The sequence below is a fragment of the Triticum dicoccoides genome, chromosome 3B (genome assembly GCF_002162155.2).
Source record: "Triticum dicoccoides isolate Atlit2015 ecotype Zavitan chromosome 3B, WEW_v2.0, whole genome shotgun sequence".
Taxonomy (NCBI): Eukaryota; Viridiplantae; Streptophyta; class Magnoliopsida; order Poales; family Poaceae; genus Triticum; species Triticum dicoccoides.
The window spans coordinates 776,684,786-776,756,874 of NC_041385.1; the positions used below are offsets into that span (position 1 = coordinate 776,684,786).

Genomic DNA, 72,089 nt, shown 5'->3' on the forward strand with positions numbered 1-72,089 from the left:
CCTCTGCTTCGTAAGAACCACCACAAGTTACTCATACCCATTCATTCATTCACTCCCCCTCGTGCTTGCTTTGCTTGGGAACATTCATATTCATATTCATTTGTTACTGATGATAACAACTAATTCCAGTACACCGGCTTGGCAATGGTGATGATGCTGCTCGAGGCCGCCGTGGCCGGACGCATCCTCCTCAACGAGCACTGGATCCAGGTGGATTCATTGGATGCACATTCATTCCCCTGACAGTAATAAGTTCAGTTCAGTTGATCAAACCAGAGCACTGATTGATTCCTCTTCTTCTTGCAGGATCTGCCGTATGACCGCACAGGAGAGCTCGAGAACCTCGTCTCCTTCGTCAATAACAACCTCGACCTCTGCAAATGGGCTGCTCTCGCTACCTTTGCCACTCAGGTGCGTCAGATTGTTATAAGCAAGCATTTTCATCAGCTCAAACGGCACACCAAGTATACACATGCCTTTAAGTTGTATGCTCCAATTAATGCTCTTTCACAGTAATTTCCATTAGTAATACTCCCTCCGTTCCGAATTACTTGTCTTGGATTTGTGTAGATACAGATGTATCTAGACTCATTTTAGTGCTAGATACATCCGTATCTAGACAAGTCTAAGACAAGTAATTCGGAACGGAGGGAGTAACTAATAAGATAAACAAACATACTCTGTTTTCCTTTGCACCTCGAGGGGGATGATCTGATCTGTTTACATGTACAGGCACTCTCGCTTTTCTTGGCGATGGTTCTACGAGCCATGGTTTCACCCACGAGTAGCGACTATGACAGCGATGAAGATTTTGTGGTCATAAGGAGACCGCTGCTTATTGCCCAAGGAGCTCCATCCTATCTCCCTACCACGGCTGACCCCAGGGGTGGTCATCCGAACTTATGGAGCTCATCAATGAGGCAGAAGGTGAGAATTGCTTATCCTCCAACGCTTGCTTGCACTGATTTCAGATGGGACTATGCAACCTAAGCAAGAGTGTGCTATCGTTAACGATAATACGTTTGCCATATCTGTGCAGCACTGTTCATCCTAGCAAACTGAAGAATGTTTTGAATTGTTAATCAAGCACATATTTTGCTTCATCGAAAAAAGCACATATTTTTCCTTTTAGTTTCAATTTGTCAAGATTATTTTGCTGGAAACTTTTTATATTTGCTAATACTTTCATGAGTCATGGCCCTCAGCTGCTCGATACCATAATTATCTTGTACTCTACAACTACATGTGTAGTCCAGCGCAGGATTTAGAAGTTTAGTACACAACCTGATTGTAGCACACACCATAGTTGAAGCATTTCTAGATGAGTACTAGTTCGTTTTGTTTACTCCTACAAGGCTATAACCAAGCAAGCAATCTGAAGAAAAAGGTGTTAAAGTTGTATTGTTGTATGCTGATTAGTGATTACACATTATCTGGGCTGGATCATATGTTAGCTTTAGGGTCAAGTTAGTACTATCCTTTCTACCTTTTCAATACATCGAAGACGCAAGCCTTTTGTGTCGTTGAGTTGTAAAGACTAAAGACAAACTAGTTGGCTGGAAATCGTTCGCATACATTTCTTTAGTAGAGATGCAACAATAATGTGGAGCACGTTGATTGCAAAAGTAAAGTAAACAAAAAGGAGACTGCTATTGTCTTGCTGCAGTTACACACACCATTGTTTTAGAGTCATAAACCTTGTGCAGGTTGGAAAACAAATTTTGGCAACCTTATTATATGAACCAAACATGCCCTCAGTGGTCATTGTAAATGTATTGACGTCCCAACAGTGAGTCCTGTATTTCTACTTGAGATTGTGTCTGGACATCACTCTTCTCCCTAGCAAACTGAAGAATATATTGAGCCATTAAGCAAGCACGCATTTTTCTCTTTGGCTTCTATTCGCCGAGCTTATTTTGCTGGAGACTTTTATGTTTCAACATTTGCTGTTACTCATAAGTCATGATGCTCACCTGCTTGATAGCCTCTGTCATAATACTCATTGTTTTTCCTTTTTCTCTACCGTAATTGTTTTGTACTCTACTGCATGAGTCTGACAACCTAACCTTATGCAAAATCTTATTATCCTACTGCAGTTACTCACTATTACTCCCTCTGTCCCAAAATAAGTGTCTTAACCTTAGTACTCCCTCCTTCCCAAAATATAAGGCGCGATTGACTTTTTACGGTCTTTGATGCACGACTTTGACCACTAATATATATCAATGTATATGGATTGAACATGTATAAATGGCATCATCGTATTTGTCTTGCAGAACAATTTTATTTCATATGTATGTATACTAATTTTATAGACATAGAATACATGAAAATCATAGTCAAAGTTCCGTGACGAAGACCAGAAAAGTCAAACCACGCCTTACATTTTGGGAAGGAGGGAGTACAATTTTGTACTAAAGTTAGTATAAAGTTGAGACACTTATTTTGGGACGGAGGGAGTATTTTATAGTATGAAAATCTTAGAATGCCTGACAAACATTTCATATACCATGAAAGGCTATGACGATCTAACCTCAAATGAAATGGCAAAAAAATTGTGCAACTTTATTATATGAACCAATCATGCCTTAGTTCGACACTGAAAATGTATTCCCATCCCAACAGTCCTGTGTTTCATCTTGACTACTATATCAACTGAAGAGAATGACAGCTAATTCATATTTTCCTCCTGTGTGCCCTCTAGTATGGACTGAACTCCTCAGGGGACTACACCTACAACACACTGGATCAAAATGCGGTGCGACCGCAGTGAGAAGCTTCTGTGTGACAGGTGATGAGGAAGGAAGGGCATGCATGGCCTTGTTGGAAGCACCTGTGCAGCATATTCGTTGTATATCGTAATATTCCATTGTGTAATGCACACTATATACATTTGTGCACCCATTCACCCTGTCAATCTCGAACTCATTGTACATAGTTCCATTGTTAGTGAAGATCGGCTAGTTGGGAAGGACTTGTTGTCAACATTTCGTTGGATGTTTATTGAGCTAGCTAGAGATAGCAGTTTATCAAGTGATTTTTTTTAAGTAATTTTACTAGCATAGTTTCACTTGTGTGGTGAGATAGTATTATTAGGCCGCCAATTATTACATGCCATTTGTTCTTAAAATTCCCTTCCAAGTTAAAACATAAATAAACTGAAATAACACTCATACAAGATGGTGGTATACATTTGGAGATCACATGATTTCTTGTTAAAAACACAAAATCTCAAGATGGTTTATCACTACATTGTAGAAACTAGTCCTAGAATTCATCGCTCCATTGTAATTAAGTTGTGATTTTTTACTTGGGGAAAAGGGCAAGGGTTTCAATTTTTCACAAATAGATAAGTTCTTGGTTTTTCTGAAAGAGAAGATGAAACGGCGAACGATGGTGAGCCGATGTATCACCTGACACAAGCGAAAATTAGTAGGATTGTCAAATATGGGGAATTTTTCGCAGGCCGGTGATTTAGATTAGAATTGTGTAATATCCCTTAACATACATACATAAGCATTGGTCATTTTGCTTCTGGTCCATTATTGATAGCAATATTAATAAATTGACTTATCTTTGGATAAAATTATTCTTCAACAGGACAGCCGTCAGTTAGTACCTGAAGCAGGATTGAATTCAAGCAGGCAGGACTGAATTCTCTCCAATGCTACAAGACAGTCCAATCGTATGCAAATCCAACCCAATGAGTGTAGTGTTACGAACGCTTTTATATTATGAGACGGAGGGAGTAAATCCAAGAAGCAAGCAACGATGCTGGATGTCTAGCTAGCTAGCAAGCGCTCTACTACCTCGCCTCCAGCAGCTAAAGAAGGAGCTGATATCGCCAACAAAACCTCCGTCGTCCGTCCGAGTACAACGACATTGGTAAAGCAAAATGTCCGACTAAGAGACAGAGTAGCCCAATGCTCGTGCAACAGTGACCACAAACTTGTACTATGTCCATGCAGGATTATCCCAAAAAATGGATAGAATCTGCCAAAAGGGTGAATCAACGGGGTAAAAAAATGAAATGAACTCTTTTAAGTATTCAATGTTCTTATTCCCTGCAGGTTAGATAGATAGCACACGTGCTAATTTAAAGCCCCCTGGTTTGCAAGAAAACGGACGCCAAAGCCCAGTCCGTGGACCAATGAGGACCGTATTGGACGGCAAACTATGTCCGAATATTTATGTCTGTTCGAAAATAAGCCACGGCGGACATGTCTAGTGCGTGTGTGTGCGTGCGCTGGGCGTGTCGGGCGCTGGTCCGGACCGCGCCGGGTCCGTGGCCGTGCATGCGTGTCTTTTTTTTTGAGCATCAGTACAAACATAAGCGTCATATACACGCGCATACACCCATCTCTATAAATGCACACACGCACACCCTACCCCTATGAGCACCTCCGAGAGACTGAGCCGGCATATCATCTTGAGATTTATGAAGTAACCCTAGGCGCCTCGTCGTTGACGGGAACGTCTCCTCCCACTAAAAGCGCATCGCCGGAAATCCTGAAATAAATCCAGGAATAATGCGAGCACCAGGATTGGAACCCTGGTGGGTTGGGAATACCACTGTCCACCTAACCAACTCAACCATAGGTTGATTCGCGCGTGCGTGTGGGTCTGGGCATAGTCCGACCAGTGCATGGGCATAGTCCAACTAGTGTATGGGCAGTGTGCGGGCGTGGCTAGAGCGGGCTGATCGGGCATGCGGCTGGGTATGAGGCGTGGGGATCGTGCCCCAGCGCCGCCTCAGGTATAAGACCCCATTGATGATCGTTGTAATTGCTGTGGCGACAGAGCTCTGGAAGGGAAAAAAGGGTTGCTGTTTGTGCGCCGGAAACCTCCCTGTGTCCACCGTGTTCTCCCTCCTTTCTTCTTCCTCCCGTTCGAGCGAGAGTGTGCAATAGAGAGAGAGAGCGCGCGCGCGCTTAGGGCTAGACCCTCACAACGTCCGGACTCGTATACAAGTGTTTTGAGGGTGTGCGTTGTAGATGCCCTTAGGGCTAGTAGTAGAAGCATTAGCAATTGTGGAAACAGCAAATTGGTTTTTAATCCATATTAACTGTTGCAGCGCACCAGGCCGCGCGCGCGCGTCTGCTGTCGACGGCGTGCAGCGCTGGTCGTGTGCATGCGCGCCCACGCACCCTTGTGCCTTGTGGACGCTGTGGTGCGCCATGCTAGTCGCCCGCTCGCTGGTGCGGCCCGAGTCGCCCGACTGGGACGGGACTCTGTCACCATTCGGCGGTGATCTGCTGTGCCATCTCCATCCCAACTTTGCCCGTCGCGGTCCCAATGCAAGGTTCCAAGTCTTGCTTTGCTGCTCCCACGTGCTGACCGACTGAACAGTCCTACCAGCTACAGGTAGCCCCGTTCTAAAATCTAAACGGCGAAACTAAGCAAGACGATACCCACCGCACATGCACTTGTGCGCCCCGATCTTCTGCTGCAAGCGTTTCTGCTTGCTTCGTTGTGCGCGTTAGTTCACCGATCCTAAACATGGGATTGTGCGCAAATTCTTATCTACAACAGTTTCACAACGGCCTGCACGGCACTCACTCGACAATCTCTCTGATGATACATTGGTGAAACGGCTGAACTTGTTGTGAACATGTTGATACACGGGTGCAATCTTTCTGTGCAGTGCAGAGGAATACTGGTACTAGTAGCATTTTGTTCTCTCCCCGCAGACAGAAATGAGCCGTGTGCTGCTTCGATCGACGCTCTGATTAAACTGATCGAGAATTCCGGGACCGAATCAAGATGAGTCGATCGATTCAGGCCGCACGCATGCAGATGAATCAACGGACGGCACGCACATCAATCACACGAGTAATTATTAACAACAAGACAGACTTGCAACAAGAGAATGACTTTAGCTTTACAGTCCGATCGAATTCAGCAGAAATTGAGATTATTCTTCCACCCAACACGCATCAGTCAGAAAATTCAGACACCAACCAAACAAACGCCTACCACAGCACCAGCCACTTGCCTGCCTGCAGCGCCGCCGATCGAGGCTCCCACCACCCGGCCACCATGAGGTCAGGTCAGGTCAGTAGCACGGGACGACGACGCAGCGCCTGCGCCGGGGCGGCGGCGAGCAGACGACGAAGAGCAGCATGATGACGAAGGCGGCCATCACCAGCGGCAGCAGGTTGAACCCCGCCTCGTCCTCCTCCTGGCTGCAGCACATCTTCCCCATGGCCGATCGCCTCCTTCCTTCACGGGCGGACGGTGGAGATGAGGAGTTTCTTGGCTTGGAGGACGAGGAGGAAGGAGGAGACGAGACGAGGAAGAAGGGAAGTTCTTTCTTGGGGCAGTGGGATTTCAGCTGTATCTATCTATAGACCACTCTCCCTCTTTCCCTCCCCCTCTCAGCGTCCGGTGGGTCGGTCGGTCGTCTCTGGATGAAACTTCTACACTATTTCCCTATGGCACTTCTGAAGTTGTGATGTGAATGGAAGGGTCTCCTCTCCCCTGTTCGCCCGCTTGCGTGCTTTGTGGCATCATGTGGGGTGGGGTGGGAGCGGTGGTTGCGGCGTCGCCGTCGAGCTCTTCTATTCCTCTTCCATGATGGGATTTCTTTTCGCTTGTTGGGACCGTCTGGTTGGGGACGCGACAATTGAGTCGAGTCGACCAATCCATCAATCAATCACCTACGCGCCCGCGCGCACCCACCGCGAGGACGGATCCAGAGCTAGCCCACTACCAACAGATCACGATGGGGTTGCTACGGGCAGCAGGTCGCTACGTAGGAATTCAGCATGCTTTAGTTAGTTAATTACTAACTGACAGTACAAGTAGTCTGGTCAATGCGTCTTTTCCTCTGTTTTGGTACTGTAGTTGACAGTAGATTCGTACGTAGTGTCATTATCGCCTGGCGATTAGTCTAAACCTCGGTTGATTTGGACGCCGGTGAAAGCATGGCTGGAAGGAGCCGCTGCCTCTACTGAAAATTCCGTGATGGTGAAATAAGACATGACTTTGTTTTTTGCTGCTCTGTTTAATGCGTGCTGTTCAGCAATCAGCATGATTGCATGTATAGATATCATTGACATTTGCACTGAAAGCTGGTATGTACGCATGATTGGGCACGCAAGTGGCGATTACTCTACGAAAATTTGGGCACCGATACGCGCATGAGTAGTATATTTTCATACCGAGAACAACTTGCTGTCAGCGTACGACCTTGATCGGGGTGCTTACTGCGACTAGGTCAGGGTCTCCCACCTTCCTAAATCCTAATGTAAACATATACCATCGCGAATTCCCAATGATGGGGACGGCAATGCGAAAGTACGTTTCTACACCCAGAAGCAAATGCTCCTGGTGTGAACAGTACATTCAAAAAAATTCAAAAAAAATTCAAAAAACTCTGAATTTTTTGGAGACATACTTTAGCAAATGTTTGTCGTGCATGCATAATTTCATCATGAAATCACATTCGTGCAAGTCATGCAAAAAAAATAAAAATAAAATCAAAGCTTCAAAATGCTTTTGTAAGTAACATTTTCAGAGCATCGATTTTGTTTTTTTACCACGCCTTACACAAATGTGATTTTGCGATGAAATTTGGCATGCACGACTAACATTTGTGAAAGTATGTCACAGAAACTTTTCAGAATTTTCTGAAATATTTTTGAATTTATTTGATATTACTATTCACACCAGGAGCATTTGCTCCTGGGTGTAGAAACTCCACGTCCACGGCAATGCTACTACTCCTGATGCATCATTATATTGCCATGCATTTATTCGTTCTGAGAAAAGGAGAAGCTGACGTGCACCGCAAAGGTACACGCCGACCTAAATTTCTATATTTGCCACTCTTTTCTGTGTAAGTGTAAGTGTGGGAGTATTTAAGGAATTTTACCCCTGCTTTTGCACCTGTTTTGTATTTTTTACAGGAATTTTAATCCATTTTACCTCATTTAATGAAACTTGTGCCGCAAACCAACATGTGATTGGATGGTTAGATGGATATTGATATCCCCGGTCCATCATGGTTCTAAGTCCTGGTGCTTGCATTTATTTATTTTTTGTTTTAACAATGTTTTGTTAAGCTCTCCCGAAATAGGCTTTCGCCCCGCTTTATAGATAAAGCATAGGTCCATACAAGCATCCAAGTCTGAAACGTGAAACAACGGCTGGGGCCACAGCACAAGCATGCCCAAGAAAACACAAAAGAAATTAGGAAAAAGAAAGCCACCTAGTGGCAGCCGCCATGCGGCACTGTGATGAAGAAAGTCGACGACCGTAGCAAGGAGCGCCTCCAGCATGGTGCCGAGCCGGTCGCGGTCACGCTGCCTCGATAATGGGTGCCAGTGCTGCAGAGAAAAGCGAGGAATTTGAAGTATGAGTCAGAAGCCTTCTGCGGGAGGACCTTCTCAATCACCATTTTATTACGAGTCGTCCATAGAGTCCACGACATCGCCGCAAAAATGAGCCAAAAAATGCGGCGATGTCGCGATGGCCGAGTAGCCCTAAGTTGGAGGAAGTCCACAAGGTTCAAGGCCTCTCAATCGGGCCCCGACGCCTCGTGTACGAACGTCCACATCACCCTCGCCGCCGTATAGGAGAATAGGATGTGGGTTTCCATCTCCGGTACCACGCAGAGGGGACACATGCCATTCTCTGGGCCGTGTCGCTTAAGTACCCCAGTCCCCGAGGGGAGGCGATTGCGCATGAGCTGCCACACGAAAATCTTAATCTTCAAGGGTGCAGGAGTTTTCCACATTGGTTCTAACCAGGGTGTGGCCGGTCACCGGCATAGAGCCTGGTATGGTGTAATTTCTATCAAAAATAATAATTCAAATGAGGGTGGTAGAGAGTGAGATTTAATTTTCTTGGGTTTATTTTTCTGTGATAGCGGGTGGTATAGTCTTGAAGCAAATATATACTTCTAATTCATACTTCACATTTTGTTTAAAACATGGTGTCACGTTAAGTTTAGTTCAATAGTTGTTCTCTTTTTATTCATCATTCGGTTACATACTGTCTAGATTTTATTGTTTTTAAAATATAAATTTAGAACACTCCTAAATTTGTTTTTCTACTAGTTTTAATTTTGGTAAGCACATATTTATGCATTTGTTTCCACATGGTTCCCTAGGCAGCGCACATAACATAATCTAGTTTCATCATGAGTCACCACCCCCTCCCCCAAGTTACCCAAAAAAAAAACCTCCCAAACATTTCTGCTTTTTAATTTGTACCCGAAAAAAACCCTCCCAAACATTTCTGCTTTTTAATTGTACAATTTTTTTCCTCAAATACCATAAGCAATTGTAGGTTAATTGATAGTGAATTCCACTTTACCCTCTAGATTAAGTTGGTGACACTTTCTACTAAGGTTGTCAGAATCACGATTTTGAATCGGATCGAAGCCCCGATGGTAGGATCGCAAATCATAGAATCTTCACTATCAGAATCGTAGAGCGTAGATTCTATGAAGTAAAATCGTAGAATCAAAGGGGTTAGCTTGGGTCGTGTAAAGTCGTAGAATCGTATAACAGAATCGCGATTCTGACAACCTTGCTTTCTGCCCATTTAGCAGATTAATTCTGCTTTTCCCTTTTGAAAGGTTTGTATCGTTCTGTTGGGTGGGGGTCAACTGTCATTGTCCCATGGAGCTGTGAGTCAAATGCCGCATCGGTGTCGCATTCCTCCGAGCGGCATCCGACGCACCAGATGGGACGCAGCTGGGCGACCTGGTAGACACCCGAGTTGCCCTATCTCAAACTAGTAAAATGCCCGTGCGTTGCAACGGGCTCTTGAATTATTTCACACATACAAACAATATAACACAAACACAATTATTTAATAACTGAAGTCCATTATTGCAATGTAATTGGATAACATAAAAGAAAAAATAACGACATGTCCATGTAACAAACTGAGTGATGTTCGAGCTGAACATCTATTATAAAACTATTAATATCTAGATGATGCGCTTAAGAAATTCTTTCACAATATCAGGTAAGTTTCCTCTAGCTTCATTCCCACGATGTTTTAGCAAGTACAATAAAAAATGCTTCCTCACTTCATACCCATCCTGCAGAAACAAGACGTGTAGTTAGTATGACAATTTCCCGCCGAAGGTCTTTAAACATGTAACGCACAATACTCACCGCGCAAATTGGCTTCACCAATTCTTTACCGTTCCACCAGAGCATAAAATGAAAAATAAAATAGCCAGACACATTCCTGCAAAAATTTAAATTAATAATACAAAAAATATAGTGATAACAAAAGTAAATATTATTGTTATGAATTCATTACCCGTCTACACTCGTTGGAACACAAGATGGAAATAAACGTTGCCATTTAGATATATCATAATTCCAACCAGGCATCTTTATTTCGAGTGCTTCTTTGAAATCCCTTGCAAAACTTTTTAATTTCAGTGAATGCCTCAAGTTTTTATCCTCTGACGATTGTGATGTTTGAATAGGATCCATAATATATAAATGACGTGCCTCTTTATCGATGACATACAAGATGTATCGGCCGATGGATGCATAGGGAAGATAAATCTACAAGTGAAGTTATTAGAAACAACAACCAACCATTATAACGATGTACAAAATATTTTATTTACCTTATTGCAAGATGAGATTTCGTTCTCCATCCCAGGCCAGCTATCAAATAATGTTGCCAACGTCTGGATAATTTCCTTCTCACAAAACTTCTGACCTCGTGTTGACTCTAGCATCATGACCTAAGTAAAAGAAGAAATATTGTATAAACATGTTGATACAAATGACACGTATAATGAAGAGTTACGATAACTTACACAAAATCATAGATCCATGTAGTGTATAGGAGGGTCTATGAACAATACTCCCTCATCACATGCCAGCATATGCACGGCAGTGTTGAAGCAATCATTGTCCATAGCCTGCTCCATCTTAAGTATGCAATGAAGTTTCTTAAGACTTAAGCTCATTGGATCGGGTGTGCAGCTCCGGACCCATACCTTCCTGTAACTTGGTTGGTAAGGAGAACAATAATATACATCCACACATTAAATATTGATACATGATACTTACTCCAAACACCCGGCATCATCGATCGACATGATGTACTTGCAGAGGTCGGCAAGTATTTGACGTTGGTCCGTGGGAATGATAGTGACTGGGGCAGGACGTTTTTCTTCGACTTTGTCAGAAGGATTATCCAGGATCTCGATACCAGAATTAGCTAAAGTTTCTTCGCTGACAGGTTGATGGTATATGGGACATCCTCTTAGCTTATTAAGATCTGAATCAAGCAAAATGACTGCTAATTTTTGACGAAAATGTTTCATATCCTCCTACAAAAATGATATACAAAAAATATATATAATATTTTTAGATAAAATAATGAGATAATGTATAAAAATGAAATACCTGGGTGAACTGGTCTGACAGTCCATGTGATGTCCAATATTCCATATAATTTAGCATAAACAATCCACATGATACGCTATAATATTATAAAATAATGCTTTAGAATATCACACAGATGAATCAAATAAACAAACCATTTTAACAATTGCTTACCCATCGGTTTGTATTGCCTCCTGAACTTGCTCTTCAACCGTCCATTTTGTAACATTGAGATCGGGCTACTTATCACCTCTGATAAACTCCGGACTCTGCTCTGAAAGTTTCAGCCATTTCTCGAGCCCCCGTAACTATCATATGAGAAATGTTAGGGTTGAAGTCAAACAAAACAAATGTTAAGATTAGTAAAAAATAGATAGTTACCGTAGTAGCAAGGTCATTGCGTTTGACATTCTCATCAAGTGAGTCCCATACTTGGATCTCTCGTTTTTTGGCATTGGCGACTGCTAGATACCAATGGTAGCCCGGCATGTTGATCGGAATGAATAACTGGTGTAAATATCATACAAATCACAATCACAATTAGATATAATTATTAACAAATCATTAGACATATGAACTAAATAAAAACAATCCATAATTATATGCATGGATAACAAGACAACAACTAACCATATCTTGCTGTAGATAAGTATTAACATGACGCACGATGCGATGACATTTTGATGGGTCGATGTCTCTTTCACCGTCTTCTTTTATCTGGCCAGATACAAACTCGTGCTAATAATGTGTACCTTTTCACCCGCTCTGTCCTGTAGATGGTCGTGAGCAAGCATGCAATATATGTAAGCATTTATCACCTGTAAACAACATTTAGAATATATTAATATTTTATGATATTATATATTCTTCATATTATTGATTACAAAGTTTGTGCAATTGGTCTTACACCGTCATGTAAGAACATATCATTTTTTATAAGGCATTTTAAGTCGTCAGTTGCTAACAAGGCATCTCCAATGTCCACGAACTGGGTATTCTTGGGGGCAGACTTTATTGATTCAATAACTATAATATCTCTAGGGATACAAACATATTCTGTGAAATTCATAAAAAGTGAGACAACTTAGTAACAAAAAAAATGAGCCAACTTAGTTGAATACAAAAGGCAAGTTCTTTTTAAGATCAATAATAATATAAACATATACCTTGTGGGATAACACGCAAATTAGCATCCTTTTTTGGTTTGTTATGAGATATAACCTCTTCGACGTTATTATGTTATGAATATTCGGCCCCTTGCAGCGACATTGCATCTGAAACCTCCATGTATTCTTTCTGTGCATCTCCAAAGTCCATATCCATGTCTCCTATATTCTGATTAAACAAGAATATAAATAGACCATTCATATTATGATCTATAATATACATGTAAAGTAAGGTTAGCTATATGCACCGTGTGTCAGTGCGGACTGTCATCGTTACATCAGTGAGTATGTCGGAACCCATCACTTTATATCTATGCTGAAATATAAATAGGATTTTTTTGCATCATATAATGTGAAACTAACACAACTGTTTTATATGTGATAAGAAATGATTTTGATTATATTAGAAAAACATACAGTTCAAAACATTTTACTAATACATCAATTTAAGGACACAACAAACTATAATTTTCATATATAAGTAAGTGGTCATCTGAAATTGCTTAAATGATTTTAAATTAATTACATATGCTACTGAAATACGAGAAACAAAAAAGAACATGCTAACTAAACAACATTAACCAAGGATAGGTGTTTTTTATATGTTTTTGATCCTCTTAGTATATGTAATAACAATAATCACACTCTGGCCAGGTTAACATGCGCTAGGCAAAACACGGGAGCCTTCGCTGAAGGCAGGGGGCGACTGGGCTGGACCATTTGGATGTAACGAGCTCCAGCCGTGTAGAAAACTGGCTAAAAACTAACAACATGTAATATATATTAGAAAAAATATAAGGAGCAAATTTGTAATGGATTATGAACTATTGTAAAAAGCCACGGGCATGTTTTTGAAATAAGTTCAACACTGTTGTGACATGCAATGAACTCTGTATATTATAAAAATATGAAACAATATAAATAAAGAATAAAAAATTATAGAAAAAATATAAACAGAAAAAACAGAGAAAAAGGAAAAGAAAATAAACAAAAAACACAGCAATTGTATATTTATGTAATATAAGTTGAACAATTTTGTAATATATATTTCAATTTTTTCTAATATACAATTAACAAATTTTAACAAAACAGTGATTATATCTTCATTTAACATTTTATAATAAATGTTGAACAATTTTGTAATGGACGATGAGGTTTTCAAAAAAACATGAACATTTCCTTAATACCGTTGAACATTTTCGTGACATGCATTGAACTCCGTATATTGTAATAAAAACCAAACATTATAAATAAAGAATAAAAGAGTATTGGAAAATAATATGAACATAAAACAAATAACAAAAGAGATAAAGGAAAATAAAATAAACAAAAAAACACAATGATTATATATTTTTGTAATATAAGTTGAACTATGTTTTAATACATATTTGAAATTTTTGTAATATAAAGTTAACAAATTTAAAAAACATAGTGATTATATATTCATTGAACATTTTATAATAACTGTTGAACAATTTTGTAATGGATGATGAACTGTTGAAAAAAAACACGAACATTTCATTGATACTATTGAACACTTCTGTGACATGCAACGAACGCTGTATATTATAATAAAACAAAGCAATGTAACAAAAGAATAAAAAAGTAAGGGAAATAAAATATAAACAGAAACCCAAACAAATGAAGAGAAAAATGAAAAGAAAAAAACAAAAAAAAGCCAGGCCTGCCACGACGGGCCTGTTGTGCGGCCCGCCACCACGGCCCACCTGGCACGCAGGCCTCTAGGGCGGCACCAGAACTAAAGCGACGCGGCGCCGCCCGTTCCCCTCCCCCCGCCGCATTCTACCTTATCCTCTGGTCTCGCTCACTCTCTCATCTCCTCTCGTCTCACTCACACAAACCCTCTCGCTCTCCCCCCCGCCGCATCGCCGCCCGCGTCGACGAGCAGGAATCCCCACTCTCCCGCCCGCCGGCCACCGCATCGAATCATAGCATCCACTGACCTTGGGTCTGCCTGGTGTGGGCTGCGCGACAGAGCGGGACGGACGGGGCGCGCTTCCTGGAGCACCTGCGGGTGATGCATGCGGTGCCGTTCTGGTAGGATCCGCGGCGGCCCTACTCTGCGGCGATGTCGCAGCTGGATCCGCATCGACGCGTCACTATCTGCAACGACACTACTCCGGTAAGCCACTACCTATGCCTGACAAATCGATTCAACGCGGGCTGCTCAGATCCGCCCCCTCCTCGTCTTCTTAATCACTGAACTCCTTCTCTCTTCTCTCTGTGCCGCGGCACCATGAGCAAACCTCACATGCACGGCGAGGATGATGACTGTTTGCCAACGCCGCCGCCCTCGGCAAGGAGGGATGACATGCACAAGCACTAATCACGGATCCACGATGGCGCTCCTCTCCAGCGATGTAGCAGGTGGATCCGAGGCGACGCATCCCGATCTGCAACGCAACAGCTCCGGTACACCACTCCCCATGGCAGATCCGCCCCCTCCTTACCTTTCTGAGTGAAAAACCCTTTCTTGGTCGGTTTCTTATCATCGGCAATGCTTTCGGATTAAAGCTCTTTCGGCAAAGCTCTTGCACGTTCTCTAAAAACAATGTTATCAAATACCCTCAGATGTTCAGAAAACAAGTCCCGAACCAATAGAGGTTAGACTATAAAAGAATGTGCTGTGGCATATAATTAGCTTTCTGTTGGTCAAAAATGGCAAGTAGCGTTCTGAATATGTGTTGGTCAAAGCCTACATAGAGGGCATGCTAACTTCAGATGTTTAAGAGCATGATTAGTACAATCCTGTTATTATTAGGAGGAAGTGATGTATACATGACTTAGCCTGAAGGGGTCCTTGCTGTAGAAAAGTCTGATTCCTTGTGAGTTCCACGTGTTCCAGGAGACTGAGCAATTAGGATGGGAATTCTTATTTGATTTCTCTTTCCCTAGGGTGATGTGATACATGCATAGATTGTTACTCCCTTTATATTAACTAATGTTTGTATGTGTGAAATGTAAGGCTTTTGTTATTCCACATCAGTGACAAACTGACAACAATGACCAATGTGGATGCAAGCACTTACATCTGAAATCAATACGTGAAATGCAACTGCAGTAATGTGCTAGCGTAGCAAAAACCAACACAAGTAGAGAAAAAAAATATTGAGAAGTATTTCTGTTTTTAGATTGATGCACTATGAATGGTCCAATATTATGTTCAGTGTATATCTTCTGCTTGACAGTAAAAGGATCTTAATAACTTGCCGTGTGAGTGTTTTTTCTTCTGGTCAAAGCTAGGCATTAACTTTCAGTTTGCAACTTACAGCAACTGGCATCTCATGGACTGTTTGATGTATATGTGAAGGCGATGGGTGACACACACATTGATGATCATCACTCAAATGAGGATATTGCTTTAGCAATTGGAACGGTAATGTTTTTTTCTACCATTATTTTCTAACTTCGCATTAGTACTTCTAGAAACAGTTATACGGATTATTGTTTACCAGAAGTTGGGATATCCATCTTTACCTCACTGCTAAATTTTGCATGCTATATTTTTGTTCTTTACCTGATTCTGAACTATCCTAAGTTTAATGTCCTGCTATCTTTGGAACTTACTGTGGTGACTTGTTTTGGAATTTTCTTTTAGGCATTACTTCAAGCACTTGGTGACAGAAAAGGGATTAACAGGTCTGGGCATTTTACAACACCACTTGATGAGGCAGCAGTTGAGGATATACTGGTATGCAGGACCATCTTCTGCATTTAGATACTATGCCTACAACCTCCATTCAGGAGGGTGCATGTCTATGTTGGGAATTTATGAGCTTATGAAGCTCTCAACCTTTGCTAACACATAACTAAATTACAACTTCCATCTGTCTGGTTCTTAACTTGGATAATGACAAGGCATTAAAATGCCATGTTCTCTTAATAGATGATTTCTCATGTTATGATAGATTGGTATGTATGAAGATTTTGACTGTTGAGGACTATTATCAAGAATGCTAGTCCTTTGGCTTTATTTTTGTCATAGTTATTCTGACTCATCCATCTAACATAGGCTGAAAACTTGAATGATAGCAATCAAGATGTATTTATTTTACTCTATCTTAATTTTGGGTTACCTATTTTTTGCTCAACATTTCTGACAGTTTGTGAATATACAAATATCTACTGAATAATTAAATTCTGCCTTGTTGAGCTTACATGTTTGCTAGTCATTCTTTTTCCTCCTGTATACAGGGTCTATATGGTCGACCTCATTTGAGCTGCGGCTTAAGTATTCCTACCGAGAGAGTTGGCACATATGATACACAGGTAGTATTTGTTGTTCCCTATGTCCCATGTGCATCACCATGAAGAATCTCTTGGGAATATGATTTCGTTATAGATAAAAATAGTCTTTGATTGTAAATATTCACCATATTTTAAAGATTTCAAAATGAAGACTTTTTAGATGTTATCGTCTATTACCTGTAGTTATGCACATACCTTAACTGTTTTACGTTTCTCATGACAGATCTTTCCCAACCCTAGATATTCTCGCTGAGAGCTCCTTGATGGAATCACTAAGATGAACTTACAAGACAGGCATGGATAAAACCATGAGGTCCTCAAATGGACAGATTGCTCGGGTAAATTGTTCTGCTTGCTTAACTTTATGTTAAACTTTTGATACATTTTCAGATTGATGCACTCTGAATGGTCCAGTATTATGTTCTGTGTATATCTTCTGCTTGACAGTAGAAGGATCCTAATAACTTGCCGTGTGAGTGTTTTTTCTTCTGGTCAAAGCTAGGCATTAACTTTCAGTTTGCAACTTACAGCAACTGGCATCTCATGGATTGTTTGATGTATATGTGAAGGCGATGGGTGAAACACACATTGATGATCATCACTCAAATGAGGATATTGCTTTAGCAATTGGAATGGTAGCGTTTTTTTTTCTACCATTATTTTCTAACTTGGCATTAGTACTTCTAGAAACAGTTATATGGATTATTGTTTACCAGAAGTTGGGATATCCATCTTTACCTCACTGCTAAATTTTGCATGCTATATTTCTGTTTTTTACCTGATTCTGAACTATCCTAAGTTTAATGTCCTGCTATCTTTGGAACTTACTGTGGTGACTTGTTTTGGAATTTTCTTTTAGGCATTACTTCAAGCACTTGGTGACAAAAAAGGGATTAACAGGTTTGGGCATTTTACAGCACCACTTGATGAGGCAGCAGTTGAGGATATACTGGTATGCAGGACCATCTTCTGCATTTAGATACTATGCCTACAACCTCCATTGAGGAGGGTGCATGTCTATGTTGGGCATTTATGAGCTTATGAAGCTCTCAACCTTTGCTAACACATAAATAAATTACAACTTCCATCTGTCTGGTTCTTAACTTGGATAATGACAAGGCATTAAAATGCCATGTTTTCTTAATAGATGATTTCTCATGTTATGATAGATTGGTATGTATGAAGATTTTGACTGTTGAGGACTATTATCAAGAATGCTAGTCCTTTGGCTTTATTTTTGTCATAGTTATTCTGACTCATCCATCTAACATAGGCTGAAATATTGAATGATAGCAATCAAGATGTAATTATTTTACTCTATCTTAATTTTGGGTTACCTATTTTTTGCTCAACATTTCTGACATTTTGTGAATATACAAATATCTACTGAATAATTAAACTCTGCCTTGTTGAGCTTACATGTTTGCTAGTCATTCTTTTTCCTCCTGTATACAGGGTCTATCTGGTCGACCTCATTTGAGCTGCGGCTTAAGTATTCCTACCGAAAGAGTTGGCACATATGATACACAGGTAGTATTTGTTGTTCCCTATGTCCCATGTGCATCACCATGCAGAATCTCTTGGGAATATGATTTTGTTATAGATAAAAACAGTCTTTGATTGTAACTATTCACCATATTTTAAAGTTTTCAAAATGAAAACTTTTTAGATGTTATCATCTATTACCTGTAGTTATGCACATACCTTAACTGTTTTACGTTTCTCATGACAGATCTTTGCCAACCCTAAATATTCTCGCTGAGAGCTCCTTGATGGAATCACTAAGATGAACTTACAAGACAGGCATGGATAAAACCATGAGGTCCTCAAATGGACAGATTGCTCTGGTAAATTGTTCTGCTTGCTTAACTTTATGTTAAACTTTTAACTGTTCACTTGATTTTAGCACGACATACATAAAAATGCAAGATAAAACATACTTTTGATACTATGCATCAACCATACATGATCCTAATATAACAAATATTACACTTTTATAGAGAAGATAAATATCCAGAATTGTTAGTACCTAGAGGAACTCGCCTTCTTGATGCTCCTTGCTTACACAAGGTACTCCTTGGGAAATTTTCCTCCAGGTCTGCTGTTGTGATGGCCGAAGGAAGAGCAAGGAGAGGGAGGACGGATGATAGAGGAGAATAACATATATAGGTAGGCCACACGGAGAATAACTGGGTAGCAGATCATGGATGAATCTAGTTCTACCATATATAACATTGTTTTCTACCATATATACCATTGTGGATGGTGCAGATATATTTCCTTTTTCCATCTAATGCATACCTGTTAATAAATTAGAAAAGATGTAAAAAAATCATAACTTACTAAAAATATTTAAATTATTGTATTAATTAATTCACGGCATGCACACTAATCATTTTCCTGATTAGCTTATTCTGTATGATTTAACAGATTGTACTAATACTTATAATTCCATACTTTGGTAGTAATGTACAGTCTAAATGTACTATTTGCAGTTGTAATATATCAGAGACCACACAAGTTCGATGAATGCGTTCAATTCCAGTTTCTCCAAGGTTTCCAAATGCCAAAGGTAACCAATACTAATTCTGGATGCATGAAATCAACTTTCACTTTTAGCGCTGATGTTGATCAGTAGGCATTGACGTGGTATTTATGTATAGTTCTTTTTGCCAAATATAAGTCAGGACTTTATGGTTCGTGCATTAATACGGGAGTTGTATGATTTATAGAAGCATAGTAAGCTATTAATCTACTGCGTACTATGGTAGTAATACAACTTACATTCACTGCTATAATTCAGCCTTTGGTGTGAACCTAAGACAACATACAACAATTGAATATTGCAGAATTTTGAGAACTCTTGGCCTACCTAGAAAGATATAAATATTTGCAACAAAATTGCTCTCAAAAATCTATCTTCTGCCACCTAGAGAGCCCGAAGACCACCTGAACTTTCAATCAAATGTATGATTAATCACTACACATCAACATTAGCTACCCCATATTCCAAGTGTAATAAACAGATCGAGTTTAATAATGGTCCCACATACTCCAAGTTTTCCTTGCTATTGTGATTCCGACCTGTGCACAAAAATAGTCAGAAATTAACTGACATAGACAGAGGAATTAGCGGGGAAGAAGACATAGAGGAATAGTACATGCTACAGAGTAATCGTCGGATGAACCACATGAGAGAGCACAACCAGCTTCCTCTTCCCAGCGCCAAGCCGCCAACCCCTCTGCATTCTCCGAGAGCAGAGCAGAGCACAACCGACAACACGCCTGCTTCACGCACTTACAGGAAACCCCTCTCCATGCTCGGGTGTAGTCGTGCCCCTGCCCACCAAGGCACCAACTGCGTACACCAGGCCGGCCGCGCACTCATGCCATCTGCTCTTTGACCGCTCCGCCACCGAAACGAAACCTGTCCGAGGCAATGGCTGAATTAATCTTCACCTGAACCATGAAGCGTGGCTGCGACCTACTCTCGACCCGGATGCCGTACCCACTACCTCAGCTTCTTGCTCGTCCTCTTCTTCCTTAGAGTATTCCTGCTCATCCCAAATTCCTAGCGTGGCAGAGGTTAGAGCAGAGGGCGAGGTCTCACGATGGTGCCGACAAATTAGTGGAATAGGATGATGGAGGAAGAAGGAGAACTCCTTATGTGCCATCAACGACCGCTCGTCGACATCCAAGACGCTCATGAACCATAGCTAACCCACGTCCGCAATGGGAGTGATCCTCGGCATAATTTTACGTGAATTGAGCGGGGCACGACGGGTGAATATTCGTCCGGCCGGCAGAGTATAGACCGTCAATTAATTGCTACGTGCAATCCTAACCTCCGCTTTAGGCCGTTAGATATCATTAAGTGGGATAATCTGATGGCACCAATTAATCTTGGTACACAAAATGGGGTGGTTATATAAAAGAAAATTCTATTTTGGTTAATAGTAGTATAGATATTAACTTACTAATGTGTGCATCCATTGTTTTCTTAATATTATTTGAATGTTCTACACGATGATAGCGTGTCTAAAATTAAATGGTAGAGGAAATGATAGGGGGTTTTGAGCTGGATGCAGGCATTGATAAATGTGACGATTTCCGCTCTGTACCTCTTAGAGGAAAATGACAGTAGGTGCAGAAACCGTTGGAGGAACATTGCTGCCGCCGAAGGATGTAAATATCCTGTGCACACACATGCATTTGGCTATTTTATGGAAACCATTAAACCCTGGCGCCTCATCTCCTCTAGCGTCATGCCATATTACCCCTGTACAGCTTCTGAAATGGGGCTCACTAATCATCCATGGCACACAACCGAATGATTCGTTCATGACGTTGCAACAAAATCAATTAATAATCGAACAATTTGGTAGTAAAACCAAACTTCAATAATACCAAAACCACAAAATGTTTGAATAGTTTGATAATACCAAAACATCCTCAATTTTTTGAACATACGTCTATAGAAGACCCCGTAAAGTTAGTATCGAAGTATTCTTATCAAAAATAAATAATTATCAAATCGATCCCTAACAAATCTGAAGTATAGGAAAATATTATTGGCATATCTGCATGCATTAGTCCATCTTCAGTTGGTTAAAGCCCTCAGGGCCGCTCTAATCTCTGGCGGGATGTTTGCAGCAGCTTCATTGTCTTTGAACATTAGCATCTGGACCGTAACTTGGCGTTTGAGCTGTATTGGATCCTATGAAAGGTGCAAAAACTCAATCATTTAATAAACTGGTTGGATAATAAGTAGCACACATCAACTCATCATTTATGTACTTACGATAGTGTTCATCCAGTCCATGCTACGCAAACGACCATTCTGGTGGGCCATCTCCTGTAGCACAAAGAAGCCGGAATGTTTGCTACGACAAAAAAAATTAAACATTATAACGGTCTGCATCTTATGTATGCGACCAATTTAGTAGCTTACCGACGAGCAGCACAGGACATGGTATCTTGTTCCCAATCCATGATTTGGGTATTCCAATAAGTGATCCTAGTCTGCAACACAGTGTTGAATTCTTCCTTCAGCAGTGTGATTTCCTTCCTCATCAATATGTTATGAGCGCTATCTTCAGGATCAAACGTGTTGAAGGATGGATCCATCACGACAACCCTCCTCCTCAGCCGATTGACTACAAGTAATCCGTACGACGAATCCAAAAGTTTCAACGGTAGTAGATACTGTTTCAGGTCGACACATGTCAATTGGTATTATAATAAGTAAAACTAACTTAAAGAATGAGCGTCTCTTACAATTAGTGAGTTGAACACATCATATTTAGAAACAGGCTGGAGCACAACATAGTTAATAAGCGTCCTGATGCGCTCTCCTTGAGTCATCCAGGAGTACCTCAGGGCCTGTGACTGAGCATGAAACTGCAAGTCAAAATAATGTTTGCTCCCAACCCAGTTGGTGCCTGCGGTCCTCTCTACTTCACCGCTCGCAAGCTTACATACAACATTCGGGATGAAATTTTGTATGAAAAAAGGGTGTCCTGGATCATTCGGAGGCTGATGTCGATCTGGTACGGCCGGGAGCTTCTTATCCATATTGAGCTGGAAAAAAATGCCCAACAACATTTAGGAAAAGACCTCAATGGTCATCTTCTAGTTTAACATTGTCTATACTAACCTATAAACCGAATTCATGTTTAGATTGGCTATCTTTCCTTGCTGTGTAAAAGAGTGTTACAACATGATTTGTATATAGCAAAAGAATTTATAATAAGACAACTTACTTTAATGTATCTTGGTCTCGAATGCCCATGATAAAGTCAAATGTGTATTCGAGTGCATCTTCCACGGCATGCATTGGTGGGGGCAAAAGAACCATGGGCGCAGGCACATCCTCATGGGGCCCGGGAACATCCTCCTGGGCCGCAGGCGCACCCTCTTGGGGTGCGTGCGCAGCGTTTCCAATGATCTCCACCATGGGATAGAAAATTAGTTCTCGATTGTAATTTGCTGATGGGATATATGTGAACTTGGGTGGGTTCATAAATAGTAGGCAGACGGAGTTTACATTGGAGAGTTGATATTGCCTTCCAAATGATCAACGTCGTTTAATTAAATCAGTTATTCATTTCCATGTATAAAATATTTTTTCTTGTGGACGGATATGATCTTTCTCCCAGTATCAGATAATATTTTCCCGATTCAATTATTTCAGGCACTTATTTTGTAAATGCAACAGAAAAGGAAATAAAATAAACAACGGTGTAACAGTTCAAAAAATATATACACTAAAATATATAACACATACACAACCAAACATAATATAGTGGACTACCATGGTAAATTATGTCTAGCCTGCTGTGTTGCCCAACTTATATCTAGCCTGCTGTGTACGAGAGTAATATGAAGAGCAACATATCTTACTGTAGTGCCTCATCGTCCTGGACAACAGTGATAAGTTGAAAAATGTATTCAATGGCATCTTCTAGGGCATTCACGTTGCCCGCAACCTCCTGAGGGGCAGGCAAAGCCTCATGTGGTGCGAGCTGAACATCCACTGGCTCGTGCACAACCACCATTGATGAGAGTAGTGAGTGATCGAAAATTGGTGAAACCTGGGGTGGGTGTTTAAACAGGAGCTCCTCGTCGGTTATATGGCACGATCAGATACTGTTTGGCAGCTGCATCATATAGACTTTAGTGCCTTCAAAATATCACGGCAACTCCCAATGTTGAAAGCCAAATAATAAGAAAAAATATGTTAAGACATGGCAAGCGTGTTTATATATTTGTAGAATATTATTACACATTATTTATTGTAATGCATGTAGATTGGTTTTATATTTTTCTTACTATATTTAGAGTGCATGACGTACATTTATAATAAATACTTCTAAAATTTACTAATACACGACAAATTCTGAAATTTATGTTGAACGGTGTTTTCTTCAAATGCATGAACACTTCATTCAAATTGGTGACAGCTGTAATATTTTCTTACATTTCATTGTTCAAACAGGAAAGAGGACATCAAAAAATAAGCATGAATTAGGGAAATAATTAAAAATAAACCTATTGAGATCAGCTTACAACTATTTATTGCATTTAATGTGTAATACCTATTGAGATGCATATGCCTATTTTTCCGTCCTCTGAAGCAGTCATTAGTGCCTCCTTTATTTTATTGTTATTTAACATCATAGGTATGTATATGTGGCTATTATGTTTAGAGAATGTTCATCCGTACAACACAAATGTTTTCTTCCTACCCACGCCCCCCTCAAATTTGAAAATGTTGGTAACGTATAAGGTTTGTGGAAAAATGCTGACACCTTCTTGTACTTTATATAGTAATAACTAAGAATACACTTTGATGGGGGCTTATGTTGGTTACTCTAATCAGGAACACATACAATATAATCAGCTGGTTATCAGAGACATCATGAGCATGACAGAGATATGTACATCATGAGCATGACAGAGATATGTGGACCATGTGCGAACTTGAAGATCAAAGGCAATTGAAGGTACGTGCATTATATCCAGCATGTTTTTAATTTGGCTATTCCATAGATTGCATGTGAGGATGGCCGTCAAAATAAACCTCGTATCATGTAGCAGTGCGTGTATGAATGGAGTTACACGATACGAGTTAGTATATGATGTGAGGCATGGCTGTAAACCTCACTTGCCGGCTGAACCTGCCATGGTCCATTACAAAATGCATCCTATTCACCTGGAGCAACAAACCTGCTCCTGACTGCACGGGTATTATAGCACAAAACATACATAGAAGTCAAAATTAATAGATAGAACCAAAACGAGCAGACAACATTGAAGCGAATAGGAAGCTAGAGGGATCCATAAAATCCTTTATTCCTTGCATATATATGGCATCCAATACATTATTCATATTGCCAAAAGGATAAATCTCTATTTGATCCCTACCAAAGTTCTATTAGCTTATTATATTTGCGACATTTGACTATGCATCAATACATAGTCATTCGTCCAAAAACCTCAAGGACGCTGTAATTTCAGCTGGAATGTTTCCACCTGCTTCGTTGCCTTTGATCATCAGCATCTGGACCAACAATTGCTTTCTGAGCTGTATTGAATCCTAGAAAACATAAACAAAAAATTAATAACTTGTTGAAAAATTAATTGCACAACAGGCATACGTGATAGGAAGAACATAAATTTATAATTAACAATGTTATGGAAGACATAAACTTGTTATATATGCACGTACCGAAGTCCTGGACATGTTATGCCCGCGAGTATCATCTTGGTGAGCCATCTCCTGTAGGACTTTCAATCCAGAATCTAGGCTGTGAACAAAAGTCTACATATATTAGAACCTATAGCTGTGTGGCTATAATATGCACGACCAATTTAAACAATTACCGTGGGGCTGTAATAAATGTATGATCTTGTGGCCAATCAACGAGATGGGGATTCAAACCAGGCCTCCCCTGTTGCAACACACTACCAAATTCTTGCAAAACTATACGTGCTTCCTTTTTAAGTTCCTTGTCATGAAAGTCCTCTGAGCCTAAGAATGACTCATTGGAATGATCAATCATGAGAGTCCTCCTACTTTCAATATTAACTGCAACGAGGCCGTAGGAGGAATCCACCAAATACAACGGCAATAGATACTGCGATAGGTATACAAAGTTAATGGTGAACAAATTGTATACAAACCAATTGTTAAGAATGAAAATCCTTACAATGGACGGGGTCATGAGCACGTCGTATTTCGGCAAAGGCCATACAATGACATTGTTAATCAACAAATTGGTGCGTTCAGCTTGGCCTAAGCCAGTCTGAATCAGCACCCGTGCTAGGCGATGGAATCGCAAATCAAACATATGCGTGGAGCCAACAAAGTCTGATCCTGCATTCCTCTGTATCGCGTCGCTAGTAAGCTTACGCACTGCAAGATCGAAGCAGTTCGAATTGACCCATGTATCAACTCGCATGGTGTCTTGGATAGTCCGTAGGCTTAATTCGATCACGAATGGACGAGGGCTCCTTATCCATTTGTGCTGCAAACAAAACAGCATGATAGCAAAGCTGTTAGAAAAATAAGGCTACCAAAATAATGTAATACTTCAATTAGTGGGCTAGCAGTAGTACATTTTTTCCAAACTTTGGACTGGTCTGGAATGTATGTATCTTCTAAATGGAATTGTAGTGTCAAAAACAGGAGAGAAGTACTATTCATTGAGATAAACAAATCTATTATGACAGTTATGAACAAATCTGTAGATGGCACATGTATCATACACCAGGACCCGTTGCAATATTCTACCGTGGCTTACAAATCTGTAGATGGCACATGGTAGTTTAAGCTAACGTGGTGTGGATGGTACTATCATGGGGTAATGTAAAAGGATAATATTAGAACATGGCCATTTTTTTGCAACCTCTACGTTAGATCATAAAACCTTATTTACAAATGATAGCATGATCCTAGCCAGTAAATGCATGCAATAAAATATGAACGTGGCCAACTAATCGCCCTGGATTAGGTGAAAGAACGGGTTTTTACTCGGTTTTAAAATAATAAGACAATAATACAAACTATAATGGCAGTGATCTGCAGCTAACAATTGCAATTAAAGTATAGATGGAGTTTAGGGCTGCCAGAACAAACTCTAATTCCTCCTCGTCTGAGGACACCATGACGTAGTTGTAGATGTACTCGACTGCGTCGTCCACTCCATAAAAAATGGGCATAGCAGCCATTACCGCGGACAGAAAGTCGTCTTAGCACCAGGATGAGCGAGCGAGGGGGCATTAGACAATGGTGGACTCACAGACGGGCCATATATATGATAGTCGGAGGGGAATTGTCCTTCCGCCCGGTCGGTGAGGCATTAGCATGTTGTATGGATTGGGAGGTGCCCATATCATTCCATCCGCGCATGTATCCATTACAAAACCTTCCTAAAAAACGGACAAGCTTATATTTTTATCCCATACTACAATAGGCAAATATATAAACGCCGAATATAATTCTATTATAGACGTCCCCCTTTCCAGATCGGAAGCAGGAGGATTTAACTTTCCTTATAAGCAAAACATTCTAAGGGAAAATTAATGGCCAAACTGGGAAACCCAGTGAACGTATGGTAGGATACTACATCGTATTGGAAGGAAATGATTTTAATGAATCGTTGTCATGTACTCGGGAGGTGGCCCATATCCTTCCATAATTATAAGTTGCCATAACAAAAACTATAGACATGACGATATAATCCATAGGCGCCTGTACGTTGCAACGGGGTATATATATATTTTCAGTGGTTCAACACCTATATAACATAATATAACCTATCCCATGTGGAAAAATCTATAACTTTACTGTTAATTGAATTATGCAACTACAGCCCACTTCTTTTACATGTATTGTTCGATATTCTTAACGCACGGGTATATCTCGATGGAGAGAAAAATTTGAGTTATAAAATACGTTTTTGCTGATGCACGTCTACATGTGCTTTAAGTAGTATTGTGCATCTAAATCACATGTAATTGGCGTGGGTAGCTTTAATATTTATTTTTATGTTTGAGTGCCTCATATCAATGTGGAATAACTAAGACACATAGGACGCCTTTTGGATCTGAATATTCCCGCCAAACATGTCTATAGTTTTCTTGATCACTAAAATACAACAGTAGTGAGTATTGTCATAATATAATAGTGCATGAAACACCTCACGTTGGCCTTTTATTCGCGCAAATCTTTAAAGATCAAGTAAGAGTTTGTAATGCTCATAGCCTTAAGAAAAATAGAAGTCGTAAAGGAAAAAATGAAGCAAATATTGTTTGCTTTATATTCCAACTGGAACTTAATCCTTACATGCGCGCCATGCGCGCACCATCATGTTAGGATTAATAAAGCATAAATGGAGGGGGGATAAGAGAGGGAGAACATGGACCAGAGAACTCAAGCGGATGGGGGCAAGCATGCGCATTCTTATCCAAGGATCATGCCTGTGTTGGGATCTCACGAGGATGCTCTAATTTATTCTATGATACTTCTGACGTCCATTGTTCCTTCCTTGAACAACACGATTGACGTACGCACGTGTTTCATCAAGTGTAGTCAGGCTGGCTTCATGGATATCTACAATAACAATCATTGTTATATAGTAGTGAAATTATATTACAGAAAAAATATATTGAAAACAAATTTAAAACATAACGCAGCCCCTACCTTGTAGATAATGATGATCATCATTAATATTGGGAGTGAAGAAGAATGTGCTCTCCCTCATAGTTTGCAAGCAACACTGCCTCTGATTTACCTGTACGTAAGTTACAACAAACTTCTCGAACAGATTGTCAGTGCATTGCAAACGCCAAAACTGAGGCCCAACATGCTCTCCACGTACACGTAAGAAAATAATCTGCCATCTACAAACAAATACAAATGTTTCTATCATTGCAACAATAGAATTACAAAAAGAAGCATATGGTTATCTCATATTATAATTGGCGCTTACTGAAAGTTCATGAGGCCAATCTCGAGGGAAGGGACGCGGCGCATATATATCGTATCCCACTTAAATTCTATCTGACCAACATAGGCAAGGATAGCAACCACATCTGCAAATATGAAATCACAATGAGACTCTGAGTTGTACGGAGTAATATGCAAAAACAACTAACTAAATAATGCACCCGTTATGGTTTTGTCTCGTAGCTCAAAGATTTCTCCAAATTGTGGGAAGGACGGTGGGCAAATTATCGACGTTATCTGCTGCGCCGACATCGTAACCTCGGTCGTAGAACTTAGCGTGATCACAAAGTCCATGGATAGGTAACAGATATGTCCATCTGGCATTTCTGTGGGGTTGAACCCGACGCGATTGAAATCATAGGTCCTACCGGTTTCTAGCACGCTGTTGAAACGGATTGCCTGGTTGTTGCATGCAATCGCTTCCATCTTTGTTCCCTAATATATTTACATGAAACATAACAACATTGAGCAAAAAAAAACATTTATATCAACATTATTTAAAAAAATGTGGGCTAAAAAGTATTCTTACATGCCGATCGAGTAGTATGCACTGAAAGTACAAGTTTCCCATGCCATTCTCTTTGATGTGAGCCTTCCACATGACTCTAGCTTGAATAATCCAGCAATCATGATATATGTGTTCCATTTGGACGCGATGAAAATTCATGTTCCTGTGCGTATAAAAAAACAATTCATGCCAAGGAGCATAAAATTTAGCAGCCAACGAGCATAACATTCTAGTGGCCCAATACAAATCATGCCAAATTAATACATATTATTAATGTTCTGCTTATTTGTTTTCTTCTTGCAAAAAGATCTATTGCATATGGGATAAAAATGTTTTTGAAAACATGCAGTACCCAATGCTTACCAAAAACAACCCAAACGAGATTACAGCCAGACCATCAATCTATCAGCTTAAAAAATATATAAATGAATGCTAATCTAATAGTAATATAATCAGGTGATTGTGTTAGTGCCTGCTACATCTGGTTTGTACACGATGAAAATAAAAGATTATGTAATTCAGACTCACTGTGCATCTGGTTTTAACTAATATACAAGATGAAAACAAGCCGACAATAAATGATTTGGTCGCCAAGCCTATTACTATGTTCTAGTGTATCCAATGTGCAAAACAATGATGATTATTTCAAGAAAAAAACCCGTTATATAGTGATGGCAAATAGACGTACTAAAAGATTATTTTATCTTGCCTGTTCAACGGAGGGGAGATGAGTTGAATGACGACAGCAGCTGGCGGCGGCGCCACCACCCTCTTAGATGTGATCGATCCGTATGAGATCACCATGGTCGTCGTGGAGGAGATGCTAGTTACAATGTAGAAAATTTGTGGGCAGCGGTGATTATTTATATACTAGTAGAATGCCCGTGCGTTGCTACGGGCTATAATGTATATAAATGAATCAAATAAATGATTAAGGTCACCTCTATGGTCGAAGCTCATTTCTTCCTCGTACGTCCGGACATGTTCGGACTTCAAACGGGCGCCCAACGGTCTCAAAACTCAACCGACTGGACAGTCCGGGCTAAACCCGGGCATGGGCAGCCCGGCCCGACGACCCGGCCCGAAAAACCCGGGCCGGGCCAGGTCGGGCTTGACATTCAGGCCAGGCTCGGGCTTTGTTTTGCAGCCCGAAAGATAATTCAGGCCGGGCTCTAGCTTCAATTTTTCTGTATTTCAGGCCGGGCTTTCGGGCTTCGGGCCGGGCTTGCACGTGCGCGTACTAAAAAACAGCATTCGGACCGGGCTTTCGGGCTTCGGGCTTGATTTTGGGCCGGGCTCGGGCTTGAAAACAGGGAGTATTTCAGGCTTCGGGCTGGGCTCGGGCTTGAGAAATGAAGGTCGGGCTTTTACAAGCCCGGCCCGAAACCCGGCCCGGCCCGACGTTTGCCCGGGTTTAGTACAGGCTGCCCCAAATCCATCTCATATATGGGGAGCAATGTCGTTGTCCGAACTATCCGCCATGTTATTTCCAACACGCGGTCCCAACACAACACAAAACCCCACACCATGAGGCACCCTTCCCTCATGTCGGACCCTCTCTCCTTCCAGCTCAGTTTCCCACCATAGCCTAATATTTCTCGCTGGAGCCCTCTACTTTATAACCGGATGAGACTCACCTCACTTTCGTCCTGGCGCCCTCTTCCCTTCATACCATACTTCCCCACGAACCACCAAGGAGGAGTGCCCCCACCAACCGCTTGCTCTCCGTCATGATCCCCTCCTCCCGTGTTCGTGCCGATCCGCCACGACCATCAAGGCAGAGGAGGCGTGCGCCGCCCATGACGACCCCAAGCCAAGAAGGCAAATTCGATGTCTCATGAGGCATTGCCATGTTGTAACATACAGTTGAATGTCATGCATTACCACAAAACAAAAATATGATGGCTGTTGTTGGGGATGCAACTAATACGCCACCGCGTCTGTTATTAACTATTAAAACAACAAACTAATGCATTTACCCTTCTATCCTAAAAAATATATTGTATGACCTGATCAAAAAAATATGACTGCCTTATCCAATTTGCCACTTTTTCTTAAGTAGGGAAAATATTCCGCTCACATTCGTAACTGAACAAATCAACCACAGCCTCCAACCCGCTCACTCTCAACTCTCACTCCTATCACAAAATCCACTAAAAAGAGATGTGAAGTATTTCTAAATCCCTGCCAAAAGAATATATATTACCAATAGTCCAGTACCGACCTTGTGAATTTGGTTTGTTATTCAAGTCATGGCCGCAACAACACTTTTTCTATTCTCTGTTCATTATGGAAATCAGCGTAAGTTGTGTTATCATCAGAAAAAGATCAGATTTCAAAGTTATTTATCCAATTATCTTTCATATTCGTATTGACATTGTGCAGTTTCCTTGCAAATGTGTATCTTTGGATGGCCTTTAACTAAGTACATTCATATATAATGCTCTAGCACCACGTTGGAAGTTATAGCAATGCTTCATAATTTGATATTGGCTTATGGCAAAGTATTACATCACCAAATTATAACGACAATAATTTTATGAACCGAATTAGCAACATCAGTTTTAACAGCAGAGTAAAAACTTGTTATTAGCGAGTTTCAAATGAAAGAATAGTCAGGGTAGACATCAAGCGATGAACAAGCATAATATTTGTTCGTTTCCACTTGAAATTTGTCATATCAAGTGTCTTGCCTGCATCGATAAGACTTTTGGACTTCCTTCAGTACAAACATCAATACTCTGCATAAAGTAGCAGCAGTGATAAATGATAATCAACATTTAAAAGTTCCATAAAGGGACATGATGAAAGCTCACAAAACACTAACCTGATAGCAATTGTATCTGATGACAATATTATTGTGAGTGAAAAGAAAAAAATATTAGTTATCGTTGTTTCTGTCTGCCTCCCCAACAAATGAAACCTGAGGAGTCATATTGAGTAAGAAGTTCGGCATTGACTGGGTACTGTTTAGATTGAAACCCAATTATAGGAGTCATGCCAAAAAAAAAACTGGTCGCTGCTTTCATTCTGCGTCCACGGACAGGCGAAACAGGGGCAGGGGAATCGTTCGCCAAAATATCTGCACGCACCATCTCTGGCGAGGTGGGCCTGGGTATAAACTAAATGGCCCCTCAGCTTTCCTGTTTAGATTTCTAAACTGGACCAATTGTTAACATACATTTGGATCATTATCATGCTCTTCACCATCGTCTTCTTGAGCACGAGATCTGATATATGGATTGAGGTAAAATATTTAATCGTCTTGCTGGGGCTGAAGGCGAGCGGCAAGAAGTGGGGGTTGAACTGTGGCTTGGAAGAGCACTATGTATAATTTGCATTTGATTCAATTGGAAATTTCATGGCTGTGGGTGAGAGTTTCCTCGTGTGATGTGACCCTTAAGAAAACATATAATTTCTTAGTGCTCCTAGAGAATCATAGGACATAATCAATGTATTAGTTAGCATAAGAGAAGAATCACTGCATCACAAATGTATCTACAGAGTACAGACTGACCTTGTGCCTCTCATTGACAAGGAGCTTGCAAGAAGACACAATTGAAACTGGTGCCCCCCATGACAATAACGTTCTTGGAGTTTGCAGCTGCTGCCGTGACATTCATCCTATTCTGTGAAAGAGAAAATTGGCAACGATGTTTAGGTTTGCCATCGCTGCATTCATGCTTATCTTTCATAGAAAGAAAACAGCAAAACAATTCCAAATCTCCGAATATCTGCTATTGTGGTGTTGTGCATGAAATTATTAGCCATCCCACTGTGACCAGGGAGAGATATATACAGTACCTGGTGAGTTTATCAAGAAGGAATAGTAAAGTAAGTGAAACAAAACAAACTGAAAGGTTTCTTAAAGCTGAACAGGAAATAATGGACAAAGAAGCTTGAAGCCTTTTGAGCCGACTAAAATTAATTGAATATTTACCATTAGAAGTTGAAGGCAGATCTGAAATTTAGTGGGTAGTGGCAAGGAGAACAACTAATGATAAACTAAATCATATACATCACATCACGTTCAGCAATGTATCCTCACTATTGAGATTTTTATACTACAAAAATTTCCGAAATTGTTAAACATAGGATACAAACTAACAGATATGCAACCGTACACGGCACACCCTCCCTTAAAAAAATCTATAACCGGGTCCTCCTTGTCCTATGGGTTGACTCCTATGTACTAATTGCTTCAGAATGCAATTACATGACACGGGGTGGGATACCACGTACTATACCTTGTGGGGATATGTGAAAGCAGTCAAGAGTACCATAGAGGTGGCGCCGAGCGAATCAGCGGTAGAACAGGATGAACGATCAATTATTCAATTCAGAGATTGCCGCCTCGTTCGTCAGGACACACTATGAATCTGGAGCACGGGCAGGGGTTGCGGCCTCCAGGCGATTCGGGCCATGACGTGTTGACGACAGGGGGTTGCGTCCTCCAAGGTATACCTTATATTAGCCTCGCCGTGTATGCTTCTTCACCACCGCGGACACTGTCGTTAGTTGGTGCACGACGCAGCAGTCAAGGTGATCGCCAGGGCGGCCTGACTCCTTCGAATTCCTCTACCAGCCAGCGTCGCCCTGCTCCTGAGCCTCCCCTCCATGACCGCAATGCCAGTTCATTGCCCCCAGGCGCCATGAACGGTCGCAGCGTAGGCTCGCCGGATTGGCGGTGGTGGCCTAGAACATCTAGGGCTACTCCATGCGAGGGATCTCTGCGGTTTGACGGGCGAGTCGCTAGCATGGTGAACATCTAGGGCTACTCCATACTGAATGGCAGAGCAAACAAATTGAAGCAAGCATGCCTGAACCAAACAGAGGTGGACTCCATCGATCAACCAGACAATTATCGCAATGATCGGATGGATTGACTGGAGAGATGGATGTATGGACGCAAGATGTACCTCGAGCATGCGCCAGATGGAGGGGTCGACGACTCGACGGCCTTGACGGCGCCGTTGTTCCACTCGGAGCGGCGCTCCTCGGCGTCGAGGAACTTCATGCGCACCTGCACGCTGGGTGCCCAGGCGCCGATCAGCGCGTCCTCCACCTCCTGCTTGGGCACGACGAACTCCCCGGCGCCCTGGCGCGGGTAGTAGGTGACGGTGAAGAGCGTGCCCTCTGCCGCGAGCCGCACGGCCTCGTCCACCTCCTCGGGCGGGACCCGCGCGCGCGTTGCGTGGCCGGCGCTCGGCGCCCTCGGACGCCTGCTGGGAGACGGCGGGGTACCTGGGCGCGCGGCGGATCCCGGCGAGCAGCTCCCCGTCGGCGCGGCGCATGAAGACGACGGCGTCCCCGGCCATGAGCAGCTTGGCGTTGACTAAAATGGCATGATTTGGAACAAAGGCGCTGGGTGTTTCCTTACTTTGACGGTGGTTCGAGGGGATCGTGCGAGGGGATGAAAGAACTTACATTTGGTGGGAGGGGGCATCGATGGGGCACCAATGAGGTACATAGGAAAGGTAAGAATCGATGCGTTAGGAAAGTTAGGATTTTGAATTGATTTTCATGAAAATAGGGTTTTAATGTTTGTAATGTGATTTCTGTACCTGCCCGTTTGTGACGGTGTCTGGTTAGGAAAGTTTGTAAATGTTAAGAAAGTTTTTATTGGGAAAGTTTGTAAATGTTAAGAAAGTTTTTATTGGGAGGGTGAAAAAAATCAACGTGAGGATATGATGATGGAAGGAGAGACCAAATTAAACCAAACAAAAATAAACCAGACGAAAATAAACCGGACGAAAATAAACCGTGGACGCAATCCTACCAACTCAGTCATTAGGAGTAGAGATATAAGGATAGTGGGCGGCGGGAAAATTAAATAGTGACCAAAATTTGTTTTTGGCTGGATAGGCCCCGTGGGTGATATATCTATATTCAGATATGTAATATTCGGCAACCTATTAAATATTTATTATTAATCAAGGAAACGTACATACCAAAATCGTTAAATGATCACTTGCCTGTGAAAACGCATCTGATTATCACTTGCCTTTGAATAACATTCTTTCTTTTTTATGGATATTTATTAAACTTTCTGATATTCACATTAATTATATTATATTTGAATTTTCCATTACCTTGATGATATATAAAATTATGATATAGGTAAATGCCCGTGCGTAGCTATGGGACAATAGACAATTTTTGTGTTTTCACATATATCATGCCTAACACATAATTTTACGACTGTCTTAATGACACACATACATACAACACTCAAACAATAGTAGAACACGCCCATTTATGCGAATGCATTAGCATCAACGTTATTAGGCAAATGCTCTCTGAGTATGCATTATAGCACAAGCAACAGAACACCGGGATCATTCTGAACGTAAAAATTATAGCTAATCTCTATATCTCTCTCAACGCGTTAGGCCTGGTTGCTGCTGCTCGTCGGCATCAAAATTACACATATGGATAGAGCTGCTCTGGCCCTTAAGCCTTTCTCACAAACACGCGCTCTCTCTGCCATACAGAGCAGCATAAATTGACAATCCCTAGCCGGCGTGGCTGCCTCTGCCTGAAAACCTAGAGGCACAAAAGCCACTATGTTCTGCTCGATTTGAGTAAAACATTGGAGGCCACATGAACGAACCTGTAACACGGATTAGTATAGGATCGTAGTGGATTGGCGGAGGAGATCAACGGTGTGGCGTCACCAGGAGACAGCTGGACGGCAGCGAGAGACCCTAGTGTGCAGAAGGTGCACATAGAGATATGACCGAGATCCTGTGAATGCCTGCAATGAGGACTTTCGGCTAAGAATTAGGGTGACAAATTATATTGTCATATTAAGCTGTTTTTTTGGTGACGCTAGAATTAGTTTAACAAATTAGAGCGTAATCAGGGAAATAAATAATCTATATAAGGGGAGATCAGATTGTCATTGAGCATATTTATTACACAGGTAGCATGGTAACATCCATGTTAACTGAAAAATCAAACTTTATTATTGTTCAAGTCCAAACGGTTACACTGGATGAAAAAAATACAATATATCATCTCAACATTATTGTAGATCTCCTTATGCTTCGTCATTATCAGCTGGTGGTGGCTTCTTGTCACATGCTTGAATATGCTTCTCGACCACCTTCGTCAAATGATTTATGTGTTCAATCAAAACCTGCACCAACATGTTGGTATGCTTTTGTGCCTACAGCATCTCATAGTTGTTGGCCTGCCAAACGTCTTTCCTCGATGCACTTGACCCCGTGTCACACTGGATATCCTAGCCTGAGGGGACATGTGCACGAGGGATGTGATGCACCTCACGATGTCGGATTAGGTTATCAAAATGGTTCGACGAAAGCATGGATGGGAATTGAACAGGAAGTTTACGTTCATGCATCTTTAGTTTCTTACATCTCGGTGCAGATCCCTCCCCAACATTCCCATCTCGGCTCGGTTCTTCCTCATCTTGTTCCAGCTGTCCAAGATCATCAGGGTGTAGCTCCCTCGTTTCTTCTTCTTCTTCATGATTATCATCAGCCCCATCGATGCTGTTGGAAGACGACATGTCAAATTAAGCTGTAGTGGCAAGGGTGCTAGAGCGGTCTGGTTTGGGTATGGCTGGTAGAAGGGTGTAGCATTTTATAGATGTTTAAGAGGAAACAATAATTACAAAATCGGAAAATGAATCAACTCAGTTGATCACAATCACAAATTATTCAATGGGATCAAAGTTGTGATTCGGCGTGATCAACCCAGTAGTATATTTCAATGAAAAACACCAAACATGCCATTATGTAAACACCGGATATGATCACATGCCATAATCAATACTAAGTATGCCGATAATATATTATTTGTTTCCGGATATTACATCTGTATATTGACATCTTATATTTCGGATATATATTAATAACTCTGCATTTTGTAAAATTAAGTACTTTTTAATTTTTGTTTGAGGTTATGTTTTAAACATGCCATTAAAAAATAACCTGCATGCTAAGTGGTAGGAAAAAATGTTAATCTCTAATCAAAACTTATATCATACGGAGTTTGTTTCATCCTCAAATCCTTTTGTATATCCAACTTCTGCTCCAAGTTTCACACCAAATTCTTCAAATACTATTGATGAAACCGTCTGTTCAAATTGTGAAGATGGGTTGAAATGTTAAGTCATCACATAATGATAGGTTGAGATGGCCCCGTTGCAACGCACGGGCATCCTAACAGGCATCTACAAATGTATTTTAAGAACAGAAAAAAAACATGAAACACATCTCATTAGTAATACAAATGCAGTAGAAAAAATGTTCAGCTACCATTTTCACAGAAGTACAGATATGGTTATACCAGTTTTTTTATCCGGGTAGGATGTCAAAAATAACTGCCGGTCCACATGAATATTTTTTTTAGCCAATTGCACTTCAATGTTGGATGCAGTATTATGTTCCAGACACACCTCTGGGCACTATGGCAACTACCACATGACAACACTGTCACAAACGGCCAGGTCAATAAGGATTAGCAACCTAAACAATCTCCGTGGCTGAATATATCAAAAGTCATCCAAGCTTAAATTTTAGGAGTTATATATCTATAGTAATTTCCTTTATAAATTCATGTTGCTACGGTTAGATTATTTAGAATGGACTTGGAGCTCTATATATAATGAGCTCTATATATATATTATTTAGAATGTATGCATTACACGCATTTTATTATTTATTAAAAGTACATATGCAAAATACTATTTCAAAAGTTGCACAAACTGATCTGATGCGTGTGTTGTACTTCTAATTCAAAAAAATCTGAATCTTTTAGTTCTAACATAACAGAATAATAGATATATAATAAGGACGCCAATAAGTCTACAGTAAACTATAATATCAAATTACCAAAATAAATAAGAACGGGTGTGATAACTTGGCTAATTTCAAAAAGTTCATTGACTGTCCAAGGTATTTAGCAGGCCAATAATTAAATCTGGATCACATATTACACACAAAAAAAGACGCTTCTATCAGCATGTGCATTTTGCAATAAAAACAACTATAGTAGAAAAACCATAACAGCGATGATGGTGCCATTACGACGGCTGATTATTGAACTGCAGTGCGTAGCTCAAGTTGATCGAGTAGACATCCAGCTATCCAAAAAACGGAAAAAAAAGATAGCTGTACAAAAACGAATTACAACATGTCTTGACAATCGCAAGAGTAATCAACATGTCATTACAAAACCTGCCTTGCGATGGTAGTCGGTCTTCAGCCTGTAAGGACTTCCTTGCAGACGATGTTCTTCATCGAGGTCAGTAAGGACACGGTCGTTCTTTTTCGCTTCTTTGGATTGTCCTTTTGCTTTTTGGTCTTCTCCTTCGGCTTCTCATTCTGAATGAGTATCTTTATGTTTCTCTTCGCGGTGGCTAGAGACAAAGCAACATAGAGCTGACCATGTGAGAACACGGGATTGGGTAGGTAGACACCAACAATCGGGATGGTCCGCCCTTGAGCCTTGTTAATGGTCATAGCAAAGCTAAGCCTTATAGGAAATTGCTTCCTCTTAAACTTGAACGGAAACATGTCATTTTCAGATGGGCAGAGAGGTATTCGAGGAAGGAAGACCCTCCTGCCAGCGTGTTGTCCAATCACGATTTCTGCATCAATGGTGTTCTTCTCAAAACCTCTAACAACAAGCCTAGTGCCATTACACAGTCCATTAGCTGGATCAATGTTCCTTAGAAGTATGACAGGACAGTTCAGCTTTAGTTTGAGAGCATGCGGAGGAAGACCATTAGGAGTCAATCCATTCAGAAACTCCTGAGCATAGTAGCCATATGGGTCATCCTCCGCACTATCAAAGCTATGGTAGATTACTTCATCTCCATGAAAACGCTCTATCATGCGGATGTTTATATTGTCTACATTGTCATTGGTTGTGGAAAGGATTGCTCGAGATGTCATGTATTTTGAATCAGCCATGTTGTCGTCTAGACTAGGAAATACGTGGTCAATAAGCTTCTCCAGGTCGTCAACCTCGCCAGTAGACGGCAGACAAACATCTTCAGGGAGTACTATGTTGCCTTGATCATCGACATCCTCAGTGCCATTGCCGACCCTTAGCAAGTAATCGACAAACCACGTGTCATTATGAGCCCTCATGTTGGTGATGAGCCGAAGCTGTCGCATACCCTTCCATAGATGAGAACTTCGGAGGGTTGCATCAATTATCTGGCCCCGCGACCCCCTTCTGACGACCGGAAGAACCTGCCTAAAGTCGCCACCAAAAACAACAGTCTTTCCTCCAATGGGTCGGTCGCGTACTCCCATGATGTCGCGCATGCTATTATCCAATGCCTCAACCGCTTGTCGCTTTGTCATCCTGGCCTCGTCCCATATTATCAATGAGGCCATCCGTAGCAGCTTGGCGGTCCCACTCTGCTTGGTGAAGCTGCACGAGGCTCCATCATCGCAACTCAATGGGATCTTGAACCTTGAGTGGGCAGTCCTGCCGCCAGGCATGACAGAAGCGGCGACGCCGGACGTCGCGGTAGCGATACCAATCTTGCCCTGGCTCCTCACAGTGGCAAGCATCGCCCTATATAGGAAGGTCTTCCCTGTACCTCCAGGGCCATCAACGAAGAATACACCCCCATCACTGCGTTCAACAGCCCCTAGTATCTCATCGTATGCGACCCTCTGCTCCATGTTCAGTGAAGATGAAAATTTTGTGTCATCCACGTCAAACTCAACGGTTGATTCCTCGATAACCTCTCTTGCCTCGCCTTCTGTTGGGTCAAATGCATCATCTATGATTGGAAGAGCAAAATCAACAATGTCTTTACCCATGGACTGCAACATACCCCTAATGTCAAGCAACACCATCTGTTCAACCTCGTCAGGGGACGTGCGTGATCGACGATAGTCATCTGACATAGGCTCGAAGTGCCGATCCCATAGACCACGCACGTCGCCTGGCTCGCAGTGCACCAAGATGGTTGCGAAAAGCCTCCTAAGTGAACATGGCATCGCCCAATGCTCAGCCTCATTAAGACAGTCGTCGAGCGTGTTGTCTGCCTCGATGAGTCCCAACCTTTCAGCAGCCTCTCGAAAGCTCCCACATAGCACGCCGTCCACGGTGAGCAAGTCATTGAAGGATGTTTTGCCAGTAACATGGTTAAGCAACACACGCAGGTAGTATCGCTCCCCCTCGGCAGGATTGGCAGACACAATGCGGCCAATTTGAAAACGCTCGACACGCGGCTTCCAATACTTCTTTTTCTTCTGCCACGTAAAGCTTCCGGGAAAATTCTTGTCCAATATATGTCTAGCCCAAGGGTGTTCCTAGTTAGCTTTGACATACTCAGTTAACATGGATTTTGAAGCATTTTCGGATGCGACAACATTCTTCAAATCAGCATGCGCATTGAATGCAACCCTGTGCATATTTGGGAGATGAAGAGGCAACTGCAAGACAGGCGGGTAATTGGCGCAAAGTGGGAATCCAAATATCCTCCACATAGCCTCCGGAGGGGTGACCCACCTTGCATCAACGTATCTCTTGATCTCATCAATGTTACCATCGGCGTCGGGCTGATCAATGCTGAAAGAAGCCTTATCATGGCCCTTGTAAATGTACTTGTAAAGATATTTCACGGCCTTTATGCTAGAGCAGACCTCAACGTTGATGTGGCAATTGAACATCCGCAGTAGGTATGGGTTATAAGGCACAACCCATATGTTGTCTAGCATCTTCCCTCAGACTTTAGCACGTCTTCCATCGTCTCTCCTTCGATAAACTGGGTATGAGTCCTTCCCCTATGCTGTGTTCTCATTGAATGGCCGTGGATATCTGCACTTGCAACCATTTTCTTGCATGAAAACATTCTTCGGGTTGAGAGCACCGCATGGTCCGTGCATCATATGTTTTACCACCATTGCATACAAATCCGGATACTTATGCTTGTCTGGGAGCTCCGCGGAAATGAGTCGGTCATACTGCTCCGGGACGATAAGCTTATATGTTGAGTCCATGATCAACAAAAAATGTGCATGGGGGAGGCCCCTTTTTTGGAACTCGACTACGTATACATAAGCGACTACAACTCCCAGGATATGCTTCTGAACAACATGTATTTCATGTGCTCTAGTTTTCCATAGAACACACGAGCCACAATATCAGGTCGGTCTTGCGCCGTCTGACCAGGCATCAACTCATTTGTTATCTCTTCCCATTTAGGATTGCAAGTCATGGTGAGGAAGATGTCTGGCTTCCCATATGTATGGACAATTGCCATGGCATCCATATGTCTCTTCTTCATGTCGCGGTCGCCACCAGGGTATGTTCCAGGGAGCACTATTCTAACCCCAACAGCGCTTGCTCGCGTCTCCCCCGAAGTGATGGCATCAACCACTCCTTTATACAAGTCGGCACGAATCTGCGTCTGGTTCTTCCTGTACCACCTCAACCGACAGCTTTCAATCTTAACGTACATGTCGACAACCCATTGCTGCAGCAGTCGTGCTCCACAGAGTATGGAATTGAAGATTGCAGGCCGTGTCTGCAGCATATAACAGTAGTAGTCTCTGACGGAGACGCACAACCTACTATTTCCCTCTGCACACGATGGTATAGCATCAAAGGCATGACGTATGTGAAAAATAATTTATGTATTGAATCAAAAAGGGACACAGATGTCATATCTGCATCCTCATCATCATCATTGACAAGTTGAGGATGGAGTACAGCCTCCCAAGGAACATTACGTTTAGGTAGTTTCGGATGACAACCTAGTTCGCCCCTTGGATAAAATAGGGGATAAGACAACGGGTCATATGCTCCGGATGACACGCGTATACTATGCCTTTCATTGTTGTTACCATAAAGTGTTATCCTGCGGTCAAACCTTTTTGCCAGGTCGCTGCCCTCAACCCAAATTGCAGCAACCTCAGATGACAATGGTCTATTATATGTTCTTTGGTCAAGCCTCTTATCGGTGTTTAGGTCTATCCTATAATCATCAAGGTTGTCCTTGTGTGCACCCAAACTCCTAAATTGCTGGGAGTATGGATTTTCTTTAAGTATGTCTACTATCTTCTTCACGACATCTTGGTCTAATTGCTTTGTGGCCGCCTTATGATGGGTTATGGTTGGGTCGTCATCATAGAAGTACAACTGCAGATGTTCTGGACGTGAGCTAGGCCTGAACGAATGCACATTGTGATAGATGGTTCCGTGTACCCGGAATGTGTACACCCCAGACTTCATGTTTGTGTAGTTCTCATCAAGGCTGACGCCCAGGGTTGTGAAGGCGAAATGCCCATTGAAAAACCGTATGTTCTCACGAAAATGTCTGGAATCTGCATCCATGCTGGACCATAGCCTCATAAGCTCTGGGATTGGTTCCGGTTGTTTAAGCTCGATCTGTCCATTGCGACAGCAGAATCCGTCAGTCTCAGAAACAAACTTTCTGGCTTTGCAGTGTTTGCAGTTTGCGTCGATCTTCAGGACGTGGGTGCTGTCTGGTATGTTTGTGTACACACAGTCAAATGGATCAACCTCGATAGGTATAAAAGACGACATGCTAGCTTCATCTTCATCCTAGAATGTGTCATTATCGGATCCTACAGGCATTCATTGAAACATGATCATGAAAATAATACTCACATAGTACTACAGCTACAATGAAGATCCTAGCCTTCCAAAATCTGACTTGACCATACCTTGGTCGCGATACATGTAGTACTCTTCATCCATCAATTCGGCTGGTGTCGGCTCATCGCCCATGATGGGCTCTGGGAACACATCGATGTCGTCTGCGGTATAGTTGTTGAGAATGTGACAAAGACCGCATTATGTTAGAACAAGGTTGATGAGAAGTTGCAACAGAACCAAAGAAAATATCTTACATACCATTGGTGCAAACACCGTAATTCGGCATGACCGCGGGAGGGTCGCCATCCGATGAATCATCGTCGCCAGCTCGAGAGAGGGGGACTACGAGACTATCAGAAGTTGACATGGTAATGTCAGGACGTGGGAGTGCGAGAGATTCTTTGCACGGGGTGTTTTTCCTTTTAGCATAAGAGGCCTTCCTTTGAGCACTTGACTGCCCCTTCTGAATCTCGGACATGCTTTTGCGGCGCTGCACGCGTGACCCTCGTAACTTTTCATTCAAAACATCTCTATCATCAACTGTTAGTTCCATATTTTTCTTCTGATAACATGCTCGGCTATGAGAGTTTCTCTGTATCCTTTTAGCTCAGTCAGTGTCATGGGTAACACCGGAGGCGTCTAATGATGGAGACAATAATGTTGCATCATCATGGAATGAGTCTGTATAGTTAGGGCTATCAGCGGTGGCTTTTTAAAAGAAGGTGTGCAAGCATCATTAGCGAGGGGGTAATGTTGTCATGTGAAAATAATGTTTTAGTGAGTAATGAATATCAGAACATTCTTCTCGTACTCAAAAATAATTAATTTGCATTAAGATCAAGCATATGACTATTTGCATCAATTAAATTAAGTCGTGTCTACGACAATGGTTATTTGTCAGTCAAGGTGAAAGTAAAGCAAATGTTGGTATGAGAAGGTATGTTATATAAATGAATAACAACCATATTTACCTGAATTAGATAGTCGCCATAGATTTTCATCTGCCATTAACTTATCCTTTTTCCTCCGATAAGCTGCTCTCCTAAGTGCATTTACATGATCTCTCTTGCGATCTTCCTCGGTTATATGACACGTTTCTTCAAGTATACTCTCGTCAACGTCTGGTGTCATTGAGGACATAGTTTAATTGTAGTGAGAAAAAAATGAACTGACCACTTTGATGACAATATTATTCACAAGTCGATTACCATTTTGATCATTGTCAATAACCAGACCAGATGTCTCAGTAGATGTAGCAGTAAATGCTGAATCAGAATGCGCTAATGTTGTATAGGCGGAGCTAGTTGGGTTGTCTGGTTAAACATGGTTAATAAAATATAAACAAAATTTAATTGCTAAGAAATGAATTGAAGACAACAATGGTAATGGTTAGAACAGCTGATTCTTACCAGATAAATTAACGGCGCGGAGTCTATCTTCTTCGAGACCACGCTCTTTTTTCCTACGATAAGAAGCTCTCCTAAGGGCGTTTCTATGAGCTCTTTTATGATCTTCGTCCGTCATTGCGGCATTATCTTTGGTGACATTCTGGTCATCTGACTCAAAATGATAGGTCAGTATTATATTATGACATACCAAGTTTACATGTAGTGAGTAAAACGTAATCTGACCACATTGATGACAACATTATTCACAAGTCGATTACCATTTTGATCATTGTCATTAACCAGCCAAGATGTCTCCGTAGATGTATCATTAAATGCTGAGTCAGAATGCGCTAATGTTGTATAGGCGGAGCTAGTTGGGTTGTCTGGTTAAACATGGTTAATAAAATATGACCAAAAATTAATAGTTAAGAAATGACTTGAAGATAATATTGATAATGGTTAGAACATTTGATTCTTACCAGATACAATAGTGGCGCGGAGTTTATCTTCTTCGAGAGCACGCTCTTTTTTACTACGACAAGAAGCTCTCCTAAGGGCGTTTGCATGAGCTCTTTTATGATCTTCTTTCATTGTTGCGGCATTATCTTTGGTGACATTCAGGTCATCTGATTGAAAATGATAGGTCAGTATTATACCAAGGGGATGCCACGCATGAATAGTGATAAACAATGAGTAAATCATGTACCCGAGATCACAAGTCTAGGTTGACGAACATTCGTGATATCACCTAGGGCACGGCGTTCAACCGTGTGTCCATCAACTAGTTTTTTTTTTCAAAACTGGTGTCTTGCTAATGCGATAAGATTCACGCCTCCACGCGTTATTAAGTTCCCTATGGTCTACAAAATGAATTCAACATATGGTAGTTAGTGAATATCAACAGCCACTGCATGTGGCAAAATTTTGTCTACAACTCATGGAGATGACATTGGCACAAAATATAAGAAAACAGTTCCACAAGTTAAATGCCGCAAATATTATTCATCAACATGTAGGTAAACAAATTACCAGATTTCGACAAGCAGGGCTGTTGAACCTCTATATCTAACACAATGTCTTGGATTTTTTTCATATGCTTAGCTGCACGACTTTGTGTTTGGTCAGGTTCCTTTGATATATGACTTAGATCGATGGATCTGATGTCGTCTGCAACATGTCAAAATCATTAAACACAAAGACCATAATGTTTGTTGCACCACCTGTATATCAGGTCAGAATCGATGTTAGATAAGCATCCGTGGGTAATACCAGTTAGCTTTGTCAGACCATCGTTATCTTCGTTTGGAGGTTCACCGCCTATAGGTTACCAATATGACAAAATTGATACATGTTGTAAATGAAACTGACCTTTATTAAGTGCACTATTGGAAATTTAAATAAGTATGAGTTGGTACCAATAGTATTTCTGCCAGCTACATTCGTGCGCCAATCAAGACTTGGATATTTGGAACCCAACAATGAATCATCATGATGGTCTTTAATCCGTTGCGAACTTGTGCCACCTGTAGAGTTGTACCCAGTAAAAAAAGTAAATCAAATATATTAAGGTATTTGTAATGCGGCTGAGCGAGTACCACCTTCATTTATACTAAAATCCAAATTCTTTATGTTCGGATCGGTGAATAAAGCCTCATTATGCTCTCCATCCGGAAACGACAATGTTAAATCTGTAGAGTAATAACCATCATGAATATAAGGACAATGATATAAACGTCGTATCTACATGGCAACATTACCAACAATATTCACACAAGCAATATCCCCACCATTTTGAACTATGGGTAAGATGCTTGCATTGTTATCTTCAACTATTGTAGAGCTTGTAAGGCCTGAAAAGCATTATGATGTAGTTTTGTGAATATCAGAAATGCACAGAACTCATGTGTAGCACATTATGATAGCTAGAAGCATGCCCGTATAATTAACTTCAACAGTTATCAAGCTTTTAAGGCCTGCAAAAGATGATAATAAAAGCTTGCGAATAACATAGAAATGCAGCATACCCGTAGTAACGCCCTCTTCTGGTTGCTGATCAACCGCCTTGCTTCTTGAATTACCCATAAGGACCTATGCAATTACACACAACTTACAATTAATGACCTCTGCCTGCTGTGAAGTAAGGATGAGGATTCATTTGACTGCTCGTGCGTTGACAATATAGTAGCCGTCCTCAAAATAAAATATAGGGATTATAGATGTTCTATATCATTTAACTGCTGTAGTGGCAATGACAATATGGTAATCATTTATGGTGTGCTGGCATGAGTCTATAGAATCATTGTGTTCTCAGCATAGCAATTGCCACCAGAGCATTGTAATTACTGAACAGGTAGTGTGCATTGTCTAAAGAGTATGAGAACAATATAGTTGGTAGTTGGTACGTCTGCAATGTCAGGCCAAGTTTTATTTCCCATTCAAAATGGTGGTTCATCTGGTAGGATCAAGTTTTTTCACCTTATTATTGTTTATGGTCAGACTGTAGGTGGACTGAATCAATTTCAACCATCTGATGAACATCTGGCATACAAACATGACTATTTCCTGTTGGCATAGAAACCTTAACCGTTGCATGGGAACTATCGGGCAAGTGTCATAACTATCTTATGTTTGTGTCACTTTTTGCATGTGATGCTGTTTCGGGGCTGGAAACTGGAGATCCTCTGAAGTTGTGAGCTGCAAACTCGATGCACTTGCCAGATGCTGCTGCTGATGACACCGTACCCGAGGGCCGTCACCAGCCCCAAACTTAAATGACTGTTGCCACTTGATGCTTATACTGACACTGGCAATGAGATGATTCACCACCTGCACGAATTAGGGGCTGACAAAGTGAGAAAAACAGGTGCGTCTACGTTGATACATTGATGAATGGTTTTATTTCCAATTCAAAACGGTGGTTCATCTGGGAGGGTCAAGTTTTTTCACCTTGTTATTGTATATAGTCAGACTGTAGTTCGACTCAATCAATTTCAACCATGTTTCACATCACCCGGAATAGAAACATTGACTATTTACTGTTGGCATAAGATCCTTAACAGTTGCATGGAAACTATTGGATTCAAGTGTCATAACTACCTTATGTTTGTGTCACTGTTTGCATGTGATGCTGTTTTGGGGCTGGAAACTGGAGATCCTCTGAAGTTGTGAGCTGCAAACTCGATGCACTTGCCAGATGCTGCTGCTGATGACACCGTCCCGGAGGGCCGTCACCAGCCCCACCTCCCTGTCAGTTATGTGCACGTAAAAAAAATGACCTTTGCCACTTGATGCTTATACTGACACCGGCAATGAGATGATTCACCGCCTGCAAGAATTAGGGGCTGACAAAATGAGAACAACAGGTATGGCCTCGGCATATTAGACATGTTGGTGTAATTTAACAATGTCAAAGTCATTGAATGGTGACGCAACATGTACTTTTTGATTTCAGGTTCTCAAATCTTGCACAGTACGACCATGGTCCTGATCCGAGATCACAATGTCAGTTTTTGTTCAGTATAACCACGGTACAGATCAGAGATCAAGAGTTGTAGAAGTTAGCAGTAGAAATTGAAAAGGTTAGAATACATAAACGCCCGACCTAAATTTGCAACCGCCGGTCCAGATAGTGTCCGGCGGCGATTGGATCCGCTGACCAGCGACGGATCCGCTGAACAAATATCTTTGCACTCGGACGGCGGCATCACCGGTTTTAACAGGCCGTGAAGGAGGTCTACGGTTTCAGCGTTCGTGACGGCGACCAAGGGTTTGAGCGGCGGGGACGGAAGATGCGTGTAGAAAGGGTTTGGCGGCGGCGACTCGCAATGGCATCGAGGGCACGGCGATTTTCCGGTCTTAGAGGTTCTGTTTCAGTACGATCAGATGTAATTTCGTAGGTTAACCGTGTTAAATCGTTTTAGGTCGTTTTTCCAGCTGTGAACCTTCCCGGTTCAGAAAGGGCGTTGTTGTAACTGGGTGTTTTTTTTGTCGGTCCGGAGGTGAGATGCGGGGGAACTGTGGGTAGCGGGAGGTGGGACGAAGTACAAAAAAAATCAGGAAAGGTGGGACGAAAATTGACCGGCGGAGACTACCAACTGCTCCATTAAGAGTAGAAATAAGCGAGGGATTTGGAGGCGAAAGTAGCGTGACATTGGAGGAAGCGGCAATGCTATCGGTTGGTGATGAAGCAACCTTAAACTACAGGACATCACAGCCTCACGGGACACGTGATAGTGGGAAGTAGGCGAAGGATTTATCTTAGTGCTCCCTCTGTCAAAACGCTCTTATATTATCGTTGGTGTTCTTGGACCATCCATCACTAGCGATCACCCACACGCTGCGCCCTCTGCCCGCCCAACTGTTTGCCTCTGCTCTGAGACTCGCCCAACATGGGGAAACAAGAAAGAGGGCGATGGCTTGGGCCGAGTCAGGTGACCGACCTGGTGGTGCTGAACCATGTTGCTCCACGTTGTGTGTCGCGTCGGAGACACCTCACATGAATGTGCCTCCGAACCCGAGGCTGACCCAGATCGCTATTTGGGATTGGCAACAGGACCTGCCTAACAGGCGAGCTTTCCGGTTCCACTTGCAATGGCGTCAAGATCTTGGGATCCCACCCCCACGGGTGGAGTTTTTCTTCTGCATTGCTTGCTTGCATGAATGACAGAGGCTCTCTAGATGCGGCCATGTGGGCTAATTTTTTTAAATAATACATTTTTTAATTAATTTTCACAAATATTATGTCCAAAAAATTATTTTCAAAAATAATACACCGTTGGCCCACAGCAGGCTGACTGGATCTAGTCGGCCCACAGCAGGCCGACTGGCATCCTATCTGCTTGCTGCCGGCCGAGTGGCCTGTCGGCCGTCAGCTCAAGCCCAGTCGGCCAACTGTGGGCCGACAGGGTCCAGTCGGCCTGCTGTTGGCCGACTGGTGCATGCATCCCATATTATAATTTTTTTTGTCCCGTACAATATTACAGATTTGTTTTTAAAACTATGATGTTTTTTTGCGCAACCCTTTCCCCGCCATATGTTTGCCCGCCAACGCTTTCCCGCCATATGTTTCCGCCACCCGTTTCCCGCCATATGTTCCGCCAACTCTTTCCCGCCACCCGTTTCCTGCCATATGTTCCCGCCACGCGTTTCCCGCCATATGTTCCCCCCAACTTTGTCCTGCCACCCGTTTCCCGCCATATGTTCCCGCCAACTCTTTCCCGCCACCTATAAAACCCTCTTCAGACGGAGTTGGATAAACATTCCAGTGTAGTATAGTTGAGATGTCCCATTATCCTTTCGATCGTAGTTTTCACCCTGGGATGAGCAGGACTCTTCTGAGCCTAGCTACCGATTTCAGGATGGACAATAGGATAGTTCCATGGGACGAACTCACCGGTAGTGACACCATAATGAATGAGTTGGCTCACCAATTATGTAGGTCTGGGTGGCCTGAAAGGACCTATGAGGAGGTACGTAAAGAACGAACTTCTTAGGTTGCATGAAAGGTGGAAGAAGGTGGTGGTGCCGAAGAGTGAAACTTTCAGAAGGATTTCAGCAAATAATCCATCTTTATGGATTGAGGAGAGCGAGGACGAAGATGATATCTTCATGCCGCCGCTTCCGGGTTCTGCATCTTCGAAGGGCAAGAGTTCTTCATCGTCGAAGGGCAAGGTTTCTTCATCGTCGAAGGGCAAGAGTTCTTCATCGTCGAAGGGCAAGAGTTCTGCATCGATGGAGGATGACGATGATGACTTCATGTAGTTTTATGTTGTATGCTGTAAGTTCACTCGTACGTACCATTTAATTTAGATGTAGTTCTATGTAGTTGTTTGTACTGTCTTGTTGTACGAGCATTCTGTTCTATCTAAATATGATGTTGTAGTTCGGATAACATAGTACTAAAATAGAGTAGGCATATGTCTCATACATAAGTACATAGTCATTTGTCTCATACATAGAATAGACATAAGTCTCACACATAAATAGATGGTAATGTCTGTACTGATAGATAGAAGTGTCAGTGACGACGTCTGGCCTGGCGGGGAGGCGGATCTGGAATCGGCGTCCATCCCCATCTGTCAGGTGCCCTAATGGGACGCGGAGGAATCTCAGACTCTCCCTGGTCATGCTGTGTATCCTGTGTGGGGCCTGGTGGAGGAGTCGAAAACATGTTCATCCAGTGGGTGTGCTGTGACATCGGAGCCTGTATGTGATCCTCGGGATGATGATCACTCCCCCACATATCATGTGATGCCGACATAGACGCATGATATCCATAGGCTCCTGCACGATGAAACTTTAAGTCATGAAGTCTGATGCCGCCTGAACTAATATTAAAAACAATAAATATGAAGACATACACCTGCTGGCTGTGACGGCTGCTCTGGCTCAAACACAAAGCTCGATGAGGGACCGTGGTGCTGTGGCTGTGGAGAAAACACGAAGCTCGACGTGGGACCATAGTGTTGTGGGTGCTGCCACGATGAACTGCCAGGTTGTTCAGGAGGGGGTGGCCTGGTCGTCGGCCTCTACTTGTACGCATATGCTCTGGGTTTGGAATGTAAGGCCTTTCAGCGGGGTTGACGGTGTTAAAATTACCCATTGATCGAAAACCCATCAGCTCACCGGTCCAGGTATTGAGGACAGACTCTTTCAGAAAAAATGGAGACACAAACGATATTGCGTCCATTCCAAGTTGCCCGCAAGCAGCAAGTACATGTGAGCATGGTAGGTGAAACAATTTCGGTTTGTTGCATGTGCACTCACACGTTGGCCAGACTTCATTACCAATTTTCACCTCATGCGTCCTCAACTCATTTGCACATCTAAATTTGTTGTTGGCTAAGCGGACCTCAAACCTTCTTTCTTGATTACCGATGGCGACTACACTGTGTGACCTAGATTTTTGCATCTTGTTGCCCATGTACTTTGTGACTCTTTCACAATACTGTGTATTCGGGTTGTTGAAGATATGCTGCTCTGCTTTTTGACGTCTATCTCTGAAATACTTGTTCCTCAGGGCCTGGGTTTGTCAGTGTCCTTATCACACTGAGTATACCTGCATGCTTGTCATGAAGGATGCACACATTGGGCTTCTCCTTCACAACTGATATTTTCAACTGCCTGAAGAACCATGTCCAACTTTCAATGTTCTCACTCTCCACAAAAGCAAATGCGAGTGGAACGACTTGATTTTGGCCGTCTTGACCTATGGCTGTCAGGATTTGACCCTTGTACTTGCTTGTGAGAAAAGTATCGTCAACACATATCACCGGTCGGCAATGCCTGAAAGCTTCGATGCATACACCGAAAGAGAAGAAGAGATGATGCAACACCCTCACAGTTGGGAACTCTGGCATGAACATGTCTTGGATATCGATATAGGTGCCTGGATTCCGCTGCTGCAGGGTGTGGAGGAGCTGGACAACAGAGTCATATGCATCAAAATAAGAACCAAATCTCCTCTCAAGCACCGCATGCTTAGCCCTCCAAGCCTTTCCATAAGAAATTCTGTACTTGAACCTGGCGAAGACTTTTGTCTGGACTGCCTTCACTTCCATAGCTTTGCCCTGCACTATCTCATCGTAAAACAACCGAGCAATAAGCGTGGATGAAAGGTTGGCATGATCTTGAGGGATGCAGGGAATAAGACAAGTGTGATTAACTAAGTCACTTATCACCCAACTTGTGCCATACTTAGGGAGAAAGCCGTGCACCCTAGCGGGACAATCTGCGTTCTTGCATACCATTGTCAGGAATTTCTGACTGGACACCTGAGCTGTGAAAACCCTTTGCGTGGACATTGCCCAATTAATTATTGCATCCTTCAAGGCTTGCTTGTTCGGATACATAGCACCCGTTGCACTATTGTTCTGATGATATTGCCAGGCTGAATCATGTCCATCATTCACGGTCATTGCAGATGAGAAGTCATGATTCCACCATGCAGGATTCGGGACCTCCTCTGCATTTTCTTCTTCATCTGACTCGTCAGAATCATCGGCATGACCCCTTTCAACATCAATGTCTTCTTCTTCCATCTGGTCCTGCATGTGCCCATCTACCTCGTCAGCGTCCACCTCGCCATTGTATTCACCATAGGGATTTCCCCCTTCTACCTGACTATTCTGCCCTGGTTCATAACCATAAGCATTTCCTCCTTCTACCTGACTGCTCTGTCCTTGTTCGTAACCATCATCTCCAGCATTTGACATAGATAACCGCCTACCTACACTGCTCTGCCCAGGATCGTTGCCACCTTGGCCTTCATGTGCAGTGACCTCCTTCACGACGGGAAGCACTAAAGCAATAGGATTGCATCCCCTTCGTTCACAACCTTGTAACCACCGCACCCAATCAGAGTCTTGCTCTATTGGCCTCAAATAAAAGTAAATTATTGTACTTGACCGTGTCCACAATGCATGAACACCGACGGTGTGTGTTTCAGTATCAAGACCGTAGTAAAATTCACTCAGATCAGCTCTCATCTCAGTTGTTTGGACAGTACCAAGACCGTAGTAAAATCTGAAGTTCACTACATCAGACATCTTGGCTCACCTATTTATTTTTTCACAATGAAATACAATTATTAAGCAACAACTTAAAATACCCACACTAACAAATATCAGACATGTCTATATATTAGCTAGCTATATATTACAAAATATTAACGGAGCAACTAATACAATTCACACACCTACAAGTATATTACGAATATTTGCCGGAGCAACTACAAATATTGATAGATTTTAATATTTGACTGGACTGCCTATATTACGGATTTTACAGGAGCAACTACAAATATTGACATTCCTAAATACTACACATCCATATATAGTCCGGAATTTTACCGGAGCAACTACACATTTTTACACAACTAATTAGTTGACATCTAAATAAAATGCTCATCGGAACCGGAACGGGAAAATAAAATGCTCACCACGACCACCTAAATATTTACGTTTACTACTGGACCAAATAACAATAATTGCACGCAACTTCAAAAAATAAAATATTTGTTGAAATATACCCTTGAAGCGTGCGCGCGAACGACGAACGGAGGCCTTCAATCACCGGAACCGGAGCCGAAAAATCCACCGAACTACCGGAGCTTCACCTCCACCACACTGCCCCAGCTTCTCCACCACCACCTCCACCTCCACCACCGCCACAACCTCCACCAATAAGCTGAAAAAATGCTCCAACAAAATCCTCATCACGACCACCACAAGCTACCCCATCAGTAGATCGAGGTCTCTTTTGGCTCCCCTAACTATGTAGAACCCATTCACGGTGACAAATCCGCAAAAAACCGGGTGATTTTGGTGTATTAATTGGAGCTATTTCATGTAAGAGAGAGGAGGAGCGAAGAATAGAGAGATGAGCAGAGAGATGCGCGTGGTGGGGAAAGGAAAGGAGAAGGAGAAGGAGAAAAGAGGCAGCGCTCCCTATCGGCCAGCAGTTGGCCGATCGGTCGGCAGCTGGCCGACTGGGGCGCCCGTGACCCAGCCCGCGTCGATAGCTTCCGGTGCGACGTGGCCCGGCCAATAGTCGGCCCACAGGTGGCCGATTGCCCACCTGTCGGCCTGCAGTTGGCTGAGAAGGCCCTGTCGGCCCGCTGCTGGCTGACTAGGCTCAGTCGGCCAGCTGCTGGCTGATTGGGTAATATTTTCGAAAAATATTATATCAGCGTAATATTTTTGTAAATTAATAAAAAAATGTATTATTTAAAAAAATTAGCCGCCATGTGGGCCGTAACATTGTCCCGAGGTGAATGTTTTAGGGCCAATTACAAGAGACTACAACCCACCTTCTCAAAAGTTACTAGTGAACTACTAACTGACATCACAAGTCTGGTCAATGCGTGTTCTTCTGCTTTTTTTGGTAGCTGGTAGCTCCAATACAGTGGTACGTACTGTCATCATCACCTGGCAATTGATTTGAACCTCGGTTGATTTAGACACTGGCGAAAAGCATGACTGCTGGTACTGCTAGAAATCCCATGCCGGACTCTGTTTTTACTGCTCTGTTTCAGCACACATTGTTCAGCATACATGATTCTGATTTCTGAGTATGGATGTGATCGACTTTTGCACTGAACAGGGTATATGCATGATTGAGTCGGCAAGTAGGGATTACTCTACGTCAAACTGGGTCCTGGTACGCGCGTAACTAGCACTTCCGTCGAGAGCCACTCGCTCTCTGTGTACGACCTTGATCGGGTCCTTCACCGCGATTAGGTCAGGTCTCACTCCTACCAGACCTGACCTGACCTTCGGTCCTGATGTAAACAAAGAGCACTGGGAAGATGGCAACGCAACTCCCGGAGCATCATCTATTTGCCATGCATAGTCGTTTTGATTAAATGGGAAGCTGACATGCACCGCAAAAGGTACACGCCGACTTGGATCCGGAATTTGCCTCTCTCCTGTGCGTGCGTGCGTGTGGCCTTCAACTTTTCCAGCGGCAACAGATGTACAATTAATTGATAGCGAGTTTCACTTCTACTTTTTTTTTTAACATTAGTACAAACACAAGCACTCATATACACGCGCATACACCACCCCTATGGACGCACACACACCCTATCCCTATGAGCGATTCCGAAAGACTGAGCCGGCATATCATCTTGAGATATACAAAATCACCGTCGGCGCTTCATCGTCGACGGGAACGTCTCCTCCCACTGAATGCGCATCGCCGGAAATCCTGAAATAAATCCAAAAAAATGCGAGCACTAGGATTTGAACCCTAGTGGGCTGGGGATACCACAATCCCTTTAACCATCCAACCACAAGTTGGTTCGCTTCACTTCTACTTTCTAATAATATTGAGTTCATGACACCTTTTACCCCCATCTATACCTGGCCATATGTCGGCTGGGCCGGGCCTAACAAAGCCCACAATAGAAAACTCAGGCCTGGGCCAGTCGTCAGGCCTAGATCTCAGTCCCAAGCCCGCCCCATCAGTGGAAAAGCCCTCTAGCCTCGGGCTGGCCCCTTTCCTAAATCGCAAATATGACAAGCACAAGCCCCGCCCGGCTTGGCCATCGGGCCTAGATCTTAGGCTCAGGACGGGTTGAGCTTTTTTGGGCTGGACGGGCCAGGTTTCCCATGGCCCAGTATACCCTCATCAAGGACGTATTTTTCAGATATACCCTATTTAAGCAAATTTGTTCACTGTTTACCCCTTTTGATGTTTTGCTCCGTTCTTTTTGTCGGGGGCAATCACTCAGTCTCTGTCTCACGTGGAGAGGTGACTTAGATGCCACATCGGTGGCATGCTCATCCGAGATGCGTATGACATAGTAGATGGGATGCAGGGTGATGGGACTCAAGTGCGGTTCGACTAGCTTAGTTAGGGATTTGGAAGCAGAAAGATCCGCCCGCAGTGACTTGTCCTCGAAGGAACTGGCAAAGGGTAGCGGTAGATGCTGAAGCAACCCTAAACTACATGCCAACATAAGACCCTTGCTAGGGTCCTTTTCCTCACCCCGCAATTCACCTCTGCTCCCGAACCGCCACATGGCGAAACTAGGATGGTCATCATTGACTTGGGGTGAGTCGTGTGGCATGTTCGGCCATAACCTTGTTGTCCTGGACCGTGTTTTGTGTTAGAGACGCCTCGAATCAATGCGCCTCCAAACTTAGGTTTATCAGCTCACCAATTAGGACGATCAATGTGATCCACCCGATAGAAAGGTGCAAAACTATTAAAGAGATAAAAATTGGGCAAACTTGCTTCATGTGAGTATTTTGAAGGAATTTCTGCTAAATGATGTAAAAAGTGTCACAAACTACATTTTAGGGATTAGACGGTGGAATTCACTACAGATGAATAGTTAATTGAGTTCCACCTCCACTTGCCAATGGCATCGTGATCTTGGAACCTCGAGTAGATTTTCTGCTCCCTGAGGGCAAACTTTTTTCTGTGGGATGCTTGCAATGATCGTTGCTGGCTGGTAGCTCGCTAGACGTGGGTGGTTGCACTTCCGAGAGGTGCTTGCTTTAGGGCCAACAATAGAAAGATAATAACCCACCTCTCACCATATGCCCATCTCCATGCATCCTGGCCTAATGTGTTTTAATGGATCAAAATAGTTTGGGAGAACCTTGGTCATTTAACTCGGCCAAGCTAACATCATTCGATCTGGCATCTGGATCCTTAACGTACATAGTCATTTAACTCGGCCAAGCTAACTTTATACAGAAATATTGTCAAACAATTTACATGGCCAATCGAATATGCTGCTCACTACCTCTTGGCACATATCATGGGGTTGTCCACTTAAAAAATGGAGGACATCCAGGATTGGAGTACATGCTCCATGGCTCTAAAAAAGCAACTCTCTTCATGGATATCAGGGAGAATCGTAGTCCGACTACAACATTGGGTTCATTCTATGTTTACATGACTTTGTGTCTGCATATTGAAACTTGGCTGATCAATGGATGGCCGGACCTACCCTTATCGGTCTTCTTCGGAGGGAAGAAATGTTACCGTGTCTACCACATAAGGCGATCCCTAGCAAGCCTCGAATGGGATCTGCCAATCATAAACGAGGTCATATCTCATTTTCCAGCGCGGTGTCTCGGTGACGGGGCGGCCTCGTCCGAGTCCAGGGCTGCGCCGCTGACGTCGGACCTGGCCGTGCAGCCCGCTGCGTCAGCCCTCGTTCAAATCTTCGATCCGGTTTCTTCGACAGATCCAAGCCTGGCCCGTGATCCGATGCATCCTGGGCGTCCACTTCGGATGCTCAATCTGGGGCGTTGGCTAGGCCACTTGTGGAAACGGGTGCACCCAGCAGGAAACCCTAATCTCACTCGATCATACGCGGCCGTCGTCCAGTCTCCAGAGATATCGCGACGTGATCCCTCCGCTCCGCCCGGGGGTACCACCGGCAATCAGGCTCAACCTTCTCCGAGCGCCGCCCAGCCGCCGGCTGCTCGCATGGCTTCTCCGGCGGGAGGTGCACCTGGATTTGCTCCGGGGGTCTACCAGCCGATTCAAGCCCCGTCATCCTGCACGCCGTCGGCCTCGTACACGCCGGTGCAGCAGCCACCGGTACAGCAGCCGCAGATGCAGGTATACCAGGGGCAGTTCCCGCACCAGTTCGTCGGAATCCCGACACCATACATGCAGCAACAACCAGTTCATCTTCAACCCTCGGGGGGCTACATACATCAGCAACATCAGCTAGCTATGGCTCCATATCAACCGATTGCCAGCGCTTATGGGCAGCAGCAAGGGCCTCTCGCCGGCGCCAATCAGCAGCACCTCCATCAGCCGACCACCAGCTTCAACACCGGGCCGGCTATCACCTTGACAGCCGGACCTGTCGCGGCATGCTCTCGCAAGCCAAAGGGAGGCAAGGGTGGCCGTCAAAAGATTCGTCAGGGGCCAGTTCACCAACCTGCTGCTCCCATGCAAGCTGCTACGGGCCCTTCGATGCCAACTCCGGCTCCTGTGTACGTCCCGACCGCTTCATCAACAGTGGTTGCGGGTCATGGACAGGGTGCACCTGTGCACTTGGTTGCCCCGTTTCATCAACCACCGGCTCCATCTTCTGGTACATCCGAGGTTGCAGTGGCACCCAAAAAATTGTGGTGTTCTAAATGTCAGTCGGCAGGACACTTATCTGATGAGTGCGACACACAACAGTATACCTTAGTCATCATGCGGGCGTGTGCCGAGGGGGCGGCTCGTCTGCGGATGATACTGGACATGTTCGCGGAGGCTACAGGGCTAAGGATCAACTTCACCAAGAGCACCCTGGTCCCGATTCATATCGAATCCGTGGTCCAAGAGACGATCATCCAAGCGCTGGGCTGCGTGGTGGGGTCCTTCCCACAAACTTACTTGGGGCTGCCTCTATCCTGGGAGAAGCTGAGGTTCGAAGATTTCCTGCCAATGATAGCGAAGGTGGACAAGTATCTTGCGGGCTGGGCGGCGCGCCTCCTCTCTCCCGCGGCGCGCCTGGTGCTGATCAACGCTGTCCTGGATGCTCTGCCAACTTATGCCATGGCTGCGCTGCTCCTCCCCCCCAAGCTGATCCATGCGCTGGATGCCATGAGGCGCGATTTCTTGTGGAACGTGGCTGAAAGAGCGTCGGGAGCTCAATGCCTGGTCGCCTGGGATCGCGTATGTCGTGCTAAATCTGAAGGAGGGCTCGGGGTCCGCCACCTTCAGACCCAAAACGACTGCCTCCTACTGAAGATGATCCATCGTCTGCACAGTGAGCCGCGGGCGAGGTGGGCTGCCTGGGTGTGGAGTGCAGCTCAGGGGGGCTCGCTCCTGGCGCGAGATGCCTCGACCCTGGGCGAACACGGAAAGGCTCTGGCTAGGCTGCTGCCTCTGTACCGGTCTCTTACCACGGTCGCAGTGGGAGACGGGCGCTCGGTTTCCTTCTGGTTCGACAACTGGCTGCCCTGCGGCGCGCTCTCAGTTGCCTTCCCGGCCCTCTTCTCACATGCTTCTACTCCTGAGGTGACTGTCTGGGAGGCTAGAGAGGCGGGCCTGCGCAGGGTACTCATGCCGCGCCTCACGCGCGTGGGTGAGGGCGAACTGGGTGTGGTCCTGGCAATGATGGATTCCCACCCTATGAGAAGTGGTGGTGATGATCGGTCGCTTCGCCACATCGTAAAACCGTGCGGCTCGCTCTCAGCTGCCAGGGTGTACAAGTTGCTGCGGTTTGGCGGCCTTGTCGCCCCCTTCGCGGCGTCTGTCTGGGCCACGAAGGCGCCGTCGCGTGTCAAGTTCTTCTTCTGGCTGCTGATGCAGAAACGAATTCATACAAGGGATGTGTTGCTGAAGAAGCACATTGTGGTGCCTGAAGGTGCGGGGTGCCCCGTGTGCGCGCGTGAGATGGAAAGTGCGGATCACCTGATCCTCTCCTGTCCGTTTGCGGAGTCTTTCTGGAGGCGGATCGGCGTCACTGTGGGGGGCGCGGGAGAGGACTGCTTGGCTCACCTGGCCTCTGCGGTGAGATCGGCTGTCGGTTCTGCTCCCGAATTCACTATGCTATGCTGCTGGCATTTGTGGAAACACAGGAACGCGGTGGTGTTCCAGGCACAGCGTCCCTCGATCGCCCGATTGCTTGGTTCGTGTAGGGAAGATGCCATGTTGTGGCGCGGGAGGCTGAAAGAGGCATGTCGTGTCCACGTCGACGAATGGATGCAGGCTCTGGGATGAGGATGTAGTATGGCTGTCCCAGGCGTGTGTGTTTGATCCTTCGTCCCCCTCTCTGTTCACCTCTGTAAAATCTCTAGTGTGGTGTGTCCTGTCCCATGCTTGTAATCACCGAGGCCCTGGGCCTCCTCTGGTTAATATATTCAGGTGGGGGAAACTCTCCCCCCCCCGTGAAAATTCAAAAAAAAAAAACAGTATTGCTTTATTTGTAACAAGATGAACTATCCTATGACTATGCGTCGGTGTCCGGCTCTCAAGTTGCCGAAGCCGACGGCGTTGCTTTGTGGCTATGGAACTGAAAACATGGCTTTTTTTCAGATGCCTGATAATGTTTGTAGGGAGGATCTCTCACCTCAGGATTCACCAACTGCACTTGTATCGATTTATGGCGGCTCTATTTCTCCCAATATCGTGGAGGCAGAGGTGGCCAAGATTGCTCAGTTTCAGCAGCAGTGGACTTGGGAGGCTATACCGCATGGCGAGGATGCTTTTCTCATGTCCTTTCCAAGTGAAGAAGTTTTACAGCGGGTGACCGGGTTTGCAGTTTTTATCAAGTCTCATAATGTAACTATTGAATTCAAGCCTTGGAAGGAGGAGGTACCGCATCGTTTTGAGTTACAGCCTCTCTGGGTGCACGTGCACGGTGTGCCACATGCTCTTCGTCACTTCCTGGGTCTTTGGGCAGTCGGCTCGGTGATTGGTGCTACCCTGGACGTTGACCTACTCTGTTTGCATCGTCGAGGAATTGTTCGCATTCAGGTGGCAGTGCTTAATCTTGACACCTTCAAGAGGAGCCCAATTAATTCTCTCTCGTCTGACGTTGTTGTCCAGAGGATGGGGTATGAGTTTCGATACAGTCTGGAAGAACCGGACTTTCGGGTTGATGCTGATTTTGTGCCTAGAGTTTGGGAGCACGGAGATGATCTAGGCGGCGATATGGGTCATGACAAGGAGGACACTGCAGGGGGTAAGGACCCAAGTAAGAGGCCCAAACCCACCTCGTCGTCCAATGAGTCTTCAGTGTCACCTTCATCTGGCGACGTGATGCCCATGCAGTTGTCCATGTCTTCTGGGAGGTCTTCGTTGCCATCTGCGATGTCTTACCCGACGGCCACGACGCCACCAGCCGCACCAATCAGGGCGCCCTTGATCACCACGCCACCGCCATCCTTGATGACTTCGACAGCACGGTCTTCGACGATGCCAGCCACGCCATCGCTGACGACACCCTATCGCCTACAGGAGGAGGCATCCGCAGTCGCTTCCTCGCGCGCTTCATCGCCGACGCCGTCGCTGCTCATTCCGCGGCGGGGAGTGGTATTCTCTCCCGCGGTTCGGGCGGATCGTGACTCGGTGATGGCAGAGCTGCGTCCAGGGCCTCGACGCCGCCCACACCATCTCCTCCGCTAGAGGTCGCAGAGGTTGAGGTGCAGCCCTCTGGGGCCTCTTCCTCTTCGCTTCTTTTGCCTACTCTGCCGCTCGAAGACACCGGGGATGTTGCTACTGCCGACATCACCCCCTCGCCGCTGAGACACAGCGGCCGCCACTCCGTTGGCGTCGATGGTACGGCAGCCACTGACGAGGACTCTCTCACCAAGGCCATGCGTAGGACGGCAGCTCGCAACCTCGACTATGAAGGTACTTCCTCCCACAAATCTTTTTTGTCCTTCGATAACTCTAGAGTTTCTGCAAATATTGCTAGCTTGGGTGTTTCGTTAGGACGTAATGAGAAAGAGGTACAAGTTTCTGTTAGGGCCCTTAAGCAAATGGAGTTCGACCGGCTTAAGGTTGCTCCTAGGTTGTCTACTTTTTCTGACCCTCTTGTGTCGGATGAGGAGGATGTGGATGCTGATGCCGATCATGATGGCAAGCTTCTCTCCCATCTAGTTAAAGACACAACCAAAGTAGACTTGGAGGATACTGTACGCGACAACATGCTATGTGAGCTTGTCGCGTCGGTACGAAAAAACAAGTCTACTTCAGAGAAGAAAAGAGGGCGCCCATCTATGAGGGCAAAGGTCCTAAGCATAAAAATGGTTCATCATGAGAGGTATGTTTTGGAATAGCAGAGGTCTTGGTGACTTGGCTAAACACAAACATATTGCCAATTGTGTAAAGGATCATGCCTTGGACTTTGTGGCCATCACTGAGTCGGGTAAACGTGATTTCCAGACATGTGTTCTTGACCACTTTTCATGTGGTTATGATTATGAATGGCACGTTTTACCCCCATCCGGAAGGTCTGGTGGAATCTTGCTTGGCATCCACTCGACATACTTGGAACTTTTATCCACTTCGAAGGGTGAATATCACATCAAATTTCACCTTCGAAACAAGTCCGACAACTTCCTTTGGAGTCTAGTGGCTGTATATGGCGCTGCTCAAGAGGAGTTTAAGTCCACTTTCCTTAAAGAGCTTGTTAATACCTGTCGGGACAATCCCCATCCCATGTTAATCGGGGGGAATTTTAATATCCTTAGATATCAACAGGAAAAAAACAATGACCGGTTTGACACTAGGTGACCTTTCCTCTTCAATGCTGTTATTGACAGCCTGGACCTGCGGGAGCTCACTTTGTTTGGTCGTCAGTACACCTGGGCCAATAACCGATCAATCCCTACTTATGAAAAACTTGACCGGGTGCTAGTGACCACTGACTGGAAATATAAATATCCCCTTGCATCAGTACACGCACTAGAAAGAATCGAGGCCCTATCGGATCATGCTCCTTTGCTAACCGATTTTGGACAAACAACTCCAAGCTCCAACCGTCCACAGTTTAAATTTGAACTGGGATGGCTCACTAGAGACGGATTCCATGACCTGGTTAAGAAAGTGTGGGCGCGTCAACCTCGGGGTAACACGCCCATTCAACGATGGAACAATCGAATTCGCGCCTTGCGACGATTCCTTCGTGGATGGGCTAAACACACTGCCGGTGTATACAAAAAAGAAAAGCTGCGACTATCTACCTTAATCGACACCCTTGATAAAGTTGCGGAGGTGAGGCCTCTTTCTGCTGCCGAGATTGAGCAAAAAAGCCATCTAAATGAGCAAATTGCCCGCCTTTTACGTGAGGAAGAGATTAAATGGTACCAACGTTGCAAGTCTGACTCGATTGTTCAAGGTGATGATAATACGAAGTACTTTCAAATGCTGGCCAATGGCAGACATAGAAAGAAACGTATTTTCGCTCTTGACCAAGACGAAGGCCGTATAGAGGGGGATGCACCGCTAAAAAAATTCATTACTAAGTACTACAAAGAGCTTTTTGGACCTTCACCTCAAAGCCCTTTTGCGCTCGACGAGTCTATTACTCATGATATACCTCAAGTTTCAGAGGTAGAAAATGAGTTTTTAACCTCTCCGTTCTCTGAAGAGGATGTTTGAGCTGCGGTGTTTCAAATGGAACACAACAAGGCTCCGGGACCAGATGGTTTTCCGGCAGAGTTTTATCAATGTTTTTGGGATATGATTAAGGCGGATTTGGTTCAGTTGTTTAACCAACTGCATGCTGAAAACCTTGATATTGCCCGTTTAAACTTTCGGGAAATTATTCTTCTGCCCAAGACAAAGGAGGCTAGTCGTATTCAACAATATAGACCGATTTGCCTTCTAAATGTCAGCTTTAAGATATTCACAAAGGTGGCAACTAATAGGTTGAACGAGGTGGCTGACCACGTGGTCAAACCCACTCAAACAACGTTTATGCAAGGACGCAACATACTAGATGGAGTTGTTGTGCTACATGAAACTGTGCATGAGCTCCACCATAAAAAGTTGAATGGAGTCATATTCAAAATAGACTTCGAAAAAGCATATGACAAAGTCAAATGGCCCTTTCTTTTGCAAACTTTGCGCATGAAGGGGTTTTCACCAAAATGGTGTCGATGGGTAGAGAGTTTTGTTTCTGGAGGTAGTGTGGCTATCAAAGTCAACGATGATGTTGGCAACTACTTTCAGACTAGGAAGGGGCTTCGCCAAGGGGACCCTGCTTCTCCTATTTTGTTCAACATTGTAGCTGATATGTTAGCTATCCTTGTTGAGCGGGCTAAGGTGGCCGATCAATTTAGCGGCGTGATTCCTCATCTGGTAGAAGAAGAACTGTCTATTCTAAAATATGCGGATGACACTATACTTTTTCTAGATCATGACCTAGATAAAACTAGAAACCTCAAATTACTTTTATGTGCATTTGAGGAGCTCTCTGGTCTCAAAATTAACTTCCATAAGAGCGAGCTTTTCTGCTTCGGCGATGCTGCAGAGTCCGCATCTGAGTATGCTGAGATTTTTGGCTGTTAGCTCGGCCAGTTCCCGATTAGGTATCTAGGTATTCCTATTCACTATCGGCGTTTAACTATCGCTGAGTGGAAGCAAGTGGAAGAAAGACTTGAGAAACGCCTAGCCAGCTGGAAGGCCAAACTCTTGTCGTATGGGGGACGGTTGATTCTAATTAATTCCGTCCTCGGCAACATGGTTCTATACATGTTGTCGTTCTTCCACTTATCTAAAGGGGTTCTACAACGTCTCGATTATTTTAGATCCAGATTTTTTTGGCAGTGTGATAATGAATCCAAGAAATATCGGCTGGCTAGGTGGAGTATATTATGCCGACCTAAAAGTCAAGGGGGCCTTGGAATTCAGGATCTTGAGATTAAAAACATCGCTCTCTTGAGTAAATGGGTATACAAACTACTCACTGAGAATGGAGTATGGCAGAAAATCGTTCGTAACAAGTACGTGGGGTCTAAAGCCATTTCTCAAGTTCATTGGAAATCCGGTGATTCACATTTTTGGAGTGGCGTGATGAAGGCGAAGGAATTCTTTTTTCAATTTGGTACTTTCTCGGTTAGGGATGGTTCTCAGGTTCGATTCTGGGAAGACACCTGGCTGGGGGCCACTCCTCTTATGGTGCAATATCCTAGCTTGTATAGGATCGTCAGACATAAATTAGTCACGATCAAACAAGTATTGGGACAAGAAAACCCTGATATTTCTTTCCGTAGGGACCTTATTGGGCCTCGTCTGGTAGCATGGGATGAATTACTCAATCGTCTGGAGGCCATTCGGCTGTCAGGCGAACCAGACAAGTTTCGATGGAATTTGCATTAGAATGATACCTTTTCAGTCAAATCCTTGTATGATGCAATGACCCACACTGATGTACCGGTTGATAACAAGAAATTGTGGAAGCTCAAAATTCCCCTAACGGTGAAGTTATTCATCTGGTTTTTAAACAGAGGGATCATCTTAACTAGAGATAACTTGGCACGACGCAACTGGCAAGGTAGCAAGACATGTGTCTTTTGCCAACATGACGAGTCCATCAAACACTTATTTTTGAGTGTAAGTTTACTCGTGTAGTCTGGGCCATAGTTCAAGTAGCTTCAAATCTATATCCCCCACGTAGTGCGCGTAACATGTTCGGCAATTGGTTGCGGGGTATCGATAAACAATTTTCTGCACATCTACTCGTGGGAGCGGCTGCCTTATGTTGGGCACTGTGGCTCACCAGAAATGATGTGATTTTTAACAATAAATGTGTTTCATCTCCTGTGCAGGTTATCCATGCGTGTACGCGATGGCTCCATACGTGGTCTATCCTGCAGAGGCCGGAGGACAGAGACCTTTTTATGATGGCGTCTACACGGCTGGAGCATACAGCCAGGGAGGTTTTCTCCCAACATGGATGGCGGTGTAATCTCCGGATAGGCGTTGCCCCATCCTAGGCTGGACTGATTTACTTTTGCTGTAAAACGATATTTATTTTTAGGCTTGTTGGACATGTTGGCTGTGTGAATCACGCTATGCAGAGACCGGGCATTCTTCAATGCGGTTGTATCACCTCGATATATCAATTGAATGAAATGTTCTTTATCGAAGAAAAAAAATCTCATTTTTCAATTTGGGAAACTTTCAAGGTTTTAGATTTTAGAGTAACATGAAATTCATGATTTTAGGGTCTGATGTATAATTTCTTATAGAAAGAAATGATTATTTGTGGCGTGCATGACAATCTTCTAAATGGAAATGAAAGCACATGCTTTTCTTTTTTGACAACAATGAGAACAAATGTTTTAAACGAGAAAAAAAGTTTGAACTATTGTGGATCACATGATAGCTCAAATACTTCGAGAATCACAATCAGGTATTTGGATACATATTTCACAAGTACAGAAATTCTATTGGAGGACGGTAAATTGACAGTAGTTCAAACAACTCATAATTTTAATACGAAGCCGTCGATACATGTACTTTTAGCAACATAAATAAACTGAACTAAAATGCGACAACTAATGGCTCACAATGGGCATAGAATGAAAAACAATCCAATATTTCAACCAACTATGAGAACTAAGTTGATTTTATTTGCCCGGATTTAGGTGGAAATTCCATAAACAGACCTTTCGACCATCATCTGTTGTCGATTAAATTGCGGCCACCGAAAGAAGCATGAGAACAACGAGGAAGCGAGTATCTATTTACCATCTTAACAGTTAACATGCAGTTTTGTTGTAGCCATGCGACGACCATCGATAAAATCATCCATCTGCAGCTATGCGGTCCCCAATCTCTATACCACGCAGAGCAGGGTATAAAGAACCACCGGTTGAACTACCGTCCTTCGTCGGTGGGGCCCAGACACATTTCTTTCCGGGTCTTGTTCAAGGTTTTTCTCTTTTGGGTTTCGGACTTCCTTTTTTGGTTTCCGTTTGTACTTTTTACTTTTTTCCATTTATGTTTCATGTTTTTAGTTTTTTTTTACCTTTTTTGCCTTTTTTTTCTGGTAAATGTATGATTTTTTTGAGAATTGCATGAACATATATTTACCATATATGAGCAATTTCTTTTATTCATTTTGGCTTTTATTTTCCTTTTATGTTTCCAAATTTTTATTTCTTTATTTTGATTTACTTTTTATTATATTTTGTTGGTAAAATGTAGAACATTTTTTATTTACACGAATATAAATTTAACACAAATGAAAACATTCTTAATAAAATTATTTTAAAATACATAATCTTAAAATTTACTTTAGTTTCGTAATGTGGTATAAAAATTATATATGATATAGACAGGTAAAATGTCTCATATGAAGCAATGCCCAGGGCGAGGTTATCACAACCATCCACTCCTTTCTTCGAGATCCGTGTAAGGAGAGAAAAGACAGGGAGGAGAGAGATAATAGTCACCTCAGTCGACAGTGATATGAAAAATGAAATTCAGTTTCTACAGAACCTTTGTCATGCAGCCTTAGATGTTCGGGCTGATCAGCTGGTCATAACATATAAAAAGGTTCAAATTGATATTACAAATAGTTTCTTTATTCCAATATTTCCGCGAAGGGATCAACCACTGAGAAGTCATGTATCGGGTTGACACAATGACTTCCGAATAGTCTATCACTTGAACTTCCAAAATGAAACTCAGCTTCTATAGAGGCTTTTTTCATTTAGCTGTAGACGCCTGCGCTGATCTGCAAACCATTTATTTGGGTGCACTAAATATAGGGCAAACCTCATTACTTGAGCACACTTGCTTTCTGAACAAAGAACCTAGCGAGTTTAATTTTCGGTTTGGTGCCTTGGTACTCGTTCTAAGTAATTTATGTGAGATGGAGATCTAGCCATTCGATGTGATTGTTATATTGCGCCACACTTGCCACTTTCGGGCATGTTTGTATCTGCAAACGAAAACACAAATAGAGTGAGATGCTATCTTCAATCGTACATGATTAACATCTCACCAAATATATGTATTGAAATCCTCCGTAATTCCTTTATAAATCCTAGTACATTTGTCATTGTAATCTTGGGTAAAAATACCAAAAAATTGAACTTCGTTATGGTTAACATTTAACAGGAAAGGATCATCACCTCGATGTATAGCTTCTCCATGCACGGAAAGCATCTAAGGAATATAACAACTTGATCTAGATCGAGGCCGACTCCAGTGCCAAGACCTTTACCGTGTGTAGAGACGGGGTCAAGCTTGTGGGAATCTTTTTCTGGATGACAGCCGGACATAGATCAACAAAATCAGTTAAAATTTGATTTACATGAAGAAGAAGAAGACTGTTGTACCCGAATGGATATGAATCCATTAACAAGTTCGGAGAATTTAGTGCACGACTAGCCCAACACTGTTTATTTCGGTGTATCAATGACCCCGATTCTTGTTGGACCTTCTTTATCAAGTCCAAGCAATCTCTCAAGAAAAGGCATATTCTCAATGACCATATCGTAAAACACCTCAACTGACCTCCTGTTAAGGCACCAACAATGCACATAAATCGTGGGATATTCGTTGAGGCGATGTGGAGGCTACTAAACCCATCCATCACCTAAAGACGAAGGTACTCGAGCGTAGTATAGCCGTGGAGCAGGTGCTTCATATCCTCATTCGAGATGCCGACACCTAAGAGCTTGAGATGTTTCAGTTGAGGGAGATGAAGAGCATGCATGGCATTAATCGGGGGAAAGAGCAGTCCATGAACCTAGCACGGTGCAACGTGGGCGCAAGGAGGAGAGCTGACGTCAGCAGCGAGCACTGATGTCCAGCTTGAAAGATGAGCTTCTTGAGCTGATCTAGGACGGGGGATAGGAACCACTCATGAAACTTGGCTTTGACCTTGCAGTTGGAATGGAACTTGCCGATAGGAAGGCGTATGACTGGGCCAGGGTGTGGGTGAGGATCTGGGACAATGCATCCAAGAATTTGCAATCCCCACGGTAGATCTTGTAGTCGTCGATGGCGTCGAGTGGGTGGAGTCCCAAAGGGGGCGTCGTCGTCAGGAGAGGACGGTTTTCTGCATGCCAGATTTGATGGGGAGGAGGGGGATGATGGTTACCAACATCTCGTTGGGGAGACTGCTGATGAAGTCTAGGCTCGCTGAAGGCTCTTGCGGTTCTGGCTCGACCCGCTCCCGCTTGTTGGCTGCCTCGTTGATATGTCTCCATCGTATCTACTTTTCCAAACTCTTTTGCCCTTATTCTAGACTCTAACTTGCATGATTTGAATGGAACTAACCCGGACTGACGTTGTTTTCATCAGAATTGCCATGGTGTTATTTTTGTGCGGAAATAAAAGTTCTCGGATTGACCTAAAAATTTACGGAGAATATTTTTGGAATTAATAAAAAATACTGGCACAAGAATTATCCAGAGGGGGGCACCCAGAGGCCACAAGCCTTGGGGGCGCGCCCACCCCCTTGGCGCATGCCCTGCAGGCTTGTGGGCCCCTGGAGCCCCTTCGACCTCAACTCCAACTCCATATAACCCTATTCGGAGAGAAAAAAAATTAGGGAGAAGGATTCATCGCATTTTACGATATGAAGCCGCCGTCGCCTCCCGTTCTTCATCGGGAGGGCTGATATGGAGTCCGTTCGGGGCTCCGAAGAGGGGGATTTGTAGCCATCATCATCACCAACCTTCCTCCATCACCAATTTTTTGATGCTCGCTGCCGTGCGTGAGTAATTCTATCGTAGGCTTGAGTTGGATGAGATTTATCATGTAATCGAGTTAGTTTTGTTAGGGTTTGATCCCTAGTATCCACTATGTCACTACTAGAAAAACGGCTGTTAGTGGCGCACCTGTTTTTACTATTAATGGCGCACTACATGTGCGCCACTATTAACACGCCACTAGTAACAAATAGTAATGGCGCACCTCTGGCGCGCCACTAGTATCCCAGATAATAGTGGCGCACCACACAGTGCGCCATTACTATGTCCACCAGTGCACCATTACTATGCCTCTCAGTGGGCCATATTTACCTTGTGATCTGGGTTACTAATGGCGCACTTTCAGATAATGTGCCACTAGTGTGTTTATTTCAGTGCGCCACTAAAGTGCAATATGGTGCGCCACTACTATGAATATTAGGAATTTTTTTTCTTTTCTAATATTTGCACAGGTTACAAAATACATTACTGCACAGAATATAAACAACACAACATATAAATAGTAGATTTATCGAATATAATAGAAGATTAGTCTCCAAATACAATTCATCATATTAGTCTCCGAATTCAAAATACCGAACAAAGTTAGAACATTACAAGTCTCGAGACCGCGAGTAGCGAGTTTGTCTTCACATTACAAGTCGATATCGATCATCTAAACTACCATCACATAGAAAAGAGCTGCGGTCATCACGATGAGCATCATCGCGATGAAACTGGTCTTTATCCGGTTCCTCCAACGCTCCCTCCTCTCTCCCGCTAGATAGCACATGTATCTAGCTTCCGCCTCCGCCCTAGTGGTGTACCCTTTGTAATTGTTACCGCAGAAACGGTGAACCTGTCTCCGACACTCCTCGCAGTCGTCGTAGACTCCGGGGACCTTACCCTTGTACACAACATATGACGGCATCTCTATGCACTAGACAAACAAAATGTTAGTAGCAATTCACAGACAATACATAAGCAATATATAAGTATGCAACAAAAGGATCGGAAGAGAAAAGCAACACATTAATAGCACGATTCATGGTCCTACTAATAAATAGCATCGATTACATATAAGTTGAACGACTGTCCAAACTAAAGAGACATACAAGTTCATTAAAGTTTAATTAGAACATGAGCTAATCGATATTTCAGAACTACATAGCATCACTACTTTCGACTCGACTCAGGGACTGGAGCGTGGATGAAGCCGCCGTCTATCGTGATGGTCATGAAATCATGGTCGTTGTCAGCCTACATTTGTAGCGTTTTTTCTATCTCACTGTTGGACGGTTGATATCTAAGGTAGAACTGCCCTGAGGTACGAAGGACATCTTGATGGATGATTTCCGCAAACTCTGACTGGATGCGAAAGAATTCTTGTCTGATGTCTGCGTCCTGGATTGCCGACAAGCGTGCGGCCCAATCTTTGAGAGTAGTTGGTAGCAGAAGGTGATTATGGTCCCGTACGATCGCCCACATATGATAGAGGGTATAGTAGGCATCCTTCTGACCGCCAGGCGGCTGCTGGACGCAGGGGGACATTGTATTGTGGGTGGGCACGTGCTTGCCGTACCTACAAATTGGCCTCCTGAAGGTGCCTCCAGATCTGGCGTAGCCGGGGAGAGCTTCATCAAGAACTTTCTTGATATTTGTGTAGTCTTTCTTTGACTGATGGTCCGAGTCGAAATACGTGGCCATGGAATATTTCAGGCTTAAGAGGATGAGTGTGCAATGTATGTCACCGCACAAAACACAGAATGTTCAAAAAAAGAACGATCAAAATCTAAGAAATCATATGTTACGGGGCGGTGAGGGAATGACTTACTCGGGAAAGTAAGGCACGAGGAAGTTATCCTTATCTGGGTTCGCCAGAATGACGTCTTCGAGGTATGAACTCGTGATTTGCTGGTCCCTAGTACCGCCCAAGATCTTGGCAGGCATGTAGAAGGGGTCGACTATCATGATGTTCGAGGTCTTGTATCTAATGATCCGCATCTCCATACTGAGCGAAAATAGTCGAATGAAGGTGTAGTGCAGCGGATGAAGGTTAAACATAGAGAAGATGTCATCAAACCGCAGGACGATCATACCCCCGATGGTGCTATCGACAAAGCCCTTGCCCTCTGGCACCTTGGCCACGAAATCCGGGTATGCCACATCATTCTCGAAGAGACGCCGCTTCTCCAAAAAAAGAACACTGTCATGCAGACTCCGCATAGCACCGGTTGCAGCATTGAGAAGATTAGTCGGTAGCATCGGTACCCACCACATGCACCCTCCTCGAGATATCCTTAGGTGAAGGTGGCCCGTCCTGAGCATGAATCGTACTTGGTGCCGGCTGGCTCGCACCCTTGTTATTCTTTCTTTTCCGTCCCTTCTTCTTCTGCTGTAATGGGATCGAGTTTTGCTTAGAGACCGCCTTCTTGAGTGTGTTGGGGCTGATAATATTTCGCACCTCGGCTATCTGAGGCTCAGTGAAGGTGGCAGCTGGAGGCGTCTCCTGAGAACTGAACGCCAGACGACGCCTGTTGCAACTGGGTTTCTTTGCGGTACCAGCTAGATCGCGATCGTCTTTTGCAGGGTTGGGTTCTTGAGAAGGAGGCCCCAAGAATTCTTCACCATACCCATGTTCGTTGAAGTACTTATCAATGTTGGTAAATGTACCGTCGTCATCGTCGTTGTCTGGATCTTGTGCCATATGCATGTCCGACATGTCTGGTAGCGTAGCGGCGGTCTTGCCATGGCTTGGCGCCTGCACGACTGGCGGTGTTGTCTGTGGGGTGGTGTCCCCCGTCCCCAAACGAATTTGGCTCTTCGGCCAAAGCAGGGGCCAGCTTAAGCAGACGCTGAGGGTCATCACATCATCTTCGTCGGCCCCGGGGGTCGAAACGGAGGTAACAAGTCGTCGCAGCCCGGCAGCACCCGGACCAGTTGAACCCTATACACGGTGGGTGGCATCAGATTACCGTGGAACATGGGGTTGCCCGGTTGAATGATTTTGGCCTTGGCGACATCGATCAACTCGCCGCCCACGAAGTGCAGGAGAGTGCATGGAACATCAGCGACGCCCTGCAAAAACATGTAGGGCGTCAGTGTTGGGGAACGTAGCAATAATTCAAAATTTTCTACGCATCACCAAGATCAATCTATGGAGATTCTAGCAACAAGAGAAGGATAGGATGAGTTGATCTTCATACCCTTGAAGATCGCGATGCAGAAGTGTTACAAGAACGCGGTTGGTGGAGTCGTACACACAATGATTCAGATCGCGGTCGATTCCGATCTAAGCGCCGAACGGACGGCGCCTCTGAGTTCAACACACGTACAGCCCGGGGACGTCTCCTCCTTCTTGATCCAGAAAGGGGAGAGGAGAAGTTGAGGGAAAACTCCAGCAGCACGACGACGTGGTGGCGATGGAGCTCGTGGTTCTCCGGCAGGGCTTCGCCAAGCACTACTACTACTACGGAGGAGGTGTTGGAGGAGGGAGGGGCTGCGTTAGGGGAAGGGTGCGGCTGCCCTCTCTCTCCCTCACTATATATAGGGGAAGGGGGGTGGAGGAGGCGCCCTAGGGTTCCCTAGGGGAGGGGTGGCAGCCACAGGGGAAACCCTAGATGGGTTT

At 43.6% G+C, this 72,089-nt stretch overlaps 1 protein-coding gene and 1 long non-coding RNA gene across 2 annotated transcripts in view; both read left to right on the plus strand.

The window, feature by feature from the left end:
• LOC119278438 (tetraspanin-18-like) overlaps nt 1–3,051 on the plus strand; it is a 3,520-nt gene extending 469 nt beyond the window's left edge. The window contains exons 2-6 of the mRNA XM_037559787.1: nt 1–10; nt 130–210; nt 307–411; nt 733–927; nt 2,705–3,051. The exon at nt 1–10 is cut by the window's left edge and continues 90 nt beyond it. Coding sequence (XP_037415684.1) covers nt 1–10; nt 130–210; nt 307–411; nt 733–927; nt 2,705–2,773 — 460 coding nt within the window. The 3' untranslated portion in view covers nt 2,774–3,051. The remainder of the gene's footprint in view (nt 11–129; nt 211–306; nt 412–732; nt 928–2,704) is intronic.
• An 11,767-nt stretch (nt 3,052–14,818) lies between these two features.
• Nucleotides 14,819–47,778, plus strand: LOC119278439. Its single transcript, XR_005137787.1, has 14 exons — nt 14,819–14,971; nt 15,831–15,935; nt 16,158–16,250; nt 16,754–16,828; nt 17,031–17,145; nt 17,338–17,442; nt 17,667–17,759; nt 18,263–18,337; nt 18,540–18,654; nt 18,904–18,976; nt 19,303–19,379; nt 24,189–24,312; nt 46,509–47,194; nt 47,284–47,778. It is a non-coding gene; the product is annotated as an uncharacterized LOC119278439 (long non-coding RNA).
• Nucleotides 47,779–72,089: the final 24,311 nt, after the last annotated feature.